We start from the raw sequence: 72,089 nt of genomic DNA on the forward strand, positions 1-72,089 counted from the left end.
GCTGAAGAGGTACGCCACGATAGCCAATCCGAACGGGCTGTTCATTTCTCAGGCTCTCCGCCACCAGGCTACCGCGGTAATTTTCAACTCATGTCCTTCAGTCATTCGTTGGTGGTGACTCTTTTTTCTAACTTTCGTTTGTTCCAGGTTGCCTTGTTATCTCAAAGGAGTGCCGATTTGATGGCCGAGCTTGCCCTCAAGATGGAGACGGCCAGGCTGGAATTAGAGGCGGCCGAGAACCAGAGGGAGATCATCAAGGAAAATCTCAGCAAGGAAACGGCCCGCCTCCAAGAAGAGCTGGCCCGCGCGAAGGCGGAGCGCGAGGAAATTTGCCGTGCCAAGACCGGGGTGGAAGAGGAGTTGTCCCGGACGATGAAGGTTGCTGACGAAAGGGCGACTCTCTTGGGGACGGCTGCGGCACAGTCCGTCCAGGACAAGGAGGAGATCCGGGTCTTGAAAGCCCGTGTTCTTGAGCTGGGTGACTCCCTTCTTCAGGAGAAGGCGGCACACAACACCACCCATCGGGAGAAGGAGGAGGCCGGAAACTTAGTGGATGTCACCTTTAACGAGGCCATTTATATGGCCTGGTGCAAGGACAAGAACATGAACCTCCTTATCTTCCCCGATCCCGACTCGAAGCGTGCCGAGTACGAGGCCAAGGAGAGGGAGGATGCGGACCTCCGGGCGGACGCGATGTAGGCCCTTGTCTCGGCCTCGTTTTTTTTGTTAATTAGTTTAGCTTGTAATTTAATTTCAAACACTGCTTCTTCCTTCGGTTTTTAAAAGATTTCTCCTTTCACCATTCAGTAAGAAGTTGATGTCGCGACTAACTGATTGCAGGGGGTTTTGTCCCGGTTCCAACGGCCGAGACTGAACCCAATGACTAGTCTTTGCTCTGTTCAGGGCCCTTGGGGCTTTGTTTAACCTAGAGTGTGCTTTCCCTGGAATTTTAGGTCCTGGGTTTGTTCCGGGGTTGACCTGGTGCTTCTGTGCTTCGAGGACCAACACGTCCGGGTCGGACGGACTTTATACCTCCGGACGGTGCTCGTCCGGGTGGGACCGGCCTTGGTCTCGGTTCCCTTTCATTTTTATATTCCCGGGCATCGCTCGTCCGGGGTGGGACCGGCCTTGGGCTCGGTCCTCTTATTTTTATACTCCCGGACATCGTTCGTCCGGGGTGGGACCGGCCTTGGGCTCGGTTCCCTTTATTTATACCCCCGGACATCGTTCGTCCGGGGTGGGACCAGCCTTGGGCTCGGTCCTCTTATTTTTATACTCCCGAACATCGTTCGTCCGGGGTGGGACCGGCCTTGGGCTCGGTTCCCTTTATTTATACCCCCGGACATCGTTCGTCCGGGGTGGGACCAGCCTTGGGCTCGGTCCTCTTTATTTATACCCCCGGACATCGTTCGTTCGAGGTGGGACCGGCCTTGGGCTCGGTTCCCTTTATTTATACCCCCGGACATCGTTCGTTCGGGGTGGGACCGGCCTTGGGCTCGGTCCTCTTTATTTATACCCCCGGACATCGTTCGTCCGGGGTAGGACCGGCCTTGGGCTCGGTTCCCTTTATTTATACCCCCGGACATCGTTCATCCGGGGTGGGACCGGCCTTGGGCTCGGTCCTCTTTATTTATACCCCCGGACACCGTTCGTCCGGGGTGGGACCGGCCTTGGGCTCGGTCCTCTTTATTTATACCCCCGGACATCGTTCGTCTGGGGTGGGACCGCCCTTGGGCTTGGTCCTCTTATTTTTATACTCCCAGACATTGTTCGTCCGGGGTGGGACCGGCCTTGGGCTCGGTCCTCTTATTTTATTTTTACGCCTGGGATGACACCCCCCGCAAGTGAGCAGAGACTGGTCTATGGTCACTTGAGAATATAGCCCTGAGGTACACATTTTCATGGAAATAATATCCCTTTATGACGTTTTGCACACGTCATTTTCATTGTTCTAAAAAAGGGAATTAGCCCTGAGGCGTACATGTTATAGCGTAAACATTAAACTCGGACGAGCCCTTAGGCTACTGGTAGTATTTACGGAGGTGTTCTGCGCTCCAGGCTCGCGGAACCTCGGAACCATCGAGCCGCTTCAAGCGGTATGTCCCGGGGCAGATCTCTTGCTGGATCTCATACGGCCCTTCCCAATTGGGGCCCAGAACCCCTACCCCTGGATCCTGAGTGGCCGGGAAGACCCTCCGCAGGACCAGATCGCCGGTTTCGAACTTACGGCTCTTGACTCTGGAGTTGAAGTGCCGAGCGATCTTGCCCTGGTACATCTTTAACTGTACTTGCGACTCTTCCCGGATTTCCTCGATAAGGTCCAGAGATTCTTGGAGTAAGGCATGGTTCTGGGGGGGATCATACGTGTCGCGACGATGGGACGGGATGGTCGTTTCGATTGGGATGACGGCTTCGTATCCGTACGTCATTGAGTATGGGGTGTGCCCGGTTGATGTCCGTTCGGTTGTCCGATAGGCCCACAACACGCGGGGGAGCTCTTCGGGCCACTTGCTCTTACAGGCCTGAAGCTTTTTCTTCAGTGTCCCTTTCAGGATTTTTTTTACGGCTTCGGCCTGTCCGTTCGCCTGGGGCCTGGCCACGGCGGAGAAACTCTTCACTATACCGTGCCTCTCGCAGAAATCCGTGAAGTGATTGCTGTCAAATTGTTTCCCGTTGTCAGACACGATTTTATAGGGGAGGCCATACCGACACACTATGTTGTTAACGACGAAATCTAAGGCCTTCTTGGACGTGATCGTGTTCATAGGCTCCGCCTCAACCCATTTCGTGAAATAGTCTACCGCCACAATGGCATACTTCACCCCTCCTCTCCCGGTTGGGAGGGATCCCACAAGATCGATCCCCCACACAGCAAAGGGCCAGGGACTGTTCATCAAGGTTATCTCTGTTGGGGGGGCCCGAGGGATCTTCGCGTACCTCTGGCATTGTTCGCACCTGCGGACATAGTCTATGCAGTCCCTTTTTATGGTGGGCCAGAAGTATCCTTGGCGCGGAATCTTCTTGGACAAACTGGGTCCGGCTGTGTGGTCTCCGCAAAAGCCTCCGTGGACCTCATGCATGATGACGCCCTGCTCAGTCCCGGACACGCACCTGAGGTAAGGCATGGACAATCCCCGGCGATAAAGTTTCCCGTCCATCATGACGTATCGGTGGGCTTGGTACAAAAGTTTCCTGGCCGCGGCTCGCTCGTTCGGAACCTCCCCGGTGGACAGGTAACGGATCAGCGGCCCCATCCATGAATTGGAGTGATCGACGGCATGGACGGTCGGAGTCCCTATGCTTGGGACGGGGAGATGGTAGACGGGGACCAGCCCGGCCAACTCGGCCTCTGCGTCGGTTGCCAACTTCGCTAATGTGTCCGCAAAGACGTTCTTCTCCCGGGGTATCTGGCGGATGGAATGCGCTGCGAACGCTTGGAGCATCTCCCTCGCTTGGGTTACGTACGCCGCCATTCGCTCTCCCTTGGTCTGATACTCCCCCGAAATCTGTCTGACTACCAGCTGAGAATCGCTGTATATTTCGAGGTTCGCCGCCCCCACTTCTCGGGCCAGATGCAAACCGGCTATGACGGCCTCATGCTCCGCCTCGTTGTTCGACGCTTTGAACTGGAAACGGAGAGCGTTTTGTAGCTGATGCCCCTGTGGGGATACCAGGATGATCCCGGCGCCGGCCCTGTTCTCGTTCGATGTTCCGTCCACGAAGACTTTCCAAACGGGAGAAATACAGGCTGCGGGGGCACTCTCTTCTGGGGTGATCCCGGAACATTCGACGATGAAGTCGGCCAGGGCCTGTCCCTTAATGGCCACCCGGGGCATGTAAGATATATCAAATTGGCTCAGCTCCATGGCCCATTTCAGGAGTCTCCCCGACGCCTTAGGTTTCTGCAACACCTGCCGCAGGGGGTGGTTGGTTAAGACCTTTATCGTGTGGGCCTGGAAATAAGGCCGAAGCTTCCGGGAAGCCGTCAGCAGACAGAAAGTCAGCTTCTCGATTAGTGGGTATCTAGATTCGGCGTCTAGTAATCGCTTGCCCACGTAGTACACCGGGAGTTGAGTCCTCTCCTCTTCGCGTACCAACGCGGCGCTGATGGCGTGTTCGGTTACGGCCAGGTATAAGTACAAAAGTTCTCCTTCGACTGGCTTCGCCAGGATGGGGGCCTTGGCCAAGTGCTCTTTCAGCTTCTGGAAGGCTTCTTCGCACTCGGGTGACCATTCGAACCACTGGCTTCCCCGGAGGATGTTGAAAAAAGGGACGCACTTGTCCGTGGCCTTGGAGACAAAACGGCTTAGGGCCGCCACTCGCCCCGTCAGGCTTTGAACGTCCTTGTGCTTCTGGGGAGAGGCCATGTTGATCAGGGCCTTGATCTTCTCGGGGTTGGCTTCAATTCCTCGGAAACTCACGATAAAGCCCAGGAACTTCTCGGATGCGACGCCGAAGGTGCACTTCTTAGGGTTCAGCTTCATCCCGTACTTCCGGATAACCGCGAAGGCCTCCGCCAAATCGCTCGAATGTTCCCGCGACGTCTTGGATTTGACCAGCATATCGTCAATGTACACCTCCATGTTTCGACCCAGCTGGGCCCTAAACATTCGATTGACGAGCCTCTGGTAGGTTGCCCCGGCATTCTTGAGTCCGAAAGGCATGACGACATAGCAGTAGATGCCCTTGTCAGTTTGGAAACTGGTGTGCTCCTGATCTGCCACGTGCATGGAGATCTGGTTGTAGCCTGAGTAGGCGTCCATGAAACTCAAGATCTCGTAACCGGACATAGCATCCACCATCTGGTCTATTCGGGGGAGCGGGAAACAGTCCTTCGGACATGCTTTGTTGAGGTCCATGAAGTCGATGCAGGTCCTCCACGTCCATTTAGGCTTCGGTACTAAGACCGGGTTGGCCAGCCATACGGGGTACACGGCTTCGCGGATGAAGTTAATGGAAGACAGCTTCTCTACCTCCAGCTTGAGGGCCTCGGCCATCTCCGTCCCCAAAGGTCTGCGCTTCTGGCGGACCGGGGTTGCGTTTGGGTCAATACTCAACGCGTGGCATACGATGTTACGGTTGATCCCGTTCATATCGGAGTGGGACCATGCCAGAAGATCCTGGTTTCTCTTGACTTGGGCGATAATGGCGGCCCGAATGTCTTCCGGCAGGCTTTTTCCCACTTGGATGACCCTGGCAGGGTCAGACTCGCTGATGCATACCTCTTCTATTTCGTCCATTGGCTCAAGAGCGCGTTCCTCTCCCAACCGTGGGTCCAGATCGTCTTCGTCCTGGATAGCTTGCTCGGGCTGGCGGAGTGCCGGCCCGACGGGCTCATCCCGGACCATACAAACAGGACGGGCAGAGATATGGTAACACTTCCGCGCGCTTTTCTGGTCTCCACGGACCGTCCCAATCCCTCCGCTGCTGCACGGGAACTTCATGCATAGATGGCGGATGGAGGTGATGGCCCCGAACTCGACCAGGGCGGGCCGACCAAAGATGGCGTTGTAAGCGGTTGGGCAATCCACCACCACAAAGGTGCAGAACTTGAACGATTGCTGCAACGCGTCTCCGAGAGTAACAGGCAGCTGGACCTTTCCCATGGGGAGGAGTGCGTCTCCGTTGAAGCCGTAGATTTGGGTCGGGCACGACGCCAGATCAGCCTCCGTCAGGCCAATGGCGGCAAAGGCGGATTTGAACAACAAGTTGACGGAGCTTCCGTCATCCACCAACACTCGGGACACCATCTTGTTGGCAATTTGAGCATCTATGACCAGTGGGTCGTGGTGCGGGAAATGGACGTTACGGGCGTCGTCTTCCGTGAACGTGATGGGGAGGTTCATCAGTATGGGGCGCTGAGCAGGGGCCTGGACGAGGGCGCAGACTTCTTGGTCATGGTCCAGCTCGCTCAGATAGCGCTTTTGATCATTCTTCGAAGGGCCCCCTAGGTGGGGTCCGCCTGAAATGGTCGACACGTGCCCGTCCACTCGAGGGGGCGCTGCCCCGGAAGGATAGGGCATCCCAGGACCAGGGGCTTGCGTGGCGACAGCCCCCTGAGGGGTCTGTGCCGGGAACCCTTGCGCGTACCCTCCTTGGGGCGGGTATGCACGGGTCGTTGCCGGCGCCGCGGACTGCGCGGGATTTGCTGTCATGCCCGGGACGCCTATGGGCATCCTTACCCACTGATGGAGGTGTCCCAGCTTGATGAGGTTTTCAATTTCATCTTTGAGCTGCCGACACTCGTCGGTGGTGTGGCCCACATCTTTGTGATAGGCGCATCGTTTGCTGGTGTCTCTGGGGTTCCTCCCCCCCCTAAACATGGGGCTAGGTTTTCGGTAATGGACCGCTCTTTCCGTAGCCAGGTAGATGTTTTCCCAGGTATCCACCAAGTTAGTGTATTCCGAGTACTGGGGCTCATAGCCCCTCTTCCCTTTTTTGGCCGATTCCGGCCGGTTCTGGCCTTTGCCGGCCCGCTTAGTCCGAGAGGGATTCACGCTTGCCTCGGTTACCCCGGTCTGCGATTGCTGGGCCACGACGGGCGCCATGCTGTGCCCCGCCGGCGCGACACCATACCCGGAGAAGGGCGTTGATTGGGCCGAGGCATACCCCGAAACGGCAGGACCGTACACCGTAGGCGTGTAACTAATGCCGGGCGCGACTACCCCCCCGGGACGATGGGGGGCGATGCGTAGGACTGCGCGGGGAAATGTCCCGCACCTCCCGGAATCGTCTGAGCGACTGGGTGAGGGGCCGAGGGCCACCCGAAGGCCTGGATCTGGGCCTCCTCCCAGTTGATGAATCCTTGGGCCCTCCTAATAAATTCTTCTAGGGTGGCGGCTTTACTGCTCTGCATGTCGTCCCAGAGCGGGGACCCGGCCCGGATTCCAGACTGTAGTGCCACCAGGCGCTGTCCGTCGTCGACCTTTGTCTTGGAGGCTTCTTCAGTGAAGCGCTGGATGTAGGCCCTCAATGTTTCTGCGGGCATTTGCTTAATATTGGCGAGGGCACTGATTTGCATATCCATCCTCATGGCGGCCACGAATTGCTTCCAAAAAGCCGACTGTAGCCCGGACCATGTTTGGATGGACCCCGGTTTGAGCCTTTTCCACCACTCTTCGGCGGGACCGCCCAACGTGATGGAGAAGCAGAGGCATTTGCCGCTGTCACTGACGTGAGCCACGGTCATGAGTCGGTTGTACCGGGACAGATGATCCCTAGGGTCCGTGCTTCCAGTGTAGGCGGTGAGATTTGGCATCTTGAACCCCTTGGGCAACACGGCGTCTAAGATATGTCTCGCGCACGGCTCCTTGTCCTCTTCGTCGGAGTCAGTGTCCGCGCCCTCTTGCTTGCGGACCAAGCGGTCGGTGACCTTTTTTAATGCTGCCATTTGCTCCATGAGCTGCCTGGCCGCGCTGTCCTCTAGGGGGATTCTCTCGTTCCGCCTGTTGCTTATGTCGTTCCTGAGGTCTCCGTTTCGAGGAAGGATTTTTTGCTTGCGGGCCCGCTCTTTCCGGGCATTCAGTCCGTCACGTAAATCTACCTGGGAAGTGTCGTCCCCAGAGCTGAGAGCGTCACGATCCTCGCGGCGGGGTCGTTCCCGACGGTTCTTGTTGACCGAGGCACTCGGGGGCAAAGACTTTTCCCTCCCGTTCGCCCTTGGGGCGGGCCGGGGCTGACCGTCCTGCGGCCGCACCCCCTGCGGATCGATTGGGTGGCCTCGTCCTGGGACGGGGCACACCTTTTCTTTCCTAGGTAACGGTCGCGAACGTGCCCCGGCTTTACTGACGGGGGTAGTCTTTTTCTGAGTCGTCCGTCGCTCCTTGTCCGGGACTTTCGGAGCCGTGCCGGGGGGAGGCTATGGGAAACGGATCGGGCTGGCCCCCCTGGGGCCCTCGGTTTGCGCTCGGGGAGCGGGATGTTGCGTCTCTGGGTGCGGGCCACCTGCGGGGTTGGCCGCCGGGCCCTGCGTGGCCATCAGCGCTTGCAGGGCATGGAGAGACTCTTGCACCCGGCGGTGTGCCTTTGCCTGCTCGGCCATCCTGGCTTCCTGATCCTGGATCTGCTGCCTCAGTCTAGTCACCTCCGGGTCTTGCTGATCGTCGCGAGGGACCTCGGGATCTGCGACTTCATCATGATACTCCCCCTCGTTCTCCTCCTCATAGTACTCTACTTCGTTTCCTACTTCGTACTCCGTCTCACCCTCGTAGTCTTGCGACTCGTCTTGGTGAGATGTCTGAGGAGGCACGTCTTCAGGAAGGTTCTGAGGGATGCGCTGAGAAGGCAGTGGGTCTTCGTTGCCTTGCTCCGAGTTGGCAGGGTCGAAGGTGGTGTTACGAGTGTTCACCATCGTAGTAAAGGCCTGACGTTGGCGCTATCTTCCTTCAGCTCTCAATGAAAGCACCAAACTGTTAACCGAGATTTTCGGCAACTATCTTAAAGAAGGATATTTACTGATTATAATAAAGAGAATAGAGGATCGACGCAAGATTTTTACGTGGTTGGGGCGTTAACTAGCCTTAGTCCACGAGTCTGTATATAAGTCTGTATTAGAGCTAGAATAAGCTTTTACAATGGAGTTGTTTAACTGTATTTGAGCAGAGTTTCTGCCTTCTCTCCCCTTTCTACGTTGCATTACAACTTATATTTATAGAGTGAGGGGGACATCAGGTTTGGGCCGGGCCTGACCCGGGCCCATTTGAAATATGTGTACAGGGGGCCTCCCTAGTAGAGGCCCGAGCTAACAAGATATATAGTACATCAAACCCAAAGCAGCTCAGGCCCAATTAGTTACCCAGAGATGCAAGCATTCTCCCGACAAAACGGCGCTTTGGCTCTGACCACTTCGAATCACGAGGCAGATTCAGGGGACAAGACCGGTCAGAGTACTTGGCTACGCAGTCCTGACACGCCAGCAGACAATCCCAAGGAGACCCTTTCTGCAGGTGAAAAGTGGGGGGACAAGACCCACGCGAAATGAGGCGGCTTCAGTGTCCTGGACGCCTGGCCCATAGCCTGGGGATGAGGCGGTCCAGGTTCGTTTACCATGGGCCCGCTGCGTTTACTTCGGGCCCGGACCATTCTGGGCCCGGGAGCGGGACGCGATGGTCTGGGGCACTCCGGACAGTGCCGGGACCGTTCGAGCCGAATCATGAACCCGGAGGTACTTCCCGGACCATTCTACACAGGCCCAGTCTGTAGTCCGCGGATTGGGCCCAAATACCGAACCGGTCCCTCTGACCGTGGGCCGGGGCGAGGGCCCAAAACCCTGAGAGGAAATGGGGATAACAGTAACTATTTCTGTAATTATGTGATTAACTGCTTAAATAGAAAGTAAATGCTTTACCTGCACATTGTATTAGGGAGCATGAGACTCTGATAAAGCCTGACTCTTGATTATATGATTATATTCTCCATGAATATATATATATATATTATTGTAATCATATGATTACCTGCTCCATGAATATATAATTGTGATATATGCATGCTGGAGTGGAGGCATGGTGTGAATGTTGGAAGAGCAGGGATTATGATTGATGTATGTACGCCATGGGCATGTTTATAGCACTGCAAATGGTTTGTAAATGTGGTGTGGTAAGATTGTTCCCATGGAGAAAGCTCTTGATATGCTCATCATGATTAATGGGTCAAGTTATTGACTGCAGATTCAATTAGCAGGTTTATAGCCAAGGCAGATAATGAGGCCTGGTGATAGTGGATATACGGAGGCTGGGAGTTACAAACAGGGTTTCGGTTCTTCATCTGCTCCTATGAATTTTCAGCAGATGTTCACAGATTTGCAATCAAGATTGCAGAGGCATGAGGAAGAGATCAGGTGTTTGAAGCAACAATGAAATCTATTGGGGAGCACCTCTTCCTTTGTTTTGCCAGGAGTGGCACCAGCTTTGGCTCAACCTAGGGTTGAGAATAGATGGGAATTTCTCTGTGGGAGATCCCAGGAATATTATCCTCCAGTCTTCAAGGGAGGTCTAGATCCATTCAGAGCTGAGCAATGGATGGGTATGATCAGTTCCATTCTTGATAGTATGAGACTGGTAGGTCACGATATGGTGATCTGTGCTACATGTGTACTGTGGGATGATGCCCGGACGTGGTGGGAAGTAGTATCCCAGACACGAGACATAGCTGTGATGGACTGGAAATAATTTAGGCAGCTGTTTAATGAGAATTATTATTGTGACGTAGCCAAGACTGCTAAGATGAATGAGTTTCTGAATCTTGTTCAGGGGAATGCAACAGTGATCGAGTATGTTAACAGGTTTGATGGGTTGGCAAAGTTTTATTTAGATATGGAACCCACAGATGTAGCTCAGAAGGAAAGGTTTATTCAGGGGTTGAATCCCATAATAGTTCAGGGCATTAGAGTTGCCCTAGTGCATGAAGTCTCTACCTATGCTCAGGTGGTAGGGAAGGCTCTTGCTGTTAAGAGCGCATGACATCAGATTGGGCAGAAAAGTGTCAGTGAGCACGGAGCTCAGATAGTGGTACCTCCACTTATTGGAGCAAGTAAGAAGGAAAGTCGGAAGACATATCCGATATGTGCTCGGTGTAAAAGACATCATCTTGGAGAATGCCGAGCAAGGGCATGTGTTCTCATGTAAAATGTTTGGACATCGTAAGAAGGATTGCCCAATGCGATGGAAGGATGAGCAAAAGGGGATGGGCAGCTCGACCCCAGCTCGAGTGTTCATTCTGATGCAGTCAGAATTTGAGACTGAGACCGAGACTAGTTGCTCAGGGGTGACAGGTCAATTTTCTAGTTTTGATTTTTGAGTTATGTTGACTGGTTCTGGTGCCATGCTATTGCTTTGTTTGTTACATATAGAGGGGAATAAAGATGATATGTCGATCACATGGTTATGTTTTGATGGGAACGCAATATTTTTGTAACGCCCTGGATAGCCAAGACCGTTACATTGTGTGTTTATAGAAGTGCTAGACTTGCTAGTCAAGTCATTTAATTAAAAACGTGTTACTGAAACTATAACGGAACTAGGGTTAAAATATTTTGGCCTTAAAAGTCGCATTTCTTTTAAATATCATTTCCTGTTTACACGAGATCCCAAAAACAATAGAGTTAAAACCATTTACAAAAGATTCGAGAATTAAGTACAGTATTAGCCATATTAAGGCAAAATAGACAGTTAGGCAATCTCTGTCCTGATACAACTAGAGAAAATGTAGATGCAACTGAAAACACCAGAAAACTATGAGCTTCCATTTTGCTAATCTTTTAATTGGTTGAGGAAAGAAGTCACAATCTTCACAATAAGCATTTTTTCTTGTAGTGCGTCTTTGTTGGCCAAAGATTGTTTCTTGCATAAAGATGAAATTACGGGTCAGAACGTGGTTAGGTGTTCTGGAGATGAGTCACTTCACCGAGCCAAGTCCCTTGTTAACCTTCAATTCAGCTGGTTTGTGATTGGGATAGCAATATTTGGGATGTCTCTGTACTTGGTTTTAGTCAAGATTTACGACGAGAAAGTTGACTATAGTTCTCTAAATATGAAGGAAGACCCAGAGACGGAAGAAGAAGACTTCGTATACTCCGATGTAGAAGATATCAAAGCACGTAACCTCCAAAAGCTTAATGAAATGTTTCCTAAGTTTAATAAACTCTAGAAATGTTTATTAAGGCAAAACTCGAATATATATATATATATAAATCTTATAATGAGTATCTAGAATTCATGTAAATTAGAAAAATATATATCCGAAAACTATTCTACAATATTAGTAATAGACCACTATGATGTTATTTTGGAGTAATATTTTCGCTGTACTAAATTCATATTGCTTATAATGTATTAGATATATATTATGAGAAATTGGTGAAAATATGATATATATATATATTTATTTATATATATATATATATATATATTCGTATGGGATATTAATCTATTATGAGTTATTCTATTTTTAACTAATTGATTTTGAGATATAGCATTCTTAACAAGAATAAAACGAAATAAGACCATAAAAAATGTCAAAAAAATTATTAGTACATATATTGAATTGTGTTTGGCAAGGTTATTTCTTATCCTCTAAATACTAATTTATTCATTACAAAAATGTTAGTTTTAGGCACAATAAATTTTGTGACTACAAATTAAAAAAAAATTGTCTAAAGAAAAATTATTTTATTTGTCATTATTAAAAAGTCTGTGACTAAAAGTATTAGTCACAAAAATCACATTTTGTTATCACTAAATGTATTTTTAGTCATAAAAAATTTTATCATTAAAAATAATAAGTTGTTACTATACATTAGTAACAATTTGTGATTAAATATGACTCTTTAGTCACATGTAATTTTCTATTGTGACTAAAAATGATATTTAGTCACAAAATATATATTGTGATTAAAAATTGTCCCTAAAAGGTAGCTTTATTTGTGGTGATTAATGCTTACTTTATTCCTTTATGAGATCTAGAGTTTCAATTTTGGGAGAGATGGTTATTCATGTAGAAATGTATGTAGAGTTTTGATATTTATAAGTGCGTGATAAATTATTTAAAACTCAGATTTCAACTTTAAATTATTTGAATTTGTTTGAAAATTTATTAATTGCCAATTACAATTACAAAGTTTATGTAATGGTTGACTTAAACTAGTCAAGTCATGAGTCTACTCTATATTATTTAAGTTCCAAATTGAAACTAACATCAGCCTAACTTTACATAAAGTTGTCGTTGAAAAGAAAGAACATTTTATTTTTTTTCCAACTATATTCAATTCCAAGAAATTTCAAGTCACTTCGTCAAGTTTCAAAACTGTTGAATATAGTCATAATGTTCTTTGGTTTGATGTGCGAGGTCACATTATTTTATGAACTATATTCCATGGGAAAGAAGACAAAGAATAGTAGTGATGATCATATTCAATTATTAATTAATAATTCTAAGCATTTATTTATGATGCGACACCAAACCAAACTAAAGAAATTTTGTGTTTCCATGGAACGATAATTCTTATATTCTTCAATATAATATTCTCAAAGAAAAAAAATCTCCAATTAATATGCCAGCAAAGTCTATTTGCCCACATAGACCAACAAAGTCTCACCAATTTGCAACTCAAGCAAAAGTATAATTTTAAACTTTAGATTATACTTAAGTAGGAAAATAATAATTTAAAATTGCAACCTGGGGAGAATTAATTGTCGAAAAAAAAGACTTTTCTTCATGTAATTATAACCACTTATAATGACTTAAAAATAAACTATATCCAAAGTCTTTTGGTTTTGTTGCATCAAAAGAGTACTTATGTATTCTACCACTACTATAAAAAAAGGGTTTTAAGGCATTATTTGCGCACCACGTGAATATGACAAGTCACTTCATCAAGTTTCAAAACTGTTGTCACCTAATGTTGTGATCGATGCTGGAAATTAACCTAAAATTGATTTTTATACCAATACTAATCATACAAAAAATTTATATTATATTATTAAAATCATATATATATATATAACTATCTGACTCGACACACATGGATGCCACCTCGTCATGTATAGACACACCTCGATGCGATTAATAAAAAATATATAACTTTTCACTCAGAGTGTCTCTTTATGGTGATTTTTTTTAATTTGTGTATTTTTTTTTTGTAATCTACACGTCTGAGATATGTACATACATATTTGGGAAGTTTAAAACTTGAAAACATACACAACTTTGAAAATATAGGGGTATTGTTTTGAACTTTGGGTGTTTTCAAGCTTTTAACTTCCCAAGTGTGTGCACACATCTTAGATGTGTAGTTCTAAAAAAATACCCAAATTAAAAAAATCACCTAAAATAGACAACCGAGTGAAAAGTTACACACTTTCTATGAATTGTATCGAGGTGTGTCGAGGCATGTCGAGGTGGCATCGAGGTAGACAATTTTTTTTTTTTTTTATGAAAATCATGATTTTTATGATATACCTCGATACATCTCGATGTGCCTTGATACCCAGGTTGATGGGCCTTAAAAATCATGATTTTCATGAAAAAAATCATCTGCCTTGATGCAACCTCAACATGCCCCGGCACACATTGATGCAACTCGATGCATGCAATTCATAGAAATTGCATAACAATTCACTTGGGTGTCCGTTTTAGGTTTTTTTTAATTTGGGTATTTTTTTTAGATCTACACATCTAAGATGTGTGTTAGGATTGGACAATAAAGTGAAAATGAATAATGGGATTCTCATTGAATAAGGGCTAATGTAGAGAAGTGTATATATACAACCAGAGATGAGTAACAACTCTGAAACAGAAATAACAAATTAAGTTACTAGCTATAGTTGTTCAAAACAGAAAACTCAACAAAATAACTACCAGCTAATTGAATCTCTAACCCCCCCCCCCCCCCCCCCCGCAAGTGGATAAAGAAGCCACAGTAAGTTTGTCTTTTAAGTGCAGAAAGTAATTTGAAGAGAGAGGTATAGTTAGTATATCCACTATCTGATCTGAAGCAAGAGTGTGTTTCACTTAAAGCTGCTTATTGAGAATCCTTTCCCGAAGAAAATACAATTCTAGTTCGATATGCTTAGTCCGAGCATGGAGGACCGGATTAGCAGGCATGAGTACAGTACTTTGGTTGTCACACCAAATCAGAAGAATACTATGAGGAAAAGCTTGAACTTCAGATAAGAGAGATTGAATCCAAGTAACCTCGGCAGTGGCATTTAAAAGGCTACGATATTCATCTTTCGTAATCGACTTTGACACTGTTCTTTGTTTCTTTGATGTCCAAGACACCAAATTTGAACCCAGGTAGATGCAAAAACCAATAGTAGACTAGTGATCATCATCAGGGTCAGATGCCCAGTCGGCATCACGAAAACCTATCAAGCTCAAAACTGAACAAGGTTGTAATAACAAACCATGATCCAACGTGCCTTTAAGATATCTCAATATCTTTTTAACAACATTCCAATGTGATTCAAGCGGGGTTTGCATAAATTGAGAGACCCTATTCACAGTAGAAGTGATTTCAGGTCTAGTAATGGTTGCATATTGAAGGGCACTAACCACACTTCTATAGAAATGAGGATCCATAAGTGGATCACTGCCATATGCAGACAACTTCTCACCTTCCAACATAGGTGTATTCAAAGAATTGGCAAATTGCATCTTAGACGGATAGAGCAAATCAGTAATATATTTCTTTTGATATAAATGTAAACCTATAGTTGTATGACTGACCGAATCCCAAGAAAGTAGTTCAAGTATTAACCTTAGGGGAGGCTATTAGGAATAGCGTCACTATTATTTTTTTTCCTTTTATTTGTTTATGCTGTTGCCTTTTCCTGTATTATTTTCCTTAGGCTTTAGTTTCTTTATTTTTCCCTCTTTCATATTTCTGGTAGTTGGTTAGGCTGATTCTTTTTCTGTTTTGTTTTAGTCTTGGTCTATATATGGCCAAGCTTTCCTTTGTTTTAATTCATCACTTCATTTTCTTCGGTAATAAGAAACTTGGAAATAATTCAAGTGGTTGCAGTAATATTCATTTTCTTTGTGGTCGCGGTAATATTCGAGTTATGTCGCACCCATAGAGAGGCAAAATACAAGCAAAATGAAATATTAGTAAATTGGGAAATTAAAAAATATATATATGAAACTTGGAAATAATATAATTTTGAGAAAAAAAATGATTTTATTTATTTATTTTTATAGAAAAGTGTCCCTGCATGTCATAGCAACTCACAACCAAATACACCAGGACATAATAATATTACCACCAGTATATATATCAACACCATTTTAACTCAGAGGAAAAAATCACCGAACAGTACCACGAATTTGGCTTGATTAGTTCAATGTCATGGTCACTTTTCTCTCTTCCCCATTTTGATGTTGTTGGAATAGTTCATATATGTCCCTTCTTTCAACGACAACTTTATGTAAAGTTAGGCTAATATCAATTTCTTTAAAAAAATGTATATGATATATATGTATATAGAACAGTGGTATATAATGAAGTCAAACCACATTAAATGTATCTATATACTTGAAAATTGACACGGTCCACTAATTTTTTATTATTTTTAAAATAACTCTGTTAATCTCTTTGGTCTGTATTATTAGTGTCTCTATTTCTAAATTGCGTATTATTTTCATTTATAGAATTTATTAATTATTTTTATAACAAAATGTTCATTTTTCTTATACATTTCTTTCAATAAGATTACTGCCAAAAAAAAAGTGATCAGTCTTTTTAAGTTATATATGGACGCTTACTTGAATGGTCCCCATATATATTCTTTTTTTTTTCTTTTATATGTAAATATATATAAAATAAAAACTGACAACTTCCAAAGAAATTTAAAAGCAAAAATCTAGGAAGGCCCAAGAAATTTCCTTAATAATATTGTCATGGAGGAATAATTCAACATGTAGCCATTCAGGAGACGAAATATGTTATTGATTATGGCAATTAATAATATATGTAATCTCGTTATACTTAACTATTTGTAATTTTAATCTAATAGAATGATTAGTTATATCATATGATGAAGTGGTAAAATAATTATTGTACTGGAATGGTTAACTATTTATTTTAAATATTTTTACATAAAATACTAATTTTTGCTAAAAAATTATTTTTTTACTGTCAAATATTTATTTTTCAATTTTACAATTTTAAAAAGAAATTTACACTTTTATGGTTTTGTCTTTTTTTTGAAGTTGTTTTATTTTAATGTTTAGTTATGATATACATATTATTTTTGTTATTTTGTTAGTTGATCCAATGAGTTGTTTTTTAAAAAAAATTGTATTTTCATAATTATGAACTTTGGAAGTTAGTATTTTTTAAAACTTAAAAGCGTATTTTTGAAAAAAAAAAATATAAATAGTAAAAAAAAAAACAAAAAAAAATGTATTTAAGAAAAAAGTCTCGTGTTTGCATGGATGGTTGATGAGAGAATGTTTAATATATATATATATATATATACATGGAGTAACTTCTACGTTTGTGGATAGAGATTGTACGTAACAGATTAGCCACACAATAAAGGTGTTTACTTTTCAATAAGACTAATAATGAGTCGTCCAAACATAATGAGACGTGGTCCCCAATTTTTATATGTATATATATATTTATATGGCAGTTGAATTTGCACTAGACCAATTGATAGCTTAACACGATGACGATGAGAGTTTTCGTTCTTTTGTTTGTCGTAGCCACGTGTCATGTATGGGGTACGAGCAGCAGTGTTGATGGACAATGCATAGAGAAGGAGAGAGAAGCCCTTGTAGGCTTTAAGCAAGGCCTTGTCGACGAATACAACGTTCTATCATCCTGGGCAAGCACCGGCGGAGATTGTTGCACTTGGAGAGGAATCAGGTGTGATAACTCAACTCATCATATTATTGCTCTTGATCTTCCTGCTCAATCTAATGAACAAATATTGAGTGGTCAAATCAGTTCTTCGTTGGCTGAGTTACAACATTTGAGCTACTTGGATCTTAGTGGCAATAATTTCACTAACATTCCCGAGTTCATTGGCTCTTTGTCTAGACTCACATATCTCGACCTTTCAGATAATCTCTTTGTTGGAATCATTCCTTCCCAACTTGGGAATCTGACGAGGTTAAAGTACCTCAATCTTTATAACAATAATTTTACTAACATTCCCGAGTCCATTGGCTCTTTGTCTAGACTCACATATCTCGACCTTTCATATAATCTCTTTGTTGGAATCATTCCTTCCCAACTTGGGAATCTGACGAGGTTAAAGTACCTCAATCTTGACAATGCCCCTGGCTATGGTCAGTTGATTGGTAATAGTCTTGAATGGCTTTCTCATCTCAATTCTCTTCAATACTTTGGGCTTGGAAATACTGATTTGACCAGAGCCACAAATTGGTTTCAATCATTCAAAACAGCCTCCTCCCTATCATTTTTGGCATTGTCTAATTGTGTATTACCACAAGTAGATATCTCATCTCTTTCGCATTCCAATTCATCCTCTAATTCTCTCACAGATCTTTCCATTGTGAAGAGTTCCGTACACCCCACAACAGTTCCTTGGTTGCTCAATATCAGCACCAGTCTCGTTAATCTTTCACTATCTGATAGTGACATTAAAGGACCTCTTCCAAATTCTTTTGAAAACATGAGATATCTCAAGAAAATTGATTTGTCGGCCAATGAATTCGAAGGTGGAATACCAAAATCGTTGGGGAATCTTTGCAGTCTTAAATTTCTATGGTTGGAATGGAACAAGTTCAACACAACACTCGGTGATGTTTTAAAAAGCCTCGACGGCTGTGCTAGAAACTCAATGCGTATTATGGATCTGAATGGGAACAACCTAAGAGGTTCTTTCCCTGATGATTTGAATACATTTCCGCCCCGTCTACAATATTTAAGCATCTTTGACAACTACCTCGAAGGACCCATACTGACCAATCTTTCAGTGTTGTCAGACCTTAGAGTATTGCTTGCCAATCATAACAGGTTCAATGGCACTATACCTGAAAGTATTGGTGAGCTCCAATATCTCGAGGATTTCGATTTCTCTGATAACGATTTCTCTGGCCTTGTCTCAGAAGTTCACTTCCGTAAACTTTCCAATCTAAAGGAACTGTACTTATCTCGGAACATGTTAACATTGAAACTCAATGGTGCAGCAGAGGAGTAGTATGCATGTTGATTTTGTCCAAGAGATTGCTGGCCCGAGGATGCATTAGTGGACTGAGTATTGTTTGAACTTGAGACAGGAGCTTGAAAATTAATGTCAAAGCGATGATAGCACTTTGACACCACATGACCAGCACGGTTGCAAAGCTGACAGATTGGTCTGTTTCCTCGGCCTCCTCGACTGCGTCCTCGGCCTCTTGGAAAGTAGCCTCGTCCTTGAAAGTTGTTGCTGTGAATGTTGAAACTTCCATTTGTGTTGGGAGGCCTGCGAGACTGAGTTGCAAAGTTTGCACTGGGCATGTTTAAATCGTTTGAAATAGGACCATTCATCTGTTCCAAACGCATTTCCTGACTCTGCAAAAGAAACTGAACTTCCTGCAGAGTAATTGGGTCAGCACGTGAAGTAAGGGTGATTACAACTGGGTCATAGTCATGACCTAAGCCTCCAAGTATATAAAGGATTAATTCCTCATCCGAGATAAGCTGTCCAGCTGCAGATAAGTTCTCGGCAAGACCTGTCATCTTCATCATATAGTCATGTATAGATAGATTTCCCTTTTTGAGGGACTGAAGCTGAAATCTGATTTGTAGTGTTCTAGCTTTGGACTGAGATGTGAATAAGAGCTCAAGAGTGTGCCATACCTCAAAGGAAGTGGTGCATCTTACCACATGACCAAACATGGTTTCTGATATTGAGTTGAGTAGCCAGCTCATGATGGCTTGATCTGTCCTCCTCCAGAGAGCATATCCTACATTTAGCTGGCGAGTTTCTCCTGGAATGGTTCCTCCAATCGTGTTGTCTACGAACTGGGGAGGACAGAGCTTTGTTCCGAGCACAAAGCCTTCGAGATCATACGCACGTAGTGCAGGCAGAACCTGGGATTTCCAAAAGGTATAGTTACCCCGATCAAGCTTCAGTGTAAGTGCAGCAAGACCTTGAAAGATGGGAACTGGAGGAGCAGCAGCAGCAGCAGGTGGTGCTACTGGAACCGGAGCAGCAACAGGGGTTGCAGAACTTTCTGTGGTAGCACTGGAGTCGGCCATGGATGAACCTGGGCTCTTGATACCAAGTTAAGAACAGAGAAATGTATGAATAACTTTTGCTGTATATTACTAAATGCTCAACGGATACATTTACAATAAGATGATTGAGTATATATAGTACACAGTGGACTATTCTAGAATACAAAAAGCAATATTGCATTGTACAGAATATTCTTCATTCTCTAGGGAATCAGTAACCGAATTGTACTATGAAAGGACAATGATTAGCTGTCAGCCTTTTCACCATTGTGGTGCTCCTCCAATTCTGTTATTGCTAATCCATTATTTTCAACACTTATTATATTTCTATTACTAATTTTTTTACAATATTATTGTATTTTACATATATATATATATATATGTCATGTAGCAATATAAATATATATCTATGTCAACATTGTGTTTAGTTGTCATATATATAGAGAATATTGATATAAATATTTATATATACTATAGAATTATAATTCATTCTATTATATATATATATATATATTTAAAAAAAACAGTGAACCAGTTTTTATTAAAATTATAGACATTGTTTACAACTTTAAAACTAAGCAAACGTGAAGTTTAAGTTTAATTAAATTTTATTTAAGTTATAAAGCGTATAATTTTATTATTTTAAATAATTATCATTGTAAAATATCTAAAAAAAATAGCTTATTTTAATTTGTTTAATTATTTATTTATTTAATTTTATCTAAGTTTATGTCATATTTACAATCTACTATTAAATATAAGAATATTCTGTTAAAGTTAATGGAAAAAAAATAAAAACAATTAAAACCAAGAATTTATGTTATCTACATACACTTTTTATATAGAAGAGATATGACTATCTCGATCAAAAGTTAATTGAAGACGCAATTAATCTGTGCAGAAATTTTATTTGATTGGATGTTAGATGGTAAATTACACAAGAAATTAATAATAGAATAAAGAGTATTCTTCACTAATTATTATTAAATTAATTTTGATAAAAAAAATTAGCTTAAAAAAGTATTTTTTATCGATTAGTAGTATATTTTAATTTTTTCTTTTGACACACTATATTTTGATATTATTAAAACTACATAAATATAATTAAATAGGTATTGTTTGTTTTTTTTTTCAAAATTCGAAATTAAACATATACAAACAAGACCTTACAGTTAAGAAATTTCTTAGAAAGATACTTTAATTGATGGAAAATGATAGATACAGCACAACTCACTATAATTATTTGTAAACTTGATTCTAGACTTACGCACGCAAGTCTTTGCAATAATTTGAATGTATTGGATGCTAGCTAGAGATATATTAGATGATAATTTTCAAAATTTCATTATTTCTAACTATATTGAATTGGATAAGAATTGTATAACATATATGTTTTCTTTTTTAAAAAATATAGTATATTACATTTGATCATTCTTATTTAAACTTATGCCTATATAAAATTATTTCATTAATTTTTATTGGGCTTTAAGCCGAGCTGTAACAAAGTTTAATTAAATAGATCTTTACAAATAATACTTAATTTCGTTAAAAAAAAGTATATTTTTACGATCAAACATTTTTTTCAATTTTATAATTTTTGTGAATTTTTTTATATTTTTACAGCTTCGTTTTTTTTCTTTGTATTGTTTTCACATGTTTTTTTAGATTTATTATAGGTTAACGTTTAGTTGTATTGATATATACTATTTTTTTTATTGATACAATGAATTGTTTTCTAATAGTTTTTCCTCACACGGTATTTTTGTAATTATGAAACTTTAAAAAGCATAATTTTGAAAACTTAAGCACCTATGTTTGAAAAAAAAGACTATTTTATAAAATATCTTTAAAACAATAATAATTAATAAGACTTAAAATATTTATGAAAATATTCTTTTATTTTTTTCTGATTTAAAATATAATCAAAGAAATTAAGTATTTTGAAATAATAATAATAATATAATAACTTTATTTTGAAATTGAATATTTTTGAAAAAATTAATAATTTATTTAAACACTATTATACTACAATTTCAAATTAAAAAGTAAATATATATTTACAATATTTTATTGATTGATTGATTTAATTAAATTATTTGAATAATTTTTGTATACATTATTTCAACATATAAAAAATAAATTGAAAAGAATTCATATAAAAATAAAAATGATTTATATATATATAATATATAAATTAGAACAAAAGAAATATCTCATAAAAGTCGAAAGAGAATTGGAAGACATAAAAGTCAATTAAGTACAACCCATCTATCTTCCTGTATTAAGTTTTCATTTTCATATCTATATATATACATATAAATGGATTAAGTGGATGTATGTATACACAGAATTAGCTATCTGTGAGAGTTGCAGTAGTGCTCGTGCTCGAGCTCGTGCTTGTGCTTGTGAATGTATGGAGTATTACGAGTAGCAATGAAGAAAGAAGTGGGCAATGCATAGAGAGTGAGAGACAAGCTCTTCTTGGGTTTAAGAAAGGCCTTGTTGATAGAGACAACCGTCTATCCTCTTGTTGTACCTGGAAAGGAATCAGGTGTGATAACTTATCTCAAACTCATCATATTGTTGTCCTTAATCTTGGTAGCAATTATTTGCATGGTGAAATTGGTCCCTCGTTGATTGAATTGAAACAATTGAGGCACCTCGATCTTAGCTTCACTATAATTCCAAAGTTTATTGGCTCTTTAACAAGACTCCGATATCTCTATCTTGACTATAATCCTTTTATTGGAGCTATTCCTTCTCGTCTTGGGAATCTTACCAGATTGCATTCTCTCTATCTTGGTTGTGAGGGTCAATTGAAAGCTGACAATCTCAAATGGCTTTCTCGTCTCACATCCCTCAGAGATTATAGTCTATGGGGAATTGATTTATCCAAAGCCATAGACTGGTTTCAATCAATTAAAGCAGCCCCCTCCTTGTTAAGTTTGGCAATAGAGTTTTGTCAACTTCCGCAAGTAGATCTCTTGTCTCCATCTAATAAAAATTCTTCTGATTCTCTCACAAATCTTTTTGTCTTCGACAGTTCCATACATCCTACAACAGTTCCTTCGTTGTTCAATGTGAGTATCAATCTTGTTAACCTCACCCTATATTTTAGTAACGTCAGAGGTCCTATTCCAAATTCGTTTAAAAATATGAGAAATCTTGAAAAAATTTACTTACGTGGGATTGGATTTGAAGGAGAAATACCAAATTCATTGAGAAATCTTTGCACCCTTAAACAGTTGTCTTTGATTGGGAACATTTTCAATACAACACTCCATGATTTTTTAGAATGGCTTAGTGGTGGCTGCACTAAGGATTCTTTAGAAATTTTGGATTTGTCGTCAAACCAACTACGAGGATCCATTCCTGAAATGAACTCATTTCCCATATTTCTAAGAGAATTACGAATTGGAGATAATCTAATGAAAGGACCACTCCCTAGTCTTTCAAAGTTACCATACCTAAGAGCGTTGGATGTCTCTTCAAATTCCCTTTCTGGTCTCATCTCTGAAGTTCACTTTCACAATCTCTCCAACTTGGAGAAACTACACTTGTCTTCGAACTCCTTAGCAATAAAATTTAACTACACTTGGATTCCACCATTTCAACTAACTTCTATAGGGTTGAGCTCTTGCAAGTTAGGTCCCAATGAGATCCATTATCTTGTTCTTTCACACAATGAGATCAAAGATACTATTCCAATGAATTAGTTTAGCAATTTGGCTACGAAATTGGATTATGTGACTCCCCCAATATTTGTAGTAGATCTATCTTTCAATCAATTTTCTGGTCCTATCCCATCGTCTTTATCCACTAATGAATTATATCTTCAAAATAATAAGCTCACCAGTTTAACATCTTTCCTGTGCGAACCACGGCTGGTAGTTCATCACAAAATATATGTTCTTGACCTTTCAAATAATCTGTTATCTGGAAGCCTTCCTGAATGTTGGGGGGATTTGAACGACTTGGTTGTTCTCAATTTAGGTAACAATAATTTATCCGGAGTTATTCCAAAGTCAATGGGTTTATTACTACAAATTTGAGTTTTGCAATTGAGGCACAACAACTTCTCAGAAAATCTACCCTCATCCTTACAAACTTGTGAGCAGCTTCAAGTTTTTGATATTGGAGATAATGCATTGGAAGGAAAAATTCCATTGTGGATTGGCCAAAAACTGACAAATTTGATCTTTCTGTCTCTAAAATCTAATCAACTCAGTAATCGTATTCCATCTAATCTATGTAATCTCCATGCCATTGAAATGTTGGACCTTTCCATGAATAGAATATTTGGGACTATCCCTCCATGTCTAGACAATTTTACCTCTATGGTGGAAAAACGAGATCACAATGAATTAGATACTGGAAGCTATATCTTAAGGGTGGATGTACCTCTTGGTAAGAGTGGTATATAATTCTTTGAATTAGTATCACTAGTGATTATGTGGAAAGGAGTGTACCTTGAGAATGAAAAGATTTTTAGATCATTAAGACTCATTGATCTTTCAAGCAATCAATTGACTGGACAAATTCCAAAAGAATTAACACATCTTGTTGAATTAATTCAACTTAACCTATCATGGAACAATTTGCATGGAGCTATCCCAAAGGAGGTTGGGAAATTGAGTAATCTGCAATCACTTGATCTGTCCAACAACAAGTTCTCCGGTGAAATTCCCTCTAGCTTAGCAACAATATCATTTTTGAGCTACTTGAAGTTGTCGAACAACAAATTGTCTGGAAAAATCCCCACAGGAACTCAACTATAAAGTTTTGAAACCTCTAGCTATACAGGAAACCTTAGACTTTGTGGACCTCCTCTACGAAAATGCTTTGGAGAAGAAACTTTACAAGGCAACCCAAATTCAAATCGTGATGAAAGCATTGTTGAAGATGGTGAAAAATGGTTTGACATGAAACAGTTTCATATGGGAATTGGAGTTGGATTTGTCATTGGATTTGTAGGAGTTTGTGCCAACATTTTGCTTATAAAATTTTGGAGAATTGCCTGTTTCCAATTCTTAAATAGCATGGAGAATTGGCTTTATGTGACAATTTCTATCAAAATGACCCAATTGAAGAGAATGTTTTCAAATTAATTAGCAGGTAATGTATTATATACTTCGGTTTTTCTATGTTTTTAAATGGGCTAAAATCACTCTAGGAGGTTGCTATCAATTATTTTGCTTTTCTAATTTAATTTTTTTTTAATTTATGAACTGTGTACTTACAAAATAGCTTTGGATGATCTCATACGATGGAGTGGAGCTATGGTGATTTGAAATTTCAAGAGCTTAAGTTCAAGTGCTAAAAGCAGATCAGTTTATTTGTAATTTTTAAATTGTTTGGATGCTTTATATGTTTACTGATTTGTAATTTTTGTTGTCGTGTGATTTTTGTTTTTTTTTGGAAGATGAACAATCCACTAAAAATAAAACTTGTGCCTTTTAAATTATAAAGTTTTATTTTTTCAGCTACAACATATGTAATATCCGTTTTTCTAGAAGGACGATTTCGTAATTTTTCTACTGTGTGCATCTTTGTCATTTTTTTTCTTTTCATTTGATGGAATATTGGATATGTATGATTCCCAATGGCAATAAAATTTATGGTTTCTCATGTTTGAGTTTTTTTGTGAGATCACAGCATGAGAATAATGTCAAGTGAATTAATAACAGTTCGGGTTAAGTTGTTATTTATTTAATTAAAAATTATTATTATGGACATAATAGTAATAATAATATGCTTCAAATTATTTAATCATCTTATGTGTAATTTTTAGTTTTCCATTATATTATTATTATTTAATTGAATTAAATAATTATAACAAATTGAATTTTTGAAAAGACCATAATACCCTCAAGTTTGGGATTGGTTCAAGGTAGGGGTGTTCATATAAACCGCAAACCATGGTTTGGAACCAAACCGCACCGCACCAAACCGCCAAAAACCGTAACCGGTGAAATCGTTTTCGATGGTTCGGTTTTAACCGGACCGCAACTTTAATGGTTTGGTCACGGTTTCTAATTTTTTAAAACCAATTAAACCGGACCGGACCGTGATTTTTCTTAAAAAATAGTTTTTAGAAATGATGGTTCAAAGATTTGAACACCTACACTTAAGTTAATATAAAATCTACCAAACCATCCAAGCCAAACAATTTAATTGTTTAAGATGTGTTTTCAGTAGTATTTAATACATGCACAAGTTTCCAAAACTAAAAAAAAGATAAATGTAAAGTCCCACATTGTTTAGAAAGTAAACATTTCTTTTTCTCACTTCTATAAAATGATTCAAAATACTTACACTTACAACAACAAAGAAAATAAGATTCTTGTAGACTTTTATGGTCTTAAAAGTAAAGCTAACATTATTATTATTTAAATACAATTATTTAGTTAATTATTTTATAATAAAAACAGTTTATAATTTTAATAATTTGGTTATATGGTTAAAACAAAACCAAACCGCACCAAACCGTTTATTTATGGTTTGGTTTGGTTTGGTTTTTTAACTTTAATAGTTTGGTTTGGTTTTTCATTTTGAAAAAATTGCATGAGTGGTTTGGTTTCAAAATTCTTCTAAACCGCAAACCAAACCGTGTACACCCCTAGTTCAAGGGATATTTTAGAGACTTTATTTTTCTGATTTAACATGATTAAATATTCATAAAATTGGTCAAATTTTCTAAATTTAATTGTGGAATATTAGTTTATTATTTATTTTTAAAAAATATAAAGAATTCCTTGAAAAGATGATCTTACCACTTCAAAACGCTAACTCTTCTTTTCTAAATATTTTTAAAATGTGTTTACCAGAAGCAAACAAAGGGTCGAAGAGAGAAAAGGTAGTTATCATTTTTTTTTTTTTTTAAAACAAAAAGAGAAGAAATTTTTTAGTTCTTGCATTTGGGAAAATTTGGGGTATTCAATATCCAAACATATATGTAATAATGACATAAGATATAAATATATATTTCTTTTTTTATTTAATTTTTTTAATAAAAAATTTAATTATTTATATATAACTTTTTGTTGGCTTTAAAATTTTTTTAAATTAAATAACTCAATTTTATCAAATAAATTTTTTAAATTAACAATTTTAACTTAAATTTTTGTATATTTTATTATTTTGAATATTTTTTCTAAAAGAAAATTAGAAAAAAAATATTTAATTTTAAAACTAGAATCACCATATATAAAATGTAAATCAAAACATAAAAAATACTAAAATTTAAATTATTATAAACACTAAATTTTAAACTAATAAACAACATCAAATAATTTACTTTAAAACTAGAAAGCACCATATCTTTATATGTAAAAAGTGTGTATCTAGCTAAGGGATTCATGGTTTAATGTTTTTAAATTTAAAAAAAAATTAAAATAATATTGTATTATTTGTTTTTTTTCAAACAATGGATAATATTTTGGCTTAATTTTTTTATATGTTTATGTCATTATTTTATAATATATGACATTGTTTAGTTATTTAAATTTTAAATGACAATTAAAAAATATAATAAAACTAAATTAATACATTTTCTAAATAAAAATAACCGAATGTGCAATGCACGTTGCTTTTACCTAGTATTATAATATGTTGTAGTGTTGATTAGAACATAACATATAAATTTTTTATTATTTTTTAAGTAATTTTTTTATTAAACTTGATTTTTAATTTCTTAATTATTTTTAATTTTAATTATACATATGGCACTAACGTGACATATGCCAAATCAGCAATCTGTTAGTCACATAGTATAGAAACTAATAGAATTTTTACATTTAATTAACGTGTCTAGTTCGGATAATTTCTATTAGGCAAAAAAATTTGAGGGCACAATTTAATAGTGGTAATAATTTGGGAGTGAAAATCCTATGGTTTATTTATTTTGTTTATGGATGTTCGACAAATTAGAAGAAACTAACCAATCAACCCCAAATTGTAGTAGAACATATATGTTGAATGCAACTTTTCAGTTTATCATTGATATATATATTAGATATAAAAAATGTAAAATGTGCGCTTGGTTAGTTTTATTTATATAATTTATTAATTATTTTTATTAAATTTATATTATTATCGGATAAATTTCAAATAAATAAACAATATTATATATAAAAGACATAAACATAGTAAATGAAATTAAGCAAAAATATTATTTATGATTTCTTTAAATATATATAATATGATACATTTTTAAACGCAAATGATAATTTTTTTAATAAAAATAAAATTTATGTATTATATATTATTATTTTATAATATTTAAATTAATATTAATATATTTAGAAAAAAATTAGGATTATATAATATTATTATAATAATATTTGATAACATTTAAATTTAAATTTATATTAATATAATTATTAAATATATAATTTTGTATTATATATTATTTTAATAATATATTTTATAACATTTGAATTTAAATTTAAATTTATATTAATATAATTATTATATATGTATGCTTATATTAAATATTATTATAATAATAATATTTTATAAAATTTGACTTTATATTTATATAATTAATAAATATTTATTTTTAATTAATTTTAAAAATATATTCTATTAAATATTTAGAATATTCTATTAAAGTTATCAAAATAAACACATTTAGGCTGAACAACAAATAAAATAGGAACAAATAACAATAAATCAATTTACAAGCAGATGAGTGCAACAAGAGAATCATATGAAACTTATACTGTAGCATATATAATGAAAAAACTTCACACTGAGACATTTAGTATTACTATATAACTGATCATTCTAGTAGATTAAAATTACAAATAGTTAAGTATAACAAGATTACTTATATTAACTGACTTAATCAATAACATATTTCGTCTTCTGAAGGGCTACATGTTGAATTATTATTCCTCCATCAAAATATTATTTATGAAATTTCTTGGGTCTAGGAAATGGCCCAAAATAAAGTCATTAAGAAGCTAATGTCTTCATTTTTTAAATTGTAGATAAATGACCTTTTTACATTGTTGATTACATAAATTGTCCTTTTTTATAATTTATTTATTTATTTAGGACTGTATGACTTTAATATAGTGGTATATGTATATTAATTTTGTTTAATTAGTTTTTCTTTTAAAGTTATATTGATTTTTTAAGTTTTTTATAAGTTGTTGGTATATTATTTTTCAATTAGTGTATATGTTTTTTGTGGTATGGTATATAAATTTTTTTTTGTGATATTTAATTTCTATTTTATTATACATAGTGGTTGTATATAATTTTGTATCATGGTATATACATTTTAATGGTAGTATATAACTTTGTTAGCATAGTATATATATTTTTTAGTAATAATTTTGTAAGTTTTGATGGTATATTATTTTTCAACTCAGTATATATATTTTGTGGTATGGTATATCATTCAACAACCCATAAAAAACGAAAAAAAATCAAAATAACTTTAAAATAAAAACTAATTAAACAAAACTAATATACATATACCATAATATTAAAATATTTAGAATAAAATAGTAATTTGTTAAAGGGTGTATTTAGTATTATGTGATATTAAATAGATGATTAAGTTATTTTACTACAAAATTAAAAACATGGACATTTACTTACTTTCAAACAACATTAAGGGTCATTTTGCACCATGCCCCTTTAAATTTCTTTTGTAGTATATATATATTTACATATAAAAGAAAAAAAAAACAAAGAATATATATGAACCATTCATGTAAACGTCCATATATAACTTAGAAGGACTGATCACTTCTTTTTGGCAGTTATCTTATTGAAAGCCTTTGCGGCTAATTTAATGTTTAAAATCAAGAAGAAAAATGAATATTTTGTTATAAAATAATTAATAAATTCTATAAATAAAAATAAATTGGGCATATTGTACATGTATATAATACATATCAATTTTCATGATTATAAAGAAAATATTGGTCACTTATATACATATGTGAAAGAGTTTTCCATGGTTATACTAATTTCAGATATTCAATTTTTATAATTTATTAAATATTTTCTACACTCTCAAATTGATCACAACAATAAAGTCTTAATGGCATAATCACCATAAATAAATGTTGACCTAAGTAACTATTGGTACGTATACTAAATTATATATAATGTATATATATATAAAGAGATAGGTAGATCAATTTGTATAGATTATTAATGATTTTACCTTGTAGAAACTTTAGTGAAGCAAAAGTAATGAAGATGCTTAAAACACTTCTCACAACATCTGCGTTGAAAAAGGCATGAAGAAAAGATCCGGATGGACTATTCCATGCAACAATGACCATAGCCTGTAAATTTTATTTTTATCATATTTTGAATAAGGAATCATTAGTATTCCAAATAAAGATATATTCAATAAACTTTCTCTAAGGATTGTGTTTGTCTCATAAATGTGTAGAATATGGAAAATAGTATATAGATAAGAAGAAGAAAAAAATACATGACACAAGTTTTGATATATTGTGAATAGTAACAAATTCGAAATCTTATATATAAAGGGTTAATAGCAATCTCACAACCATATATCGGTTTGGATTTGGATCGGATACATGCTATGCTAGTAAGAATTTTTTTATCTCGTGATACCATATTAGAATGTGCAAAGATAATTTAGAAAGTAGAATTGTGTGTATGATAAGAAACATGAGATTCTATTTCAAAATCAATTGGTGATTAGTATAAAGTAATCTATGTTCTTATAAATAGTTTAACAATTCCACCTACTTTCCATGTAGAATTCTCTAACAGTACCATGCTCCCAGAGTCACCTTCATCTTTGAATTTTAACATTACATATGGATGATTTTTCCTACCAGAACTTAGATCTATGTGCGTTTATTTTGTTGTTGATTATTATTATTGGTTGGGTTATTTATTTTTAAGGTGAAAAACATCACTCTTCAAAATAATGACCATTAACAGTCTTGAAACATCATTAATCATATCAGTGCACAAATTTACCATGTAAGATTAGATTAAGACAACTTATTATTGAAATATGCATTTAGGTAGGTTACCTGGAAAGCTAATGCAAAGAAGATCCACGTTCGATCAAAATTTCTATAAAGGTGTCAAAATGTACGGACTTCCACAAAATTTATTTTAGGTTGCCTCGTTTTTTGGTTGTGTCTCTGTCCAAATTAACAAGCACAACATCACTATTTTATTTAAAGAAATAGATGAACAAGAAACCATCTATTAGAATGTATATTAACACATTTGGACTAATTAAATCATATGTGTTTAGGAAATAGTAATTATACCACCAATGCCGATAACTGATTAATCCTTTAATTTCTAAGATTATTGTATATAGGTAGTTTGATTCACTCTTTTTTTTTTTATTCTTCTCACTCATTTCTAATTAATTATTTAGGGACATTATATTGATATTCTAAAGTTTTATAGAGATACATTACTTATTATTAAAAATTGTAATAATAATATAAATAAAAATCGTGTACGGACCTCTTTTACTTGTATCAAATATGAATCCCCAAAAAAATCTGATTTAATATTCATTGGCCATCCTAGACATCTAAAACATTTGTCAGACCTGTAGAAATATAAAAAGACATTTTGTCCCATTTAGTTTCCAATTAATATATATATATAAGAAAGAATTAAACAAAACAATATTTGTTGTTAATTAAATATACTCACCAAAAGTACTCATTTAAATCATCGTAATTTCTCCAGTTCGAATTACTTGCTTGGCCACCTCTACTTCTTCTTGATTCCTTAATTAATATATTTTTTTTTTTTTACAAATTTTGGTGGATATATTTTTATATTTTTTGCAATATATAAAATGATTTTAAGATGTTTGAGTGATATTTCCACCGACAAAAGACCATTGACTGACTTAGATGGCTAGTTGTGGACCATCTTTTATAATTATTGTGAAATTTTGGACCAAATTTTCTATCAAACTTTTGTCAACTAAAACAGTGACTTCTATGACGTGTTCTTTTTTTTTTTTTTTTTCTATTTTAGTTTCTCGTATTCTGATGCATATTTTTTACTAGACATTTTTTTTCCTAACTCTAAAACTATCACATATACCAAACAAACACTGGTGAATTAAGATCAACCCCCACAAAAGAAAATAAAATATAATAATAAAAAAAGCAAGCAAGCAAATTAAAATAATATAAGTATGATCAGGTGGCTTAAATATCCAATTAGATGCCAAACATTTGTTATTAATCCAAAAATTAGAATAAGTAAGTTGTATTTTATGGTCTTAATAGTATCTCACTGCTAATTGCTTTTTCCTCAAATCATATTATTATGTATATATATATATAGATGTAATAACAATGATATTTAATAGTTTAACTAAGGAAATAATATTATATATATAGATGTAATAATGATGATATTTAATCATTATAAAAACTTGATGAAATAAATTCTATAGTCCAAACATAAAGACAAAGATGAGATATCAAAAGAAGCCAACTTGGCTTGCCACCTTCCACTTGATATTCATTGCCCTTTCCAAGCCCTTCTTCAGGTGTTCCTCTGTTGTAGAAGACTCACGGAGATTCTTGCACTTCACCAGTCCAGCATCATACTCTGCAATCGTTTCAGCCATCTTCTTCTTTTCTATTTTCATTGGGAATTCCTTGTCAACTAGTTTCCTTAACTGTTGATAGTAGAAATCTCTTGTGATCTTCCTTAGAGATGACTTCAGAAAATCCACCTCAAAGTAAGGCTCCCATTCTACAAATCTAATGTAGTGATACCATTGTTGAAGAAGATGTTTAGTGATGTCTATCACCAAAGTGGTATGCATCTCTTTCATCACTCTACATACAAAGAAGAAGCAGATGCTCTTCCATTCTTAGGAATAACCTCTTGTACTAATATCTCCATATTTGTGACGCAGGGCTTTCATAGCAGAGACCAAATGAAAAAGTATGGAATAGACTTTAATATCAACAAGTGTCAACGCTAGATCACTAGATTTTATTCTCACCTTACTATTCATATATAATAATATATAATTAATATCAACCACATAATTATAAATGATGTGGTCTTCCCTTTAAAATATCAATGGCTTAAATTGAATACACATCATTATAATTTGTGTATGTATACATCCTTGTGTAAGCTGCATTTTCCCTTTCGCAGGTACGTATTATTTTTACTTTTTTTTTTTTAAAAAAAATGAATTTATCTTTTATTGACTAATATAGGAACCGTAAATTTTGTAAAAGTGTGTACATTTTACTTATGGATGATTTAATTACCTTCATTTCTACACAGTTAAATTATCTATTTCTACACAGTTAAATTATCTAATTACTTGTTGAGATACCTATAAGAAAACCTCTTAAAGCTCAGAGTAAGGTGGCAGGAGGTTAATCTCGTTGTCATTGTTTGAGAGCTTAGTCATTTCTATTTTTGTCAGCTTATATCTTTATATTTATTTGTCTGAGTTTTCTTTGTTCTTCATTTGGTATCAGATTTCAGTCTTCCATGGCATCTTCGTCTTCCGCCAGAGCTTCCTCTGATAATGCCTCATCTTCTCCTGGATCTAAGCTCTCATTTTCTCTGTGTTATCAAGTACCTTTATAAATAACTTCATGAAAAAAAAATAGTACATTTTATTTGTTTTGATGCTTTAAAAAGATAAATAATAGTTTTGAGACCTTTCATCTCTTACACGACAAGGCAAGCAGTGGCGCCCACCGGACACCAAATCCATCGCCACCGCAGTAGACTTCTCCAGTAGATTAGTGGGTGTTTTCCTTTTATACCCTTCTCTGTAGCATAAATGTTTTTTGATGCTTTCTTTATGGTATCTGGGTATTGAATTTGTGGAATCAGACTTTGAATGTGAGAGTAATTTCCTTTTAGAAATTTAAAAAAAAAAAAACAAAAGTATTTACAACCAAAATATACTTTAATAATCCAAAAGTTCTTGTTTAATATATTTTAACGGTTTGGTTTGTTTGGGTTTTTGAAATATACTTTTCAAATGTTATGTGTATGAAGAAAGTTCATGTTATTTATTTGATTTTTTCTTCTGTGTTTGTGTTTACTTGTGCATTGGAGCAGGGGAGACATGATACTGCATACAGGTGGTACAACTGATCAAATTGAACCAGAATCATTTGATGTTGATGAAAATGATTCATTGCCCCCTGTTGCACCAGAATATCAGTTGGCAGGTTAATTTCATATAATATGACCTGGCATCAGTGGAAATTTCACCACAGGAGCATCATCAAATGTTGTCCCGAGAAGGCAAAAATATACAACTTGTGAGATGAGCATAATTGAAGCAAACGAGGAATCTCTATCAATTCCAACAGATGAGCATAGTTGAAGCAAATGAGGAATCTTTGATAAACTATTGTGGCAATAGGTTACAACTTAAACAATACAAGACAGCATAAATTAAGATGAAATACACAAACTGAGAGGATCGATCGTCCTATGAAGTACGTACATACACATAGAGAAATACATGTTATCAGTAGATATCTTTATTAGTTGGTCCACTTCATGATGCTCTTCTTCAGTCTCCCAATTCTCACTTCTACTCTCACAAGAATCCAATCCATGGTGTTTTCAGTGAAACAAAAAAAAGCATGCCTCCAGTTTCTGTTGAAAACCAGACTCCCAATTACTCCCCATAATCCAGCTGCATATCCAAGTGTTACCACAGAGTAAAACCATATTCCTTCGATCCTACTATCTTTGTAGTCGTCATCATCTTCGTGGGCATTTTTTCTCCGATCATCATCTCCAAAACATTTCTTTGGCAATGGGGTTCCACATAGTTCATCGTTGCCAGCATAGATATTTGGATCATTCAGTGTTTGAAGTTGAGGTCCCGTTGGAATTTTGCCTGACAAATTGTTGTAAGACAAGTCGAGCTTGTCTAGTGATAACAATTTGGACATACTTTGTGGAATTTCACCAAAAAGTTTGTTGTTTGAAAGGTCAAGAGACTCCAAGGACTTCAACTCTTCAATATTGTTAGGAATATTGCCTGACAAATGATTATGGGACAAATTCAAACCACGCAAGGCAGATAGCAAACATAGCTCTTTTGGAATTATCCCAACTAGCTTATTGCTTGAGAGGTCCAAATTATCAAGAAGTAGCAGTGTTTTTGTATACTCTAAGTCTCTTCCTTTTATCACTTGTGAAACCTTCGCATCACCCATACTTCCATTCACTTGTGGATAATCTTTTACCATCATTCCAGTGAGTTTTCCAAAGCAATGAGGAATTTCTCCTCTCAAATTGTTATTTGCAAGGTCTAAAATGCTCAGTGCCAAGAGCTTGCAAAAATTTAAAGGGATACTTCCACTAAACATATTCTTGCGGAACCTCAAAATTATTATGTCCCGGAAGCTATGTCCTCCAATCCAAGTTGGTAGAGGTCCTGAAAAGTTATTGTCGCCAAGATCAAGAAGCATCATTTCAGAACAACCCCTCAAAGCCAATGGAAGTTCCCCATTAAAGTTATTATTATTCATATGCAATCGCGACAGTTGTGATAAGTTCCCCATTGAGCTTGGAATAGTCCCTGACAACTTATTGTGTGATAGATTGATGACATCCACGGATTGGCTCCCTCTCCAACAATTAGGCAATATCCCAGAAAACTTGTTTCTCGAAAGATCTAGTTCTTGCAAAGATTCTAGTTCGCATAATGACTCTGGAAGTGAACCATTTATCAGATTGTTGCCAAGATATAGATACCACAGAATAGACAAAGAACCAATATTCATAGGTAGGTGCCCGCTGATTTGGTTCATAGAGAGATCCAGAGAGCTGATGCTTGACATGTTCTGAAGCCATTTTGGAAATGTTCCAATAATATTAGCATTTGAGAGATTCAATTCAAAGACTTCCCTTTGTGTCTGAAGCCATTGGGGGACTCCATGAGACCCTACAACTTTGTAAGAAGCCATGTTGATGTAATAGAGACTAAAAGGAGGGATCCAATTGGAATTGAGGAACTAGTAGCATAGAAGGTGAACGAAAGATCAAGTACTTCAAAAGAAGTCAGATTTTTTAGATCATTAAGAATTGAACTTTCAAGATGTTTCCCGGAAAGGTCTAGGTATCGAACACTAGCAGAGAAGGTGGAATTGATCGAACGCCAAGGAAAATTGACCATATTTAATCCACAAACAGATAGGCTGATATGTGACAGAGAAGGAAGGTTGGTAAGTACCTGCATTAAATCTGATGCATTCGAACAACTTACCGAATTCATATCAAGGTATTGGAGAGACAAAAGATTTGAAGCCCACTGGAAAGTACGAGTACTAACATCATAAAGACCTCGAAGATCAAGCACTTGCAAGCTAGTAAGATTTGCAAATTGAAGAGAAATCAATCCACCCAAATATGCATGAGACAGATTTAGATACTTTAGATTCTTCATTGAGCCAAAGAAGTTGGGAATCTTGCTATAACTGAAGTTGTTTCCGCTGAGATCCAAGTAGTTGAGATGTTGCAGCTCCAACAAATTAGAGCTCAACTCATTAGCTTGTAAGTCAGGCAGATGAGTAGTATCATCAGAATAAGGTGAAAATGGATAATCCATTGATGAGGATCTGAGATGAAGCTTGACAACATGACCCGTGGTTTCATTGCAGGCTACTCCTTTCCATTGGCAGCAATCTTGACCTTGCCAGGAGGACAACTTGTGTGAAGGATCTTGAAAGCTTTGTTTCAAGTTTAGGAGAGCTTGTCTCTCTTTTTCGATGCAGCCAAAGGTAATACCACTCATGTTTGATATGCATACACAGAGAAGAACCAGGAAGAATAACATTTCTGTGCTACGATGCCTCCCCATGTTTAAACCAAAACAGGCTTTCACTTGGTCTCTGTGCTACAAAACAGTGCATAATATAGACTTGTTTGCCAAAAGCTATGATTAATAAATACATGATAGTGTAATAGTGCCAAATTACATAAATTCATATGTATAAAATATTATTATTATTATATATAATAATCTTAATTTTTATGAAATTTTGGTAAAACAAATATTTAGTAATTAGATTAATATAAATTTAATTGTTATAAAATATAATTATTATAATAATATATATTACATAATCTTAATTTTTATTAAAAAAATTATCATTTGTATTTAAAAAGAAGACATGCTATTTTTTATTATTTAATCTAACTTATATAAATATATATTCATATTAAATAACAATAAACATTATAAATACATTATATATTAGTGTCATGCGTGTAGAACTAGAATGATTGTATAACTATATAAAAAATTATAATAACATTTCTCTTTTATCAAGAATAAACAAGTTTTTTATCTAATTATTGAAGTGTACGCTTTAAATAATATCATAAATGTTTTGTACCTTAAATATGATAGTTTATTGTCATCTAAAAAGTTATCAAATTATTAAAACTAACCAAACGTGTATTACATATTGCTTGCACCTAGTAAAATTATAATACAAGAGAATTGAATAATTTTCATTTATTTAATATGATTATTTGAATATAATATGTGAAATTATGCATTAGGTACTTTTGTTTTAATAGAGTATATACCTGTATTACCATTTATTATTAATAATATTCATTTAGTATCCTTAATATAGAAAATTAGTTAAAATAGTACCTTTTGTTTGAATTTGGTCTACAAATTTTTCAAAAAATTTATTTTGGAATTGGTTTATTTTAGTTTTAAGTATAAATCTAATAAATTATTTGATTTAATTAAGTTTTAATTATATTTATATTTTTGTAAAAATATGGTTTTAATTATATTATAATTTTTTTTTTAAAAAAAAGTATAAGATGGAACAATTAGAACATGCACATGTCAAGATATTTTTTTCAAATCAATTAATTAAAGTTGTTGACCAAATTTTAAACTTATGAGAATTATTGATAATAGAAGGTATCAAAATTATACTTTCAAAAAACAATGAATACCATGTCAATACATACCCATAAAATATTAATGTAAATGTAATTTTCAATTGAAAAAAATGATATTCTCCCTCAACTAAAAGGCACCTATTTTATAATATAGGGTAGACTATTTTATATTTTGAGTAGTGTTGGAGTTGGAGACCACATATATAGTAATGCCTAATAACAATGCTTTTCATAATATAAAGACCCAAAATGTCAAAAATACACATGCTTTCTGTTTTCAATATATATAGCAAAAAATATTAACTTCATACGGAGAAGACATTAAAATGAGGACGTTTCCAAAGAATCTCTCTACTTACTTTACTTGATTGAGATATAAATTATTCTTAATTTCTTATTATTCTTTACCTAATTACAATATTATGTTTGAAGTTTAATTAACCATATGATCTTTTATATATAAACATTAGACAAGACACTCTAAAAGTGTAAATAACACTTTATAATCTTCGGTAATAAAACTTCACTATGAAACATATCAAATCAACATATATATACTAAAGCAAAAAAAAAAAAAATAGGTAAACTACGTAAAAATGTAACATGTTGAATTATTTTGAACTGTTCTAATGAAAAAAAATGCAATCGTTATTTATAGATATAAGAAAATATATATACACAATCCAAATATTGAATAAAATTGTAATGAGGATCGAAAATAGAGATCGTACCTTCAGCCAAGTGGCCTGAAAACTCAATGTTATAGACGCGCTTTTTCTTTCTTCTATGTTCTTCTAAGTTCTCTAACACTCTTATAGTAGTTGTTATGTTGTAACTTTCTGAATTGAGTGACTGAACCTAGCAAACAAAACACACTATTTATAACCAAGCTTTCCATTGGAACTTTTGGAGCCGCTACATTATTAATTGAATACATGTTTTTCCAGGAAATTACATTGAGACATGATTCTTTAATAATAATATTTTAATGACAAAAAAATATTTGGACCACCTGTTTTTGGAAAATGAAAGGCTTTGGTTACTTCTCTCACTTGGTCCATACATTTGATATTATCATATTTTCATGTACAAAAACATAAGTAAGATAATGCCCAACAAGAAAAATTGTGAAGTATACACAACCTATCATATTTTCATGTACAAAAACATACAGTATTGCCTTTGTGACAACCCATTGCCTTTCCTAAACGGTGACTAATTAACACTGTTTAGAAGAAATTATTAAAGTCATGTTTTTAGTGGGATCGGGTTCTTTCCAAGTCTATTAATGAGCATTACTTTGATTCAAAATCTTGTTTTTGGTGGGGTTTCTTTCTAAGTCTTTTGATGAGCGCTTTGATTAAGTTTATGATTGACCTATTATTTTATTTTGTGGGGTTTTCACCTTAAAAAGTACAATATTTAGTGCTTATCATCAATGATAATATTTTTTTATTGATTTGAGTGCGTACTTACTACTCTAACAGTCAAGTCGTTACTACTCATCATTCACTAGTTTTATTTTATTTTTCTTGACGGGAAAAACTTGTACGGTCAAACCATGAGTGACGAAAAAATTCCTCAACAAATTCTAAAATACTCAGTGATTAAACTAATTTCTACAAAGAAACTTCTCATATCTTTCTTCATTAGAAAGACTTACAAAGTTGTTAAACATAAAATATCGTGTTATATTATTAGTGGGATTTCCTTTTAATCACCGTAGTGTCGTTTTCAAAAATATGAGATGACTCAATTATTTTTTGTCATCTGTCAATCTAAAAAACTGTTTTAAAAAACAATCTCTGTCTTGCTAAGTAATTTACTAAAATGTCATTTAAGTAACTACCATGTATTTACATTTTTTGAAGTTTGTTCTTCCCCTAAAAAAGTCTACATTAAAAAAAACAAATAATTATGAAACAAACCATTTGATAACTCTTTGTTTTCAAAACTATATAGTGAGGATTCAATTTTTTTGTGTAATTAAAATAATGTAATTGATAAACCATAAACAATACTTCAAAAAAAAATCAAATAAATTATAAACAATAGAACTCACAAAATTTAATGTATACATTTTACTCTTTATCATGTCCCTAAAATTTTAATATATATGATATTTTCTAATCGTTATTACAGTTGTAATTTCTTCTCATATATTATTTATATGTACATTTATTATTTTAATCTTTAATGTAAATATATATTATTTTTGGCGTGTGAAGAAATCTTAACTTAATTTTTTTGTATAACAGTATCCATTGTAGATATAGTAAATATCCCAATTAGAAAATTTTGAATAATTTACAATTATGAAAGCAGATTTCAAAACAATTTATTTTACACGCATATAATACAAACTTCAAAATAATATGTTTATGTACTTTCGATACATAAAGAGGTTAAAAAGAAATTAATAGAAAAAATTAAAGATCGTAAAAAATATTAAGAATAAATTAAAATAGAAATTTTTAAAAAAATTTTATATGAATAAGGAGGCTAAATATATATTTTGATTCTAATAGCATAATCTTGATAATATTTTTATTCATTTGTCTTCATATACATGATTTCTACTTTAATATATTTAATTATTATATTTATTAATTGATGAAACCTTTAATCGATATTTGTAGAGTTGATTATATATTTATAATTAAAATCACAGAATTATTTGTCAAAATTTAAATTACAAAATTATTAAATTTAGTTTTGATTTTTACAAATATGTCATATGGGGCAAATATTAGATAGTTAAATATTGACATCAAAATTATTATATTTAGTTTTTTTTTATGAAAATGTAATAAAAAGCTAGGGATACCAGTGCATAAGAATTATTCAATAATTATAATGTACATTGTTTTAAATTTTTAGTTACTCTTTCATAAAAATCAACATAAACATATATATTTTAAAATAATATTTACCAATCGGTCCTCTTATAAAATTATAATTTGTTGGTCAAATCATCAAACAAAAAGTCAGTCAACAATAATATTTCAATAAAATAAAACACCATTAATTATGTGTTAATGGTGTTCCTTTATTGGACTTTTGGATGAGCACTTCGATGTATTTAATTATTCCTTTATAGATTTATTATTTTTATATTGTGGGTGCTATTCTATTTTATTTTACTTTAGTAACAAATTAAAGTTCATGATGAACATATTATACTAAATTCTTTTTTGTGTTAATGCTCAGTATCTTTCTACGACAAAATAATAACTGGGAATATTGGAATGATATTTTAATATTATATATTATATCATCCTAATATTATATACAAAGCATTACTATTTGGAATTTTGTGTTGTGCATATTGTGATTTGGTAGTAGGTTCGTAGCTAAAACCCCCTGCTAAAGATTTTTTTCTACCAAGAAATGTTGTCGCTAATTATTCTTATTTGTTACTAACTTCTTATTAGCAAAAAATATTAAATTTAGTAGCTAAAACACTACTTTATTATATGAGACTACTAGAGCTTTCACTACAACAAATGTCATTATTAGCGGCGGGGGACTCCGCTGCTAATAAATGCCACGTCCGCCGCTAATACACTTTAGCGGCGGGCCTCCGCCGCTAATACGCCACGCCTAAAAATGTGTCGCTAATAATGATTATTAGCGGCGGACTGACACACCCGCCGCTAATAAGCAATTATTAGCAGCGGACATTAGCGACGGAACCCGCCGCTAATAACTATGTCCGAGGCATTAATATTAGCCGCGGGGTCCGCCGCTATTATTGTATTTATAATTTTTTTAAAATTAAATTTTAAATAAATTAATAAATTAATATTTATTAAATTTAATTATTTTTAAAAATAATTTATAATATAATTTAATAAAAATAAACATTTAATTAATTTAAAACATAACTAACATTAAAATTAATATAAATAGTTTTAATATTTATCAACCTAGTAAATATCACTATAGTCATTAAAAATAAATACATTAAAAATAAATAAAGTATTAATTCAGTCCAAATATATAAACTAATAATTAAAGAAAGTCATTAAGATTAATATTGAAATTGTCCTCATCTTCAATATTTTGGTCTGGCTGTGAGGACGATGGCTGTGACGATGGCGGTGGCGGTGAAGGAATATATGGTGGTTGTGATGATCGTCCGAGCGTGAGGTCCCCAAACAGATCTCGAGACTGTGGCTGTGGCGGAGGCTGCATCGATCCTCCTGGAAAATCGGTAAAACTAAAATATTGTGGAGGAGACTGAGAATGGGGTCCAAAAATGTATTGGTTTTGATACTGAGGAGGTTGTTGCGACGACATATGTGGCGGATACATTGGATGAGGCTGGTACAGCTGCTGCGGCGGATACTGTGAAGGAGGCTGGAACTGCTGCTGTGAAGGAGGCTGATACTGCTGATGTGAAGGAGGCTGATACTGCTGTGACGGAGACTGAGAAAACGAACCACCTTCGGATTGTGGTGGCAAATGCCTCTGCAGAAAACTGTCAAACATTTAGAGATGCCTCACTCTGCTGTTGACTTTGCCTCTCATTTTGTGACCTCTCAACCTCAGCTGCCATTTTTTCCTGTATAAAGATAACATTATAAACAAAAATTAGAAACATTATAAACATTAGAAACAAGAAAAAAATATTATTCACTTACATAATCTTGTTGAGCTGCCTCATTGACAAAAGATTTTGTCGATTTTCTCATATGAGCATCCCTCCAAGTATCAACAACATGCGCATCCGGGTTCTCCTATACAAATGTAAACAAAATGTTTCAGAATGTGTTATTTTATAAAATTAAATTAACATCTTCACTTACATATTCGTGATGCTTAGCTGCCAACGACTTTGTGCCTTGTGTTGTTACATACTCTATTTGTCTTCTGTTTGCTTGATTTTTAGCGGAACGAGCCAAAAATCTTTCGCTCAAAAACATTTCACAAATAAGCTGCCAAGCCTCCTTAGTGCAATGGTTAGGTGGCTTAGAGAGGACATTCTCCAAATCTTCTGGTCCAGCATAATGATTTTTGACGTGTCTATGTCTATAGTTCTTTCTCTCGCGATATCTTTCCCCCATCTCCTTGTTGAGAGTTGCCAGAACTGACTCACGTTGTGGATGACCGTCTATATTATAGTAATACTGCATTAGGAAAAAAATATTAGAAAACTTGTAAATAATGGAATTAAATAATGAAAAGTACAAGATTTGTAATTTTTTTACCCTCATACGATCAAGCACTTGATCCTTAAACTGTTGAGGTACATCAGCAAAATCCAAATAATGCCCCGGACACAACATGGAAACTAGAGTTCCCAACATGCGAATAAAAGCTTGATCCTCCTGCCCAACCACTTTGTTGGTCACAGGATCAAGCTCTAGATCCAATGGTTTCCCAGCTTTTTTCCTTCGTTCTTCAAGAACATTATTACTAGCAGGGCCACGACCTTTTCTTCTCGTCGACAGGGCTTTCAAATTTATTAACAATAATCAGTATTAGTATTGATGTTATATTTATCTAACAATATAATTTCTAAAATTAATTTTGATATGCAATATTTAACCTGACTTGCAAGATGTTGGTACCCTAGAAGGATCTGGCGGGTCTTGACCCCCACCATCTCCGCCATGATAAGTAGCTATATCAGCTGACATTATACTTCCGTTTAAAATTTATTAGTTAGTAATTAGCATTAAATAGAAGTATATCACATTGAATTCATAATAATAATAATTAAAAAAAAAAACTTTATTATATTTAAATATATAGTTCTGTTACACAAATAGAAAAAACTAAACAGAGTAATCACTATCATTTCCATCAGTAATCGGAGATACATTTTCATCTTCACAAAGCTCAAATATCTTATATTATAATTACAAAAAAACATTTCATTATATTTAAATACATAGTTATGTTACACAAATAGAAAAAAACTAAACAGAGTAATCACTATCATTTCCATCAGTAATCGGAGACACATTTTAATCTTCACAAAGTTCAACAACCAATTCATCTTCTGCATCTGCAACGTCCTCATGTTCTGACATATCAGCTTCGTCGTCACCATCTTCATCAGCTCCAACATAAGCAGCAGGTTGATCAGATTGCATAATCAACTCTCCGAGGTCCACAGTCAACAAAAAATTTGATGAACTTGTTTCATGTACAACATCAATAACATCATTAACCTCATCAGAATTGTCCTTAATGTCCCAAATCTGTTGATAATTCACATCTTCTACAACTTTCCAATCACGACCTCTAAGTAAATCATCGAGATAGAAAACTTGCTTAGCTTGAGTAGCAAGTATGTACGACTCATCTTTGTACCATTCGCCATTGACGTTTATACTGGTGAAATTATTTTCAATGACTGTTTTCTTCATTCTTGGATTTGTATTAAACCATTTGCACCGAAATAATGCCATTGAATATGCATCAGTGAAAGAAAGTATCACCACTTCTTCAAGCGTGCCATAAAAATTAAAACCTTCTGTTCCGGCAGTAGACACTCCACTATTCTGTGTGGTGCACTTTTTGTCTCGATCGTGTGCAATAAATCGAACACCATTGACTATACAACCTTGGTAAAAGGTTGACAAATGATCTGACCCAGATGCTAAAGCTAACAGTTCATCACCGTTATCCAAAGACCCAAGCTTGTGCAGGTCATATATCTAAATACATAGAATGATATTAGATTCACAAAATATATCATTAATAAAATCACTGTTCAAAGTTCAAAGTTCAAAGCTACCTTTTTATGAAACCACGAACGGAAATTTTTCCTATGCAAACGATCATGATCACCATCTGGGTATTTTTGTTTAATCTCTTATAGGTGTTCGCTGTTAATTAGAATAGTGTTACGATTCTTGATAACAAAAAACTGATAATAACCACACATGTTCTAATTTATAAGAGAATAAACTCACTCTAAATAAGGCTCAATTTCAGGAGAATTCTCAAGTATGAACCACTCAGCTATTTCACGAGTCTTATGATCGAGAGTCTTCAAAGTTCCCTTTGTGAGTGGACGACATTGAGATTCGAAAACTGCAAGATTTCGTGGGATATAAGTTGCATCTTCATTTCGATCAAGACGGTTAAATCTTGTTTCAATGCCTTTGAAATACATTATACAAAAGGTCAAAGCCTCATCTGCAACATAGCCTTCGGCGATCGACCCTTCAGGGCGAGCTTTATTTCCCACATAATTCTTTAATTTTTTCATGTACCTTTCAAAAGGATACATCCACCTCATAAATACCGGACCACCCAATATTGCTTCTTCTGGCAAATGTAATACCAAATGAATCATTATGTCAAAAAAAGCTGGAGGAAAAATCAACTCCATCTTGCACAATATCTGAATAAGATCATTTTTTGCTTCCTCCATATCTTTAACATTTAAAGTCCTCGAACATATTTGCCTGAAGATATTGCACAATTCTGCAATAGTGGTCGATATAGATTTTGGAAGAAACTTGCGAACACTGAGAGAAAGTAATCGTTGCATTATCACATGACAATCGTGTGACTTCAACCCAAGAATATTTGTATCATTCTCGGACACTTTCTTCTTCAAATTTGAACAAAAGCCATCTGGAAATCTAACTCCTTTTATAAACTGACAAAACTGTTGCCTCTGCGCTGGAGTTAACACATAAGGAGCGTGCGGCTTCATCACCTTCCCATTCTCATCTTCATAAATCCACAATGATTCTCTCACACCCATCTTTTTCAAATCATGTCTGGCATTAGTGGTGTCCTTAGATTTATCACTGTCTAAGATGGTGCCAAGGAGACTATCACACACATTCTTCTCAACATGCATGACATCTATATTGTGTTTTAATTTGTTTGTACACCAATACTCAAGCTCGTAAAAAATACTTTTTTTCCTCCAATTACCTTCATCTACTCCTCTTTTACGTTTCACACCCCCAAACTGGACATGTTTTCCTGGAACTTGCGCTGCAAGAGCATTAACTTGTTCTAGTATATCCTCACAAGTAAACCATCTCGGAGGACGTCTTCTCTCAACTTCTCCATCGAACTCTTTGTCTCTTCTCATTTGATGAGTACTTGGCAAGAATCTTCTGTGACCAACATAAGATGTCTTACCGATCACTCGGATGGAAGTTGTGTCCTCATTACACGTAGGACAAGCTTTGTATCCCTGACCACTCCATCCAGAAAAAATACTGCGAGCTGGAAAATCGTTCACTGTCCACAAAAGGGCTGCCCGCATCTTGAACATCCTGTTGGTCGTACTATCTCTTGTATCAACTCCGTTAACCCACAGATCCTTCAACTCATCCACCAATGGTCTCAGAAATACATCCATGTCCTTACCGGGTGATTTTGGCCCAGGAATAAGGAGGGTCAACATGAAATAATTGTCTTTCATGCACAACCAAAGTGGCAGATTATAGTTTGCCAACACCACAGGCCACATGCTGTATGCAAGATTCATGTTGCCAAATGGATTAAATCCATCAGCAGCTAAGCCCAGACGAACATTTCTGGGATCCCTTGAAAAATCAGGATGCTTGGCATCAAAGTCCTTCCACGCAGAGCCGTCCACCGGGTGTCGCATCACCCCTTCATCTTTTGATTTCCCGGCGTGATGCCATATCATGTGTTTTGCTGTAATCCTTGAACTGTATAATCTTTTCAACCGAGGGGTCAATGGAAAGTAACGCATCACCTTGTGTGGCACTTTTTTTCCTTTCGTCATTTCGGAAGGAATCCATCTACTACTTCCGCATACTGGACATGTCTCTTTAGATGCATGCTCATTGTAAAATAAGCAGCAATCATACTGACACACATGAATGGACTCGTATCCCAACCCTAATTTTTTCAATCTCTTTTTCGCCTCGTAGTACGATTCAGGGATTTTGTTCTCCTTAGGAAATGCAAGCTTTAACAACTTCAGCAATTCATCAAATATGTTGTTAGGCATCTTCCCTCTAACTTTTAGATGCAATAACTTTGCTAAAAAGCTCAGGGATGAAATCCAATCACAGCCAGGATACAACTCTGCTTCAATCTCCTCAAATAACTCGTCATAATACTGACTCCCACCGGGATCCCTTTCTACTTCCTCAGTTGTCGGTAAAAGGAAGTCTTCCACAACTTGAATCATCTCATCGTCTTCATTCTCATCAACCACCTCATCAGCAACAATTTCTTCCACCTCACCATGAAAAATCCACTTATCATAAGCTTGATGAAAACCCCTATCGAATACGTGTGCCCGAACTACATCCAAAGATTCAAATCTATTATTATTGCATCTCACACACGGGCACCTAATTCTTCCATCAGAATCTTTATGTTCCGACGCCATCCTAAAAAAAGCTTGCAGACCATTCCAATATTCTTGACAACCACGATTTCTCAATGTTGTCCAAGTCTTGTCAATCGCCATCTAAAGTGTTATAAGAGTGTGAGTTTTAGTAATGTGAATAGAAATGGATAACAAAGGAGATTTGTTATCATTTTTGAAATCTTATGCAATATTATAATATCTTATGCTATTTTATAATGTTTTATTTGATAATGTTATTTATAAACAAATTAACTTTTTTTCCTAAACTAATTTATTATTTATTAAAATTTTATTAAATATTATATCTAACTTTTATTATTTAATTAATTACATTATTATAAATTAATTAAAAATGAATTATTATTTCTTCTTAATTTTTTAAACTTTTATTAAATATAATTATCAATTTCTATATTCATGTAATTTATAAATTATTATTTATTCATAATTTTTTAATTTGTAATAATAGTAATAATAATTTTATAAATTAATTATTATTTGTCTTTAAGAATAATTTATATATTTAAATAATTAGATAAATTTTATTAATAATATTTTAAACTTATCATTTATGTGCCGATATCCATGTAATTGATGGTTGTAGTCAACAACCATCAATCACAAACATACCGAGACTAAGAAAATAAATTAACTACTAATTAATTTTTTTGTTCTATTTTTACAAATTATATTAATAATAATAATATATGTTCAAGCAAAAAGGAGAAAAAATAACAAAATAACATGATAATGTGCACTTATTGTTGTTTTTTTTTCTATACTCACTTTTTTTATTAAATAAACTATCTTAAATTTGTTTCAAAAAATTTCACAATCTAAACAAAATTAGTTTCCCTATTAAAAATATCAAGTTGCTAGTAGTATAAAAGCTTTCACTTATTTGACTAAATACTTTTTTTTTGACAAAAATTAATAAGTAGTTCAAAAAAATTGGTGTGGCCGCTAATAATGGCAATGGAGTAACACAGACGTGATATAATTAGTTTGTTTCAATTTTAATTTAAAAAATAATTACAAATTTTTTTAAAATAAAAAATAATTCAAAATTTATTACTAAAATTTAAAAATGATTCAAACATAAAAAATATTTTAAAATTTAAATTAATTTTAATTGAATTTGTATATTTTTCTAGCACTTAGTTTAATTAATATTATATAATTAAGAAAATGGTGATAAAGAAAATATGAGTGCTAATAATCTGATTGATCAAGTTTAAATCCTCTTTATTCAATATTAACAAAAACACTATATTTTACTTAATACTAAATCATCTATTATTATATTTTATAATTTAATTTAAATTATCACTTAAATTTTGTTTTTAACCAAAACAGTCCTATAATTATTTACATACCAAGATTACAAAATAAAGTAAGAACAAACACATATATCTTAACAATAGATGTCAAGATTTACATACCAAGGATACTAACTAAAGGACTCAAAACTCAAGTATTATACACTAAACAAATACAAAATAAATTATTCAAAAAATACAAAAGATATTAATTACAAAAAATATATCCACACCTGTTGAGGGTGTGCCAAGGTCGTGTGTGTGTCGGGGTCGTGGGTGTGTCGCTGTCCTGATAAAAAAAAATTAATACCAAAAAATACACGAAAAAAATTCAAACCAAAATAATATAAAACTAAGTATAAAAAAAATGCAATATGTTAGTTAGGCATTACATTGCAAATAAGTATAAAATACACCATTATTCACCATTGAAGATGATTAAAGCAGAGAGCACAAAAGTAGCTAGTATAAAACAAGTGTTTCTATACCACTTACAACAATGACATACACAAGTATATTTATTTTAGTCAATTTATTAATCTAACTTTTGCAAGTGCTTAAAATGCATGCACTTGTTTGATTTAAATTAAAATAATAAATTCAATTACATTGAGTAACTAAATTCTAGGAATTAAGTTTATGAAAGTATAAAATATGATATGGATAAGTTACATAAAAAAAAAATAAAGAAATTTATTATTGCTGATATAAATGAAAGCTACCAACAAATATATGAAATAAAAACTTGACATGAATAGAAATTGATAACAAAGAAGATTTGTTATCATTTTTGAAATCTTATGCAATATTATAATATCTTATGCTATTTTATGATGTTTTATTAGATAATATTATATCAAACTTTTATTATTTAATTCATTAAATTATTAAAAATTAATCAAAAATTAAATTATTATTTATATAATTATTTATTCTTAATTTTTTCTACTTTTATTAAATATTATTATCAATTTCTATATTCATGTAATTTGTTGACGCCGTTTTTCGTCAACAGATAAAAGAAGAGAGCACGTAAACAGTTAAAGACAATGGCCAAAAGAAATAAACGAATCAAACACACGGTTTTTTACGTGGTTCAGCAGTTAAATCTGCCTAGTCCACGAGTCTCTGTTATTAATCTCAAGATTATCTCTGAACAATTCTTTAGCATGAATTCTCCAGAGTTTTCTCTCAAGGATCAGAATTTCAGTCCTTTACAATGGTGCATGTCCTCTCTATTTATAGAGAAGGATGTAGAATACTATCCCACACATTTTGGGTAGTTACTCTTTTGTGAATAAAAATAAATGGCTTTAAATGCCTTTAATCAGATAAAAAAAGGAAATGTCCCTGAAGACCAGGGAATACATAACCGACTAAATAATATCCCACGATTCTTGGGGATTTACATCAATAAATGAGGATTACATCTTATGTTTACAATACTTGTAGATATTCAAGGTGGTTATAGCGTATCTCCAAGGCTTCAGCATCTCAGGTTTCATGTCATTGCGCGAGCCACTGACATCTCCCGAGCTAACATTGCTTTCGTGATAGTATATCGAGCTCAAGACCCATGCTCCGAAGTTCCTGAAGATGAAGGTGTTCTCGGAGATACCTTTCGAGATCGAGATCATTTCGAGGTCACCGCATTCGAGACCATATATCATACTTTGCAGGCTCGATTTACAATCCTAGATCATACTCTAATCCTCACGAGACCATTTATTGCGAACTCAGCTTTCGAGGTCATATTTACTATGGCTTGAAATCTGGGTATAACATCTTGCCCCCTCAAAAGTATTTGTTCGAATCCTAAGAGAAGGAAACTTTTGAACTACTTTCCCTGGGAACCGTACCGTCATACGCTCTTGAAAATGGACACGTGCCAGATGGGTATTGCTCACTTTAGGTACTTGAGTACCTTGGGAACACGCCCACGATCGTTCGTCTGACAACTTTTCGGCGCCATCTTGTCATCGATCCCCATCCATTCGATCTGTTGAGGATTTTAATCAACGCTCCTGATTAATTTAATTTTCCCACCTATATATACAAGACCCCCTCTTCGTCTTCTTCTTCACGTTTGTTCATCGTAAACCAGGAAGGAAAAAACAAGAAAACCAGAGACTTTCTTAAGAAGCTTCTGTCCCGTGCATGTTCTCTCGACCCAAGAAACAAAGGAATCCTGGTCTGTTCGAGTCAGTGAGTTCTTTCTTGCAACCTCTTCTCCAAACGACGATTTTGCTGCAATCACCATCACTGTGTAAGTATGCCATTTTTGTTTTCAGCTTTTTACCCATACTGTTCTTGTTGTGTATGCTAGTTTTCGTTCTTAGAATGATACGATAGGAAGTTTTGAACCGACGGGCTTTTATGCCTTCTAGATTTTCATTCTGGATGTTCGTCTCTGGTTTATACCCAGTTTTGCCGTTTGAACGAAGTTTCAACTTTCTGGGTTTTGAAAATTTTAGGCCATGTTTCTTGTACACTAAGTTTTCGGGTAAAAACCCTTGTTCTTGACAATTGCACGAAACCCAAAAATGCCCTTTCCTGGCTAACCACCACCTTTCTTTCCCTTGAATTTCGGGATTTTCAAAAAATCGTCCACGCTCCTTTTCTTTCCTGTGGAACACACGCTCTGACTCTTTAGTAAGGGTCTTAATACTTAGTATATTGTCCTTAAATCTCCGAGTTCATCCCATCGAGCTCGTGATTCTTGCATGCATGGCCCTCACCATTTTTTCTTTCTCGTTAGATGTCACAGAATCTGGAAAGGCGGTGGGGGTCATTACGAGCAATCCCTTACGAGCCCAAATCTCCGAGCCCAGAATCGGTCTTTGCCCGGAACCAACGTCGGATTAGAGAATACGAGATCGCACGCGAGCAAGAAGACACTCGAGCCCACTATCGTCGCCAGATAGACGAGGTCATTGAAAAGAAGAGAAGAGTTCTTCGGGAAGCCATCTATCCGGAGCCCAACCCAGGACCTAGGCCAATTCCCCTTGACCCTGCGTTAAAAGTCACGGTTGCATACCATCCAGGGGAACTCCAGTTTTCCTTAATGGAGGAGCCTTCGTCTTCGTAGCCTAGGAGGGAGATGTTTGAAGCCGAGTTCTACCAAAGCTCGGTTACTACCACCGACCAAATAACTGATATCTTGGCCCTCCATGGCCTTAGTTCGTCGGACACACTGAAGTTTCGAGCTCCGACTAGGCATGAACGGAGCTGTTTTGCCCCTGGGGGCCGCGATTTCAGTGTAAAATACGCGGCCTGGAGCCAGGAACATATAAGGGCAGGAGCTTTGCTGCCCCTGAAGTCCTTTTTCAGAGACTTCATTGATTTCGTTGGGTTGGCTCCATTCCAACTCAACACCAATTCATACAGGGTGTTGTCTGCCCTGAGGTCCTTGTTCCACGAGCTGGGGTGGACACGGCCTTCACCCCAAGAGATTTTATATCTCTTTTGTTTGAAGAGTAATCCCTCCCGAGATCGGGGAGGAGATGGTTTTTACTATCTTTCGAGCTACCCCAAAGAGACAAAGATCTTTGAAGATTTTCCGAACCACCCTCCTGACTTCAAGAAGGCTTTTTTCTGGACAGACGGTCTGTCCCCGTCTTGACATCGTTCGTTCAGGCGGATTCGTAAGTATTCTCGTTACTTTCTATTTTTGAGCTCGGAATTTTAGCCCTAAAATCCATATTTAGTTGAAATGTATCTCGCCTTTCAGCTAACTTTCAGCGTCCCACCCCTGACGAAACAATGATGGAGCACAGAGAGGCCCTGCTCCGACTCCCTTACGGCAAGAGATCTCTCTCATTTCTATTACATGAGGACAAGCTACGAGCTTGTGGGTTGTTGGGACAGGGCCAGTCAACCTCTGACTGGTCCAGTAAAAAATATGAACGCTGGGAGGAAGTGCCACTGCCCACAGGCATCCTTCCTCCGAGGAGAGAAAAGAAGGCATCTCTCCCAATTCGCTCGAGAAGTCCGCGGTCGGGAAATGAGGCCAATGACGAAGCCTCGAGTTCGGACTCCGATGGAGGTAAAATCCTTCCTACCTCGCGAATGTGGTCCCCCACTTTATTAAAACACAGGCCCAATAGACTAGTCTCGTGCCCACAGGATAGATACCACTTCTACATATGGAGTTGGGTAGATGACTGTGTCCATAGGTTTGATAGTGGGCTCGGGAAATATGACACTATGTACACCACGGACGAGGTGTGGAATGGGATAGCTATGCAGTATGGGACCAATGATTATAGGGACCTCTCGAGGTTATCACCAACTTATAGGGAAGGCACTCCCCCCGCCTCTTCTGAAGACGGGGGAATTTCATGGTCCCCAAGCTCGAGCTCGGGGGAAGGTTCTAGTTAGGTTTTTCCTACCATCACTCTATGTCTGTGATACTGAAGTAACTTGTACACTTCTTTTACTGATTATGTTGTGACTTGTGCAGGCGAGATGGACTCCGACCTTGACACCCTTATTGACAACGCGGGTGCCAAAAGGAGCAAACGCCCCAGGGCAGGGGGACTGAAGACCAGCCAGTCGGGCAAAGGCTCCAAGAGGCCTAAGAAAACGCCTCCTCCTCCCCCGCCGGCTTCGAGCTCTGCTGCTGCGGCGACTGGTCAGATCGGCGCTCCCACGACGATGCCATCCTCGCAGGCCGCCGTTTCCACGATTGCACCGGCCCCGCTGGCTGGTGTCCCTGCCGTGGTTGAGTCCCAACCTCCCGTGGTGGGTCAAACACCTTCTGCTCAGCTCGCCAAGAGACCTTCTACTTCTCGAGCTCAGAAGCTGACCATCTCCACCCATATGGACTCATATGTGGTGGATAACGCTGCCGGACCTCATGGGTCTACACTGATTTCGGATGTCATGTCCCGGATCGGCCAGAGCTACGGCAGTTTCGAGGCCCCTCAGTGGCAGTGCTTAACTGGCACCCGAGATCGCACTGTTCTCTACGAGAAGAGTATCGAACATACTGCTGCAGTAAGTATTTTTCCGTATTTCTTTTGCTTATATCCGTGCTGTCTTGAGGCTAATGGCGGTTTCTTCCTTTTTTCAGGCTCTTGCCTTCACGGCCTAGCTCAACTACGAGCTTAACAACGAGATCCATTCGAGCCAGACTCATGCCCAAGAGGCGAAGGACCTCCACCTTAGAGCGAACGATGATCTGAAGGCGGCGAATGCTAAGCTCGAAGCAGTGGTTAAGGAGCGTGAGGATATGGCCAAGGAACTCGGAAAGCTGAACTCGAGGAGCAAAAGAAAGACAACACCCAACTTCGGGAAACCAACAAGAAGCTCGGGGAGGACAAGAACGCCACCTTCGACCTCATAGAGGATGTCAAAGTTCGCCTTACTGCCGAGTACAAAGAAAAGAAGGAAAAGGCGGTCAACTCAGCCATGTACCGGATGTGGGCTTATAATGAAGAGCTAGACACCAGCTTCTTGGGCCCCCACGAAGCGCCGCTTCTCGAGCGCTGGAACGCTCGACTCGAGAAGGAAGAGGCCGAATGGCTCGAGAAGGAAAAGGCTGAGCAGCTCAAGAGAGAAAATGCTGCTCCGGGCACCGTTTCGGTGGAAACTCAGGAGGATAGTCATGCTATTCATCCTGGTGGGTCCAGTGTTACTGATGCTGAGAAGGCCAAGGAGACTCTTCTTACTTGAATCTGGCCTTGGGGGGATCAGTTATTGGGGCTGCGTCCCCTTATATCTGTAATTATTTTAATTTATGCCCACGGGGCTGATACAATTTCCTTTACTATTTCTTTTATCTGCTTTACATTTCTTGGGTTGAAATATTTTGCACATTTTTATATTGATGAGCTAGTTATGTTTATTTAATTCATACAAACATAGTTTGGATTTAGGCTCGAAATTCGATGCATTCATGCATAGTTTATTCGAATTATCCGCTTCCAACCTCGTTATTTATCAAGGTCGGACATTACTTTAACCATGAACTGAAAAGTACTTATATGGTATGTAATATGAATGATTTGGTTATATCTTTTTTTTAGTCACTTTTCCTCATCCTCAGTATTTTGGCTCCGAGGTTAAGAGTTCAAAACTATTTTTCTTTAAGATATTCCAGCCTCGACTTTGACTTATCTCGCAATGGGTTTAGGCTCCCATTTATCATCGATTGATAATTTGGCTGGTTTGTTCCAAACCTGTTGTGTTTGCACATCTGGTTGACTCCAAATGTTTTAGGTTTTTTGATGATTCGGTTATATCCGAACTATCTTAGCTCGCGTATTTGGTCATATCCAAATGCTTTATGTTTCTGATAATTCGGTTATGTTCCGAGGTATCTAAGATCGCGTACTTGGTTATATCCAAATACTTTTTGTTTTTGATAATTCGGTTATGTCCGAACTATCTAAGATCGCGTACTTGGTTATATTCAAATACTTTATATATTTTTTATTTTTTAAGCTGGTGGTATGTGTACCAATGATGCCCCCTTAATATCCTATGAGTGTGACCATAGGTTATTAAATTAAGAGAGATTGCAAAAATAAAAATAAATTACATGTGAAACAAAGTAGACCTTTTATTTGATGAAATTAAAAAACAAACTAATATAGATAGAAAATCATGGTTACAGGCAACACTTTTCCTATACTACTGATAATAAGGTCTAAGGTGTTCGCCATTCCATGCTCGTGGTATCAGGCTCCCATCTAATCTCGCCAGTTTGTATACGCCAGGTCGGATGACTGATTCTATCTGGTATGGTCATTCCAAGTTTGGCCCGAGCACTCCAGCCGCTGGATCTCGGGTTGCTAAGAATACGCGTCTCAATATCAGATCTCCCACTCCGAACTTTCGATCTCGAACCCTTTTATTGAAATATCTTGTGGTTCGTTGTTGGTAAGCAGCATTTCTTAGCTGAGCCTCTTCCCTTTTTTCTTCGATCAAGTCTAGGGTTTCTTCGAGCTAAGTGTGGTTTGAATCCTGATTGTAAATTTGAGTTCGAATTGTTGGGATTTCGACCTCGATGGGCAACATTGCCTCGCAGCCGTACGCTAGAGAGAACGGGGTATGTCCCGTCGATGTTCGAGCTGTAGTTCTATATCCCCAAAGGACTTGGGGTAATTCCTCGGGCCATCGTCCCTTTGCCTCCTCCAACTTTTTCTTTAAAGAACTCTTGAGAGTTTTGTTAACGGCTTCGACCTGACCATTCGCCTGAGGGTGAGCCACTGACGAAAAACTCTTTATTATACCGTTCTTGTTACAAAAGTTGGTGAATAAGTCGCAATCAAACTGGGTTCCGTTATCAGATACAATCTTTCTTGGTACTCCATATCGGCATACGATGTTCTTTACCATGAAATCTAGGATCTTTTTCGAAGTTATGGTCGCCAACGGTTCAGCCTCCGTCCATTTTGTGAAGTAATCAATGGCGACCACAGCATATTTTACTCCTCCTTTGCCAGTTGGGAGGGAGCCTATGAGGTCGATGCCCCATACCGCGAAAGGCCATGGGGATGTCAACATGGTCAGTTCGGAAGGTGGAGCTCGGGGTATCGTGGCGAATCTTTGGCATTTGTCGCACTTTTTCACGTACTCGAAAGAGTCCGTTTTAATGGTCGGCCAGAAATATCCTTGGCGTATAATCTTCTTGGACAGGCTATGCCCCCCGGTATGGTCTCCGCAGAACCCTTCATGAATTTCTTCAATAATCTTCTTTGCCTCGGGAGGAGTTACACATCTGAGCAACGGCATGGAATACCCTCTTCTGTATAGCTTTCCGTCCAGGATGGTGTAACGAGGAAGTTGATACATTAGTTTCCGAGCCTGATTTCGATCTTCTGGAAGAATTCCATTTTCGAGATAATCAATTATTGGGCTCATCCAGGTCGGCTCGGTCTCGATCATACACACATCTTCCTCGCCTGGCTCAGTAATGCTGGGTGCTGACAGGTGTTCTACGGGTACAACATTCAGCTCCTCATTTTCGGCGGAAGTGGCGAGCCGAGCTAAGGCATCTGCATTTGAGTTTTGTTCTCGGGGAACCTGTTCGATTGCATAAAACTCAAAAAACTCTAATGCGGATTTTTCCTTCTCCAGATAAGCTGCCATTTTTGTGCCACGAGCCTGGTATTCTCCCAAGATTTGATTAACCACGAGCTGGGAGTCGCTGTAGCAATGTATAGCTTTGGCCTTGAGCTCTTTAGCTATTCGTAATCTCGCAAGTAGAGCCTCGTACTCAGCTTCATTATTAGATGCTTTAAAGTCGAACCTTAACGCAGAGTGAAATTTGCTCCCTGCAGGAGTGATCAGAATAAATCCTGCCCCCGCTCCATTTTCATTTGACGACCCGTCGACGTAAAGTTTCCACAGCTCATGGGCCATGGTTGTTACCTCGTCGTCGGCTATACCGGTGCACTCCACTATGAAATCCGCCAACACTTGTGCCTTAATGGTAGTTCTCGGATGGTAGGTGATCTCGAACTGTCCGAGCTCAACAGCCCACTTTAGGAGTCGACCAGACGCCTCTGGTTTAGACAAGACTTGCCTTAGTGGTTGATCTGTTAGTACATGGATAGGATGTGCCTAAAAGTAAGGGCGGAGCTTGCGAGATGAGTGGATCAGACTGAGGGCGAGCTTCTCCATCAGTGGATATCTTGACTCTGCCCCCAGTAATCTTTTATTGATATAGTAGACGGGTTTCTGTATTCTCTCTTCTTCTCGAACGAGCACCGCGCTTATCGCGTGTTCGGTAGTTGAGAGGTATAGGAACAGTACTTCTCCCGTCTCAGGATTCGATAGGATGGGCGGTTCGGCTAAGTGCTTTTTGAGCTCCTGAAAGGCTAGCTCGCACTCATCTGTCCATTCGAACTTCTTACTTCCTTTCAATAAGTTGAAGAATGGGAGGCCACGGTCCGTTGACTTCGAGATGAACCTGCTCAGAGCTGCCATCCTGCCAGTCAAGCTTTGAACATCTTTATGCTTCCGAGGCGAAGGCATATCGATCAGGGCCTTTATTTTGTCGGGATTAGCCTCGATCCCACGAGAATTGACAATGAAACCCAGAAATTTTCCTGAGGACACCCCAAAAGTGCACTTCTGAGGATTCAACTTCATGTTGTACTTTCTGAGCACGCCAAAGCACTCTTCGAGGTCATCAACATGGTTCTTGTTAAGTTGAGACTTTACAAGCATGTCATCAACATAAACTTCCATGTTGTTCCCTATTTGCTCTGAGAACATCATGTTTACGAGCCGCTGGTACGTGGCTCCGGCATTCTTGAGTCCGAATGGCATGATAAATGTAGCAGTAGAGCCCTTTATCTGTGATGAAGCTCATGTGCTCTTGGTCGGGGGCGTGCATGGGAATCTGGTTATATTCAGAATAGGCATCCATGAACGACATCAGACCATGCCCCGCCGTGGCGTCTACGAGCTGGTCAATTCTCGGCAGGGGAAAACAGTCTTTTGGGCAGGCCTTGTTGAGGTCCGAGTAGTCAATGCACGTTCTCCACGTCCCATTGGGCTTCGGGACCAACACTGGATTGGCCACCCAGTCAGGGTAAAAAGCGTCCCTGGTGAAATTATTTGCTTTCAGCCTGTCAACTTCCTCCTTTAGTGCTTTCTTTCTGTCTTCATCCAGCTGCCTTCGCTTTTGCTGTTTCGGGGGAAAGCTTTTGTCTATATTCAATGCGTGGCTCGCTACATTAGGGCTTATTCCCACCATGTCAGAGTGTGACCATGCGAAGACATCCTGGTTTTTCTTCAGAAAGCAAATTAATTGCTATTTTGATTCGTCTTGGAGGTGTTTCCCGACCTTCACCTTCTTTGAGGGATCAGCTTCATCGAGCTGAACCTCCTTGAGCTCTTCCAAAGGTTGGAGGTCAACTTTTTCCTCAATCCTCGGATCGATCTCCTCATCAATTTCTAAAACTGTCCCATCTTTATTTTGTATGACAACGAGTGCTTGAGCGCTCGTTTGTTTCTTTCCCCTCAAGGAGATGCTGTAGCACTCCCTTCCTGCCAATTGATCTCCTTTCAATGTTCCGACCCCGCTCGGAGTTGGGAACTTAAGGGCTAGATGTCTTATAGATGAAACTGCCCCCAGCCCGACCAGGGCGGGTCTCCCGAGCAGTACATTGTAGGCAGATGGTAACTCTACTACCACGAACTCCATCATCTTGGTCACCGAGACTGGATAGTCTCCCAAGGTCACAGGGAGTTCGATGGACCCCATACAGGCGGTTCGTTCTCCAGAAAAGCCATACAAAGTGGTTGCACAAGCCTTCAGGTCGCGAAGGGAGAGTCCCATTTTCTCTAGTGTTGCTTTATAAAGAATGTTAACTGAGCTCCCATTGTCTATGAGAACTCGGCGCACTCTTTTGTTGGCAAGCTGCAGGGTGATGACAAGTGGATCATGATGAGGGAACTGGACATGGGAGGCATCTTCCTCGGTGAAGGTTATAGGCTGAGTTTCAACTCTTTGGTTTTTTGGTGCCCTTGGTTCGGGTTCATAAGGAGACCCGTCCCCTGTCTTCAGCTCATTCACATATCGCTTTTGAGCATTTCTACCCCCTCCTGCGAGATGAGGACCTCCCGAGATGGTTATTACGTCCTCTCCATCTATCGGCGGAGGCCTGTCTTCTTCCCGAGATCGGGAGTTATTGTTCTGTGCTGTCGGAAGTGCGGCTACTCTCTGGCTTGTAGTAGTCTGTCCAGTACTCTAGTTTTTTACATACTGCCGGAAATAACCTCTCGAGATCAACCCTTCGATCTCGTCCTTCAGCTGTCGGCACTCATCAGTTGTGTGTCCGGTGTCTCTATGAAACTGGCAATACTTACTGGAATCCCTCTTGGACTTTTGATTCCTCATTGGGTCCGGACGCCTGAAGGGGACCTGGTTTTCATTAGCCAGGTATATATTTTCCCGAGACTCGTTGAGCTCGGTGTGTACTTTATATACGGAGTAATACCTTTCTCCTTTCTTTTTCTTTCCTCCTTCAGCCTCGGGGTTATTTCCCTCGCTCTTTTTCCTCTTAGAGGGATTCTCTGAGGTAGGCTGTGAAGCCGCTGGGTCAGCCGAGGTTGAGGCGGAGTTAATGTTTATCGTTGTAGTTTCGGTTTGCGAGGTTGCTTTTAGCGTTGACCTCGCCTCCTCTACATTGACAAATCTCTGCGCCCGCTTGTTAAACTCGGTTATTGACCTCACCGGTTTCCCTTGCATGTCATCCCAAAGGGCACTTCCAGGTAATACACCAGCTCGGATGGCCATCAAGTGCCCACTGTCATCCACGTCTCGAGCTCGGGCGACCTCTAGATTAAATCTTGTCAGGTAGCTTTTCAGTGTTTCGCCCGGTTGTTGTCGGACGTTAGTCAAAGTGGATGCTTCGGGTCTGACTCCCATCATAGCCCGGAACTGCTTCTTGAACTCTCTAGACAATTGATCCCACGAAGTTATAGAGTGTCTCTTGTACTTCTCGAACCAACTCTTGGCAGGTCCGGCTAATGATGTCGGAAACAACATGCATCTGAGCTCGTAACCTACATTACTGGCTCTCATAATAGTGTTGAATGTACTCAGGTGGCTACATGGGTCGGTTTTTCCTTCAAATGCTGGGACGTGAGGAATTTGGAACCCTTGAGGAAACTGAGTGTTAGAAATATTAGGAGCAAATGGCTCGAGTTCCTCATCAGAGTCCTCGTATCGACCACTCCCTCGTTCATTCTTCAAAAGCCTAAAGGCTTTTTGGAGCTGATTAATCCTTTCTTGAACTGGGTCCTTAGGTGGTGTCTGGAATTGATAGTCATTAATCATGATCCCATGCTCACGTCTCCGTGAGGGATCTCTACACCCATTCAGATGATTCCTTAGATCCAGATTTTTCTGATCTCCCTTTCCCCTGCTCTAATTCAGATGATTTTGCAGGTCAGGATGACTCTTGCGATTTCCAGTATTTTTACGACCTCGGTCGTGTTTACTAACGGACCTAGTCTCTCCGGACTCATCACTGGTGAAACTCATTGATTGGTCATTTCGTGGTGGATCCTTTCTACGTCGCCTTGTCTCCGCAGTGCGAGATCGAGACGTCTGACTTCTCTCAGATGGCGCGCCTCTCCGCTCCTGGAACGTCTCCCTGTTTCCTTGCCTTTCCCCTGTACGTCCTTGATCCTGATCTCGAACAGGTTGAGCGTTTCTGCAGGGAGGTGAAGGATATCTTATGGGAGACGGAGGGAACCGTATAGGCGACAGTGGTTGTCGTCCTTGCCTCGGTCTAGAGGGTCCAGAATTTGCCCGAGATGGGTCAGTCGCGTTCGGTGCACTACCAGGAACCTGAGTCCGAGCCTCGGCAGGAGCTCGGTTGTTCTCAGTTCCTGCAGGCACTTCCACAGGTGGATTAGGCGGGACCCGAGCTCGGGTACTCCTCTGAGGCCTAGAAGGAGCAGATGGCTCTGCTGGTGCTGGAGGTTGTGCCGGCCTCCTTGTGGCAGCATTTTTTCGTGGACGTCCACGGGGCCTCCGGGGAGGAACGTGCACGTCCCTTGGAGGAGGGACTTGGTTTTCGCGCGGAGGCGGGGGCTGAGCCACCTGCGCCTCTGCGGCTATCCTGGTCAACTCCTCGTTACGTTTGTTGGCTTCTGCCAACAACTGTTTCAGCTGCCGATTCTCCAATTCTACAATAGGGACATAACGTTCAGGATTGTAGTACATGTCCTCATCCCTTGGTTGTGGAGGTGGTCCCCGGGAATCAGAGGACCCACTCCTTTCATCAGCGTCCGGGTTCTCCATTGGCTGTTTTCCAGGACGCCTTGGGTAATTTTCTTCAGGGGTGTTCTGATTGTTTGCAGCCATGAATCTCTCAGGGATGGATGCTTGAGGCTCTCAATGAAAGCACCAAACTGTTGACGCCGTTTTTCGTCAACAGATAAAAGAAGAAAGCACGTAAACAGTTAAAGACAATGGCCAAAAGAAATAAACGAATCAAACACATGATTTTTTACGTGGTTCAGCAGTTAAATCTGCCTAGTCCACGAGTCTCTGTTATTAATCTCAAGATTATCTCTGAACAATTCTTTAGCATGAATTCTCCAGAGTTTTCTCTCAAGGATCAGAATTTCGGTCCTTTACAATGGTGCATGGCCTCTCTATTTATAGAGAAGGATGCAGAATAATATCCCACACATTTTGGGTAGTTACTCTTTTGTGAATAAAAATAAATGGCTTTAAATGCCTTTAATCAGATAAAAAAGGAAATGTCCCTGAAGACCAGGGAATACATAACCGACTAAATAATATCCCACGATTCTTGGGGATTTACATCAATAAATGAGGATTACATCTTATGTTTACAATACTTGTAGATATTCAAGGTGGTTATAGCGTATCTCCAAGGCTTCAGCATCTCAGGTTTCATGTCATTGCGCGAGCCACTGACATCTCCCGAGCTAACATTGCTTTCGAGATAGTATATCGAGCTCAAGACCCATGCTCCGAAGTTCCTGAAGATGAAGGTGTTCTCGGAGATACCTTTCGAGATCGAGATCATTTCGAGGTCACCGCATTCGAGACCATATATCATACTTTGCAGGCTCGATTTACAATCCTAGATCATACTCTAATCCTCACGAGACCATTTATTGCGAACTCAGCTTTCGAGGTCATATTTACTATGGCTTGAAATCTGGGTATAACATAATTAATAATATTTAATATTAGATAATATTATTCAATAAACAAATTAAATTATATAATTTAATTAGATAATATTATATCAAACTTTTATTATTTAATTAATTAAATTAATAAAAAATAATTAAATATAAATTATTATTTATTCTTAATTTTTTATACTTTTATTAAATATTATTATCAATTTCTATATTCATGTAATTTATATTAAACAATATTATTCAATAAACAAATTAAATTAAATTATTTATTTAGATAATATTATATCAAACTTTTATTATTTAATTCATTAAATTATTAAAAATTAATCAAAAAATAAGTTATTATTTATATAATTATTTATTCATAATTTTTTATACTTTTATTAAATATAATTATCAATTTCTATATTCATGTAATTTATAACTATTTAATATTGGATAATGTTATTCAATAAACAAATTAAATTATATAATTTAATTAGATATTATTTAATTAATTAAATTAATAAAAAATAATTAAAAATAAAATATTATTTATTCATAATTTTTTAAAATTTTATTAAATATAATTATCAATTTTTATATTAATGTAATTTATATTAAACAATATTATTCAATAAACAAATTAAATTAAATTATTTAATTAAATAATAATATATCAAACTTTTATAATTTAATAAATTAAATTATTAAAAATTAATCAAAAATTAAATTATTATTTATATAATTATTTATTCTTAATTTTTTTATACTTTTATTAAATATTATTATCAATTTCTATATTCATGTAATTTATATTTAACAATATTATTCAATAAACAAATTAAATTAAATTATTTATGTAGATAATATTATATCAAACTTTTATTATTTAATTCATTAAATTATTAAAAATTAATCAAAAAATAATTTATTATATATATAATTATCAATTTCTATATTTATGTAATTTATACCTATTTAATTATTTTTTATTATTTAATTAATTAAATTAGTAAAAAATAATTAAAAATAAATTATTATTATTTATTCATAATTATTTAATTTGTAATAATAATAATAATTTTACAAATTAATTATTATTTGACTTTAAGGCTAATTTATTTTTTTAAATAATTAGATAAATTAAAATGGCAGCCTCATATTAGCCTAACAAAACAAGCTGGAAGGAACAACCCTAGACATAATGACATAAACCCAGAATAAAAAGAGAACATAATCTATGTGGAAGTATCAATCTGCTCTGGAAGAAACAAACGTTACGGCAAGCCCTTTCGTGCCGAACCTACCAGCTCTACCAACCTGGCCAGAATTTCATGAGAAAGGAGTCAGAAAAATAATATGCGATTTCATCTAAATAAACTCTTAAATATTTTTATAAAATATTTTAAAATAAAAAAGTAATTTTACGTAAATAAATGGGCGGTATTATTGTCTGACTAATTAATTTTGACAGAGACTTGGTTTAAGTAGGCATTTTGTATTTCTAGCAAAACAAATTGATGTAATAATTTGGTATTATATATTGAAATCAGATGGATGTAAGTGAGTATTCAAACAAAATCTAATGTTGTAATTTGGTATTTTTAAAATTACGAAGAAACTAGTATCTATTCCGTATTATATGTTTGTTTTTAACTTGATTTGATAAAGAAAATAAAATAAAAACGTACGGATCTCTCTTAAATAATTGGTTACAAACTAGTCAGAGGTGCATGTTATCAATTACGTATTCAGGGGATGGGGATTATTAACATCTATATTCAGGGGATGGGGATGGTGCTAAAACAAAAGCACCTATAAACTTGTAACATAACATAGTACAGAATTTCATAGGCAGGAGAAACGAAAAAGGTTTGTTTTTGTTCTACAATATACCTTAGAAACACCTTGGGTCTGCAACGCCTTCAACGAAATGGAGTTTAAGAGGCGGAATAGGTTGTTTAAGAAACGCCTTGGGTCTGCAACGAAATAAATTGTTAGAATAGAGTTTAAGAGGCGGAATAGAGAAAGAGAAATGGAGAAGCTGCTACTTGCTTGGTCTGCAACACCTTGGGTCTGGTACCTACTCGGTGCGGTGTGGAGAAGCTGTGCGAAGGCAGGAGAAACGGAGAAGGCATTCGAAGAAGAAAGGTGCGGTGCAATATGTAACTTCTACATAATCATTAGCGGCGGGTACCGCCGCTATTACCATAGCCCGTCGCTAATAACTTTATTAGCGGCGGAGACTCCGCCGCTAATAAATGATATACTACGTCGCTAATACTATTAGCGGCGGATATCCGCCTCTAAAAAAATGTGATTATCCGCCGCTAATAACACTTTAAAAAATGAACCGTTTGATTCCCGGGAATTTTCCTCTGTTGTATTAGCGGCGGATAACCCGTCGCTAATAATAGGAAGTCCGCTGCTAATACATATTAATTATATATTTTTAAATAACCACACCTGATTAGCGACGGACCCCCTAGCCCGCCGCTAATACCCTGTATAATAGCGGCGGACTGTACCCGCCGCTAATAGATACGCCGCTACTCACATTAATTGTTGTAGTGTTTTTTGCTACCATAATCTATAGCTGATTGCATTTAAATTGGTAGCAAAAGAATTTGTGTCATTAAAATTAATTTTATTTTCAATCCAGCAAAATTATTTTACTACCACAATTTGGTAGCAAACAATCGCAAAATTAGTAGCAAATTAATTGTTTTGTACTTAAAAATTCGATACTTTTGCTACTAAATTTGGTAGCAAAATTAATAATAAATTGAATGATTTTTTTAAATAAATAATTTTATTTCATATTTTATTAGTTTTTGAATTTAATTATTTTATCAATTCTATTTTTTTATTATAATAATTACAAAAAAAAAACATTAATAAAATATCAAAATTAATTTTTATAAAATAGATAAACCAAATACAAACTAAAGAAAATATTTAGTACAAAATCAATATAAAATATAATACAAAAACTAACCACATACAAAAATCTACACATGACATCAAAAATTATACTTTTAGTTCATATTTACATATATCAAAAAATTGCCAGCAATATTTGAACACGTCCATTCCATGCTCCCTCTTAAAGGCTCTTTTCATTTCATTGTTTTTAGTTTCAAGAACATTCATTCTTGAAAATACATCAAAAGCATTCACAATTCTAAAAAAAAATCAATAACTATAGCAGTAAAATAAATTTTGTGGACAAATGTAGAGAATTGCAATATCCAATTGATATAAAGCATAAAGAAAAATAAAGGACAAACACTCAGGGCTTGGGGACATTGAATTTCATTATCTCACAAAAGGCTGCATGAAGAAAAACAAAGGCCAATGTGAAGTCATTATTGTGCATACAATGAACAGCTCGCATAAACAAAACTTAAGTAGAAGGTCAATTAGTCGTTAGCCATCTCAACTCAATCCAACAATACCAATATATTTAGAACACTGCCACAATGAGCCAAGTAATATTCAACTTTCATAAATTCTCAACTAGTAATCTAGCAAGGGCAAAACTGCTCCACTTGCTTCTTCGAGCTAGGGCCGCGGCGCCCAAGAACAGGGTGGCGACCCCCAACCCAGAGCCATCCCCCGACACGATTTTCAACATCCCAAAGCCTCCAAAATCATGCCTAAACATTACCAAATCATCAAATCAAAGTTCCCAAGCTTCCTAATGGTCCAAAACCATCAAAACCCAAAGCTCAATCGAACCAAAAACTCAATGATTTACAAAATCCAATTCTAAGCTTAGAAACTCTAACAACTCAAAACTTAAACTTAGTTTACCTTCGATTGGGTTGTTTTCTTTCGAATCCTTCGATTGAGAAGCTTCTAATCTTTCCTAGGATCGCTATGCCTCGATCCTCGCTTGATTCCGACTCCTAGAACTCGAGATCTCTTCAAAAAGGCTTCGAATGGTAAAATGAGCTAACGAAAGAGAGAGGAAATGTTTTCTAATGTACGTTCTATCTGACAAGCTACTTCAAGCTTAAGTAACCTCAAATAAAACCTAGTACTCGGGGTCCCGAAAACACCCCCGAGGACATTATAGTCAAAACTTCCAGAATTTCCTCCTGACCTCAAATACTCCCAATTTATCATCAAATAAACATTCTTATTACCCAATAATTGACCCCGTTATGACAAAACGCTAACTCATAATATAAGATTGTCTCATGCCGAATAGCTCTAACATATCTCCATAATAATGAAATCTCATTCACAAATTACAATATGCACCCAAATATACAAATATGCCCTCAACAAGACAAATTACCAAAATGCCCTTATAATTATAAATACACCCATATGCATGCATTTATCATCATATAATAATATAATTCATATTAACATGCATATAATCATTTAATATCATAATAAATCAATTATGGTCATCCCAGCCTTCTAATTAAGGTCCTAACCCTTATTAGGAAATTCGGGGCATTACAAGGTGAAATTTCTTTTGACAATACTCAAGACAGCCTACATCCTTGAGTCATCCTTGGCACCTCTAGCCGAGCCATCAGACAAAGATACTCCCGAGGAAGTGGAGAAAAGAAGGAAGAGAGAAGAGGACAACCTTCTTTGTAGGGTTCATATCCTTAATGCCCTATCCGATAGGCTATATGACCTCTATACCAATACCAAATCCGCGAAGGAGATTTGGGATGCCTTGGAGAATAAGTACAAGGTTGAGGAAGAAGGTACAAGAAAGTTCTTAATTTCTCAATATTTTGAATTGTCTTTCATTGATGGGAAAACTCTTTTACCTCAAATTCATGAGTTACAAGTGATTGTAAACAAGTTGAAAGTTCTCAAGATTGAGCTTCCTGAGGCCTTTCAAGTTGGTGCAATAGTGGCAAAATTACCACCAACTTGGAGGAGCTATAGGAAAAGAATCCTCCATAAGAATGAGGATTACACTTTGGAAGAGATCCAAAAACACATTAGAATTGAAGAGGAATCGAGAATAAGAGACAAGGGTGTGAATGAGTCTAAAGATGAGACTTTCAAGGCCAATGCGGTTTCACACAAGCATCCAAAGGGCAACAACAACAACAAAAAAGGGTAGTGGGAACCCTTTAGGTCCAAAGAAAGATCATGGACAATTCAAAGACGTGAGAGGCCATTGTTTTGTTTGTGGAAAACCCGAGCACTATGCTAGAGTATGTAGGTACCGAAAGGACCCACATGAGAATGAGGTAAATGCTTTAGAAAAGGAAGAAGAGATCCTAGTATGATTACCATGTTTATGTGCCTTGTGGGGGAAATTTTTATTTTGTAATAAAGCTTGTACTCTTGAAAGCTATCAATACAATTAAAGTATTATTCTATGATGATTCTTTATTTTGCTATGAGACATTTGGGTGAGACATTAACAAAAGTTTCAAAATGAACTTGTTAAAATAATAGGTAAGTGTGTAGACCTATTATTTCATAATGTGATTATTTGTTTGAGAAATTCTCATATTAAATTTGTGTTAAAATTTTTATTTTGTGAAATACATAAAAGAAAGAAACTAAGTAAAAATTTCTTTGAAAGAAGTGTTTCTTGCTTTAGCAAGTAAATAAATCAAGATAAACATTGAGGTTTTATCCTGAGAGTTTATCATGTAGCATAGATGACTCATGATGAACTTTGAGAAACATATATTTATCTTGGAGGATAAATGACTTAATAGAAATGAAGAGATTTCTATTTTAAAGTGATATTTTATTATCATTATGTGAGAAATGTGGGGGTGATGCTCCAAAGTTAATCAATTTATTTTGTTGTTAATCAATTGATTAATTTGGTCATCCTATCAAATAGATGATTTGGAATTCCACATACTAAATCACATTGGCTATATGTGTATAGAATGAACAAATATAGACATGCTTGGTGTCTAAAGTTGTTGTTTTGTAATATTTTGATTCAAGAAGGAATCAATTTAAAACATAAATGAGATTTCTAGAAACAAAATAGGTGTCTAGAATTAATATTCAAATGTTTATCTTGGATATTAAACTATAAAATAGTGGGAGTGTTGACTATGGTCAAAATCACTATTTTAAAGAGGCGATTATTTTAATCAAACTATGGCTAGCAACAAAGTTTGAATAAAATAATGAGAGTGTCTAAGTATGCATACATGAGAAAAGAAATAATTCAAATGGAATCATTTCTACATCTCAAGGGATGGGACTTAGACTCCCTAAAGAGATTCACGGTTGATCGTAACCTATCTTAATACTAGTCACCAAACTAGTATTAGGTTCAATAGGTAATAACAAGTCAATCAAGTGAATAGTAGTAGTACTCAAATTTTGTCCCATCTGAGATATGAGTACTATTTTGTTACCAAAATGAGGGTTGAAACTGAAAGGTTTTTTTTAATAGAACTTAGTCTTGAGAAGACAAGTATTTTAGGGTAACAAAATACTGTAAGAGTTCTACCTATATAGACCTAGGAGTGGTGCCGCCCCTCATGAGAATTGGGAGTCATTCTCAAGAAAAGTCTATGAATGGAATGTGCACATGGCCATTAACGGTGCAAAAGCGAGACATTGAGGTCTCAAGTGAACATAGCAAAGGTGTGTGTGTTATCATCGGTTTGTTATCAAGAGATAGTGGTTCAATGCTTCGGCAACCAAAATTTCAACAAACTTTGTGATAATTACACTAAGGTAAAATTCAAGTCGAAAGACATTTTACTTTATGCACCAATGCAAAGGTTTCTATAGAGAGTGATTATTTAATCAAGTGGGGGAATATTATATTTTAATATAATGTTTGATTGATTAAATAAGTGTTACAGAAAGTGATTATTTAATCTAGTGGAAGAATGTTATATTATTTCATATAATATAATATTAGATTAAATAATGTGACAAAATGTGATTTGCCACACAAATGTGATTTGTCACACCTTGTAACATATTATTGAGAGTCACAAAATTGGACACATTTGTGTGCCCAAATGTGACATATTTTGGAGTTACAAAATCAGTTACAAATTTGTAACTCCCAAATATTACCCAATAATGTGTATATTATATGTTACACATTTGAGATTTGATTTCATAAAGCCATAATGAAATATGGCTGTTGGAGACATGTTTTTAACTCCCAATAGGTGTTTGGAGGTTACAAAATCATGTGGGAAAGGATTTGGGACATTTTGGAACGATTTGGAAAATGACAATTTTTGTGCTAAAACTAGTTTGTGGCCGCGGCCACTGTCTTTCCCTGGCCGCGACCTGGGGGACAAAAGCCAGTGGCCGCATCCACTGATGATCCTGGTCGCGACTAGTGAGGTTGACAACCTATATGGTTTTTCATATTTTTCCAAATTGAACGGTTCTAACATCCCAAATAACTCCGAAATCTCTATTTTAATTACATAAACATCCAATTAAACATTGGTAACAGCCATGGGAGTTGGTGGAATTTGAAATTCAAAGGGTTATCTCAAACTCAATAAATAGGAGCCTAATGCTCACTTGTAAGATACACCATTTTCCATCCACAAAGCACTAGGCTAGAAAATTCACCTTGAGGCTTGATTATTCCAGAAAGCATTTCCAAAAAATTTTTAGAGATCCCTTAGTGCTTGAGTTAGGGGGAAATAAACTTTTGGACAAAGATTTTAAACCTTGTTCAAGTTGGTGATTCCCAACCCTCTTCACTTAGGTTGTGTAAGTGAGAGCTTACTATTGTTGTGTTCTTGCATTTTTCTCTATTTCTTTTCTTCTTATTTTCATTTTCTATTTACTTGTAGCTATTGTTTAGAGTTGTAATCTTCTTTTCTTTTTCAAACACATTTCCTTTACTTGTAACTTTTGTTTAGAGTTGTAATCTTCTTTTCTTTTTCAAACACATTTCCTTTACTTGTAATCTTTTGTTTAGAGTTGTAACACTCTTTTTAATCAATCATTTTTTATTTGTAATATATTTCATAGAGTTGTATTATCTTACCTTTTCCATTGAGGCAATTACATAATTTTCCTAACACCTAAGACATGAGGTAAGGGAGTATTCTCAGTGCATGGCAGTCGAGGAGCGGTTTCCAAAAACTCTGAAGTATGAAAGTGAAAATCTCATTATTATGGAGGATGACGCCAGGCACGTGAGGTACCCCCACAATGACCCTCTGGTCCTTACCATTCAAATCGATAATGCGCGAGTGAAGAGATGCTTGGTGGATATGGGAAGCTCAGTGGACATCAACTACAAATCATCCCTCGAGAAGATGAAACTCATGGTCAAGGACCTAATACCTTATTCTCAAGTGATATAGGGGTTCACAGGAGAATACCTAGCACCAACAGGAACTATCAAACTACTAGTTATTGTGGGAGATGCCCCTAGGCACGAAACTGTGATGACAGAGTTCCTAGTGGTAGATTGCTCATCGACTTGCAATGTAGTGATCGGGAGACCCCTCCTGATGGCATTACATGCAGCAGTGTCTATCTGGCATCTGTCTTTGCAGTTTCCCACAAGAACAAGGCAAGGATGCGTACAGGGGAACCAAAGGGAGACACAAGAATGATACAATACGTCGGTGGTTAAAGCAAAGAAAGGACCATGCGTAAACAACATGGTGGTGACCTGCTGTAAAGAGAATGAAGGAGTCGATGAGGTTGTCAACATGGAAGTTGACGTTGAAGGAAACACTCTACTGGAGCCGGGGGCTCTTTTTAACGAAGATTTGTTATTATAATAAGTTTCCCAAAGCGATGGAAAAGACATTGATCCTCGCTTTGGGAATGACGTCATGGGGGTAGGACCAGTCGAAGATCTTGACGAAGTCCTACTAGATGAGGAGGTCTCGACTAGAGTAATCAAAGGTGGAAATCAAGGCACGGTTGGTAGAATTTTTTAAGAAGAACCAAGACGTCTTTGCCTGGTCACATAAGGACATGGTTGAAATTTCTCCATCCGTGATAAACCATGTCCTCAATGTGGACGAGAACTACCCACCGGTGCAACAAAAGAGGAGATTGCTTGACAAAGACTGATCTTAAGCCTTGAATGAGGAGGTCAAGCGACTCAAGGAAAATGGTTTTATAAGGGAGGCCTACTACCCAGATTGGGTATCAAACCCCGTGTTGGTCCTACTGAGGGGCAGCAAGAAGATCCAATGGACCAAGGAGTGCGAGAAAGCTTTCCAAGCCTTGAAGGAGCATCTCGCTCAACCCCCCGTCCTAGCGAAGCCAATAGATGGTGAAGTGTTATTAATCTATTTGGCAATCATCATGCATGCAATCAGTGTTGCTTTGGTGAAAGAAGAGAACAAGGTACAACACCATGTGTACTATATCAGTAAAAGGCTAGTAGGTGTGGAGTCCATCTATCTCCCTCTTGAAAAGCTAGCTTACTGTTTAGTAATCGCCTCTCGAAAACTGCGTCCATACTTCCAAGCTCACTCAATTCGAGTCCTAACCGATCAATCGCTACGACAAGTTCTTCAGAAGTAAGAGGCCTCGGGCGATTACTAAAATGGGCGGTGGAGTTAGGATAGTTTGATATCATTTATCAGTCAAGGACGGCGATAAAAGGACAAGCATTGGCAGACTTCATAGCCAAGAGCACCAACCTTGAAGACCCTTCCCACCAATCGGAGAATGGAGACACAGAGAAGGAAGGAGATACTCCCATATGGAAGCTATATGTTGATGGAGCATCCAATGAACACAACTCAGGTGCAGGAATGATACTGATCACTCTAGAGAATCATTGAATCCACTGCGCTCTCAGATTTGGATTCAACGCTTCAAACAATGAGGCTGAGTACAATGCATTGCTAGCAGGATTACGCTTATCTCGGGATGTGCACGCAGAATCCCTGGAGATATTCAGCTATTCCCAACTAGTTGTGTATCAGGTACTGGGGGAGTATCAAGCCAAGGGACTTAGATGGTGCAATACCTGAATAAGGTGACGGACTTATTGGCACAGTTCACAAGATACTTGATTACACAAGTCCTGAGGGAGCAGAATGCCAATGTTGGTGCCTTAGCCAAGCTTGCCAGTGCCAAAGACGATGACACCCTGAATGTCATTCCCTTCAAATACTTGGCGGAAAGAAGCATAACCGAGTAGGAGGCACAACCTCTTGAGTTAGGGGACATGTGGATGACACCCATTATCAACTATCTCAACCAAGGA

General features: G+C 37.0%; 5 protein-coding genes across 5 annotated transcripts; 3 read left to right on the forward strand and 2 right to left on the reverse strand.

Moving 5' to 3' along the window:
• Nucleotides 1-17,168: 17,168 nt before the first annotated feature.
• Nucleotides 17,169-18,668, forward strand: LOC133784613 (receptor-like protein EIX2). The gene has a single exon (XM_062223906.1). The coding sequence runs from the start codon at nucleotides 17,169-17,171 to the stop codon at nucleotides 18,666-18,668; it is 1,500 nt and encodes a 499-aa protein (XP_062079890.1).
• A 2,745-nt stretch (nucleotides 18,669-21,413) lies between these two features.
• Nucleotides 21,414-23,406, forward strand: LOC133784614 (receptor-like protein EIX1). Its single transcript, XM_062223907.1, has 2 exons — nucleotides 21,414-21,446; nucleotides 22,045-23,406. The coding sequence occupies exons 1-2, from the start codon at nucleotides 21,414-21,416 to the stop codon at nucleotides 23,404-23,406; spliced, it is 1,395 nt and encodes a 464-aa protein (XP_062079891.1).
• Nucleotides 23,407-24,141: 735 nt separating this feature from the next.
• On the forward strand, nucleotides 24,142-24,468 carry LOC133784615 (putative receptor like protein 25). The gene has a single exon (XM_062223908.1). It carries the CDS (start codon nucleotides 24,142-24,144, stop codon nucleotides 24,466-24,468), a length of 327 nt encoding a protein of 108 aa, XP_062079892.1.
• Nucleotides 24,469-34,030: 9,562 nt separating this feature from the next.
• Nucleotides 34,031-35,662, reverse strand: LOC133781571 (receptor-like protein EIX2). The gene has a single exon (XM_062220611.1). It carries the CDS (start codon nucleotides 35,653-35,655, stop codon nucleotides 34,219-34,221), a length of 1,437 nt encoding a protein of 478 aa, XP_062076595.1. The 5' UTR covers nucleotides 35,656-35,662; the 3' UTR covers nucleotides 34,031-34,218.
• A 9-nt stretch (nucleotides 35,663-35,671) lies between these two features.
• On the reverse strand, nucleotides 35,672-36,548 carry LOC133784616 (receptor-like protein EIX1). Its single transcript, XM_062223909.1, has 2 exons — nucleotides 35,922-36,548; nucleotides 35,672-35,737 (listed from the first exon to the last, which is right to left on the reverse strand). Exons 1-2 carry the CDS (start codon nucleotides 36,546-36,548, stop codon nucleotides 35,672-35,674), a joined length of 693 nt encoding a protein of 230 aa, XP_062079893.1.
• Nucleotides 36,549-72,089: the final 35,541 nt, after the last annotated feature.

Source organism: Humulus lupulus, chromosome 6, assembly GCF_963169125.1.
Source record: "Humulus lupulus chromosome 6, drHumLupu1.1, whole genome shotgun sequence".
NCBI classification, from domain to species: Eukaryota; Viridiplantae; Streptophyta; class Magnoliopsida; order Rosales; family Cannabaceae; genus Humulus; species Humulus lupulus.

What these genes read in the sequence shown, in the direction of transcription:
- LOC133784613 (XM_062223906.1), top strand. Translation starts at nt 17,169, where the DNA reads ATGACGATGAGAGTTTTCGTTCTTTTGTTTGTCGTAGCCACGTGTCAT.
- LOC133784614 (XM_062223907.1), top strand. Translation starts at nt 21,414, where the DNA reads ATGAATTGTTTTCTAATAGTTTTTCCTCACACG. An exon ending in TAATAGTTTTTCCTCACACG is followed by an intron (nt 21,447 to 22,044) that starts GTATTTTTGTAA and finishes ACACAGAATTAG; the next exon opens with CTATCTGTGAGAGTTGCAGT.
- LOC133784615 (XM_062223908.1), top strand. Translation starts at nt 24,142, where the DNA reads ATGTGGAAAGGAGTGTACCTTGAGAATGAAAAGATTTTTAGATCATTA.
- LOC133781571 (XM_062220611.1), bottom strand. Translation starts at nt 35,655, where the DNA reads ATGGCTTCTTACAAAGTTGTAGGGTCTCATGGAGTCCCCCAATGGCTT.
- LOC133784616 (XM_062223909.1), bottom strand. Translation starts at nt 36,548, where the DNA reads ATGGGGAGGCATCGTAGCACAGAAATGTTATTCTTCCTGGTTCTTCTC. An exon ending in ATGCATCAGATTTAATGCAG is followed by an intron (nt 35,738 to 35,921) that starts GTACTTACCAAC and finishes CTTCTTTTGAAG; the next exon opens with TACTTGATCTTTCGTTCACC.